Genomic DNA, 68,654 nt, shown 5'->3' on the forward strand with positions numbered 1-68,654 from the left:
TTCACACTCTCTTTTCTCTCTCTGTTAATTTATTTTTTCACTGTCAGTCTCCCTTTTGTCCTCTCTCTCTCTCTCTCTCTCTCTCTCTCTCTCTCTCTCTCTCTCTCTCTCTCTCTCTCTCTCTCTCTCTCTCTCTCTCTCTCTCTCTCCTCTTTCTTTTTCTCTCTGTGTCTCTCTCACTCTCTCCCTGTGTGTGGCATGCCACAGTGGTATCCATCGTGATAGCACCACAGGTCCCTTCTTCTATGATTATCTGGTGTCTAGAGGAGACAGTGGGCATACATCAATGCTATGATCCCCCCTCTACAGCCACAGGTTTTAGCTTAACTATGGAGTTGATAGAGCTTGTGAGATCCCCAGAAGTCTCAGGGGTGTGGCTTCATCTCCATCTACCCATACACAGTACCAGCCTGGCCCTGGCAGCATCTACAGATGGGTGGGTGTACAATGGCTGGTACCTCCTTTCATATGAGTCTCCTGAGAACAGGGAAGCCTGCATGTGCTGCATGTGAAGCTGCCTGATCTAACACTGCACTGAGGCATTCCTCCTGACAGCGTCTCACAAACACACCGAGAAACAAACACACTCACAATGTCAAGTCACGCTACTGAACATTGAGTACATTCCTTACATGCACACTACAAAAGCTTGCCCCACCCCTATCCCTTATACACAATCCTGACACCTTAAACCAAGATCTGACCCCTAGACCCGGTTATTTTTCTTTTTTTTTCTTATATATTTTTTTAAGCATTATTGCCTTTATAATTTTGGGGGTAGAGATCATGTGTGTAGAGAGGACAGGAAATGTGGAGAGAGGGGAAAACATGGTAACGGGCCTGGGCCGGATTCGAACCCAGGCTGCCGGAGCGAGGCCTCAGCCTAAATGGTGCGTGCGTGCAACTCCGGTAAGTTACTGGGGCGCCCCTAGACCCAGCCCTGACCCCTAGACCCAGCCCTGACCCCTAGACCCAGCCTTGACCCTTAGGCATTGTCCTGAACCTTAGACCCAGCCCTGACCGTTAAACCTAGCCTCGACGTAGACTCTTTCTGCTTCTCTCTCCAGGGCAGGTAGTACACCACCCAGAGGCCTTGTGTCTCTGATAGCAGTACGTCACCATGGAAAACCAGGAAGAGAACAGGAAGTTGAACGGTAGCTCCAGCCCCTCGCCCCCGGCCCCTCCTAAAGAGAGCATGCAGCTGAAGAAGGAGATCTCCCTCCTCAACGGTGTCAGCCTCATCGTGGGCAACATGATCGGCTCCGGCATCTTCGTCTCCCCCAAAGGGGTGCTGATCTACAGCGCCTCCTATGGGCTGTCGCTGGTCATCTGGGCCATCGGGGGCATGTTCTCCGTGATCGGGGCGCTGTGCTACGCAGAGCTAGGCACTACCATCACCAAGTCGGGCGCCAGCTATGCTTACATCCTGGAGGCCTTCGGTGGCTTCATCGCCTTCATCCGGCTGTGGACGTCGCTGCTGATCATTGAGCCCACCAGCCAGGCCGTTATTGCCATCACCTTCGCCAACTACCTGGTGCAGCCACTCTTCCCCACCTGCGAGCCCCCGTACGCTGGAGCCAGACTGCTGGCTGCCGCCTGCATCTGTGAGTGGTTCTGTGCTTCTGTGTGTGTGTGAGTCCTTACTGCTTGTTTTTAACATGCTCTCTGCACACTGAGACAAACATAGACACTCACAGGTAAATGCTTGTTCACAGAATTGTTCTTCCTTACATTTTTCTTCCTCTCTGTCTCGATCCGTCTCATCCTCTCTCACACAGTAAACAGTCTGTGGCCACGTGCTGCAAGGTACACGCTGTCTTATGTGTCCGATTGTTTTTGACTGGTTGAACTTGATGCTGTACTCAAAACCTGTCTGAACTTGTTCTGCAGGTCTGCTGCTGCTGCTGTGTATTCTCAAATGACATGCAGAAAACTGTTGGAATTTACATTTACATTTATTCATTTAGCAGACGCTTTTATCCAAAGCGACTTCCAAGAGAGAGCTTTACAAAGTGCATAGGTCACTGATCATAACAACAAGATAGCCACAAAACATTGCGAGTAGCCAAAACATGAAGCACACATTGTGACCAAACAAAATAAGTGCCAAAGGGAAGAACCATAAGAGCATGTAGTTAAACAAGTTACAATTAAACAACATGAACCGCTATAAGTGCAAGTGTACCTGTGGAAAAAGCAAGCAACAATAATAAAAACAATATATCACAGCGAGTACAAAAATTTAAGTCAGTTACCACTAACCACAAGAGCAACAAGTCTCTAAGCAAGAGTCATTGTGATCCTTGAGGAAACTAACATCGGGTCAAGCGAACCGTTCCTAAGTACCGTTGTACTCCCGGAACAAGTGCGTCTTGAGCCTTTTCTTGAAGGTGGAGAGACAGTCAGTGTCTCTGATGGAGGTGGGGAGTTAATTCCACCACTGGGGGGCCAGACAGGAGAAGAGCTTGTGTTGGGACCGGGCGGTCTTGAGCGGTGGGACCACCAGGCGGTTGTCTGAAGAAGACCGTAGGTGACGGGTGGGGGTGTAAGGCTGCAGGAGAGACTTGATGTAGACGGGTGCAGTCCCGTTCACTGCTCGGAAGGTCAATACCCGGGTCTTGAATCTGATACGGGCCATGATAGGTAGCCAGTGGAGAGAGATGAGGAGCGGGGTAACATGGGAGCGTCTGGGTAGATTGTAGACCAGGCGGGCCGCCGCGTTCTGAATCCTCTGAAGAGGGCGGGTTGAATTGTATCAGTTCAGCTCTTTATAATTGGTCAGCCATGTATCACTCTCTCCTGTGATTGGGTTAAGCCGGCTGATGATCATCCACTTGAGCAATGAAAAGTGAAATGCATGTTTCTAACTGATATGCCTCTCTTTTCTCTGATTGGTTCAGGCCTGCTGACATTCATCAACTCTGCGTATGTGAAGTGGGGCACCAGGGTACAGGATGTCTTCACCTACGCCAAGGTGGCAGCTCTCATCGTCATCATCATCACCGGCATAGTCAAGCTCTGCCTTGGTGGGTGACCACTCACTGACCACTCACTGACCACACACTGACCACTCACTGACCACTCACTGACCACACACTGACCACACACTGACCACACACTGACCACTCACTGACCACTCACTGACCACACACTGACCACACACTGACCACTCACTGACCACACACTGACCACTCACTGACCACTCACTGACCCCACACTTGCCACATGCTGCCCACATTCAGTAAATATTTATAACTGTGTAGTGGCGTCCATAATAGGGTTTCCATAATGACTCCTTCTGTCTCTGTCTCCTAGGTAACACAGTGAACTTTGAGGCTTCGTTCGAGGGCTCGTCAGTGAACCCTGGTGACATTGCCCTGGCCCTCTACTCTGCCCTCTTCTCTTACTCTGGCTGGGATACGCTCAATTTTGTTACGGAGGAGATCAAGAACCCTGAGAGGTCCTCCCACAGACCTTGATATTTAAACGCTTTTTACGATAAGAACACATTCATTTGTTACTGTTTCTTCTATTCTAGTCCAGATTTCATATGGCTGCCCAAATAACCTTCTTGTCTCGTTTCCATAGGAACCTGCCCCTGTCCATCGCCATCTCCATGCCAATCGTCACGGTGATTTACATTATGACTAACGTGGCGTACTACACCGTACTCGACATGAGCGCCATCCTGGCTAGCGACGCCGTCGCCGTGGTGAGTTGCCAAACCAACCATCACCAGGAGCTCTGCCACTGGCTGTGAGAAACTCAGACGAAGTGGAATGTGCGTGTGTGGAGGTGGCGTGTTTGTGTGACTGTGCTGTGTTCCTCCGCAGACATTTGCCGACCACACTCTGGGTGTCATGAGCTGGACCATCCCCATCGCTGTGGCTCTGTCCTGCTATGGAGGACTCAATGCCTCCATCATTGCTGCCTCCAGGTAACCTCCACAGACACACACACAACTCCACCCACACCCTTACACACAGACACCCGGCACCCTAAACTTTATGGGTGTTCTAATTGTAGTGTTACCAAGGCAGCAGCGTCATTTTATCGGGCTTCCCTTCGTGCCATCCTGTGTTGATGTGTACCGAGCCCTCAACTGAGAGCTTGTGTGTCTGTGTGTACCTGCAGGTTGTTCTTCGTGGGAGCTCGTGAAGGTCACCTTCCTGATGCTCTTTCCATGATCCATGCTGAGCGGTACACCCCTGTACCTGCTCTTCTCTTCAACGTAAGACCCCCCCACATGTACTCTCTCCACCCTCTACCCTAGACCTTCTATCCTGTCCTCTAAACCCCGCTGAAAACCTCTGCTGTACTGCCCTCTGGTGGTATTCATAAGAATCTGCTCTTGGTGTGTTCTGTCAGAGAACAAAGACGTTGTCAGACCAAAGGTTGTTTGTGTCTTCCTGTCTGCGTATGTGTTTGTGTGCGGCTCCCTGGCAGTGTGCCATGGCCCTGGTCTACCTGACAGTGGAGGACGTCTTCCAGCTCATCAACTACTACAGCTTCAGCTACTGGTTCTTCATGGGGCTGTCCATCGCTGGGCAGATCTACCTGCGCTTCAAGGAGCCAGACAGACCCAGGCCTCTCAAGGTTAGCCAGCCACAGACCAGACCTGTACATCAGAATCTGAATCAGAAGGGTTTTAATCGCCATGAAAGTCTGCACAGACAAGGAATTTACTTTGGCAGGAAGATGCATACATTCAACATATAGGGGTACATCTTAAATAAGTGGTGTAAGTTTAAACAAGTCTAACTATACTATACAAAAGGTTCAAAGTCTAATGAACTCTAATGTACACCCCACCTGCACACACCCCTCACCTGTACGTACAACCCACCTGCACAGTGAACAACCCTGTTCCCGGCCTCCTTATTAACAAACATCTGGATTAAGCACTTCATCAAAATGAGACCAAAATAGGAGGTTTCCGCCTGTGCTCCCGTCCCCAGCTGACGCTGCTGTACCCCGTGGTGTTCTGCATGTGCACCGTGTTCCTGGTGGCAGTGCCTCTCTACAGCGACACCATCAACTCCCTCATAGGCATCGGCATTGCCCTCTCCGGTGTGCCTGTCTACTTCCTGGGTGTCCACCTCCCCGAGGACCGGCGGCCACCCTACGTCACCAAAATTCTCCGTGAGTCACCTCACCGCACCCGTTCAACCCTCCCCTGAAACCCTTTACATTTAGCCTAGCAAAAAAATAAATAATCATGTTCATAGCCTGAAAACTCTAATCTCTTAAGTAAGTAGGTGATGTAGCTGAAATATGAAGAGGGCTAAACTCGATCTCTCTCTCTTATATGCGTACATCTTCTCTTCTTCTTCATCTTCTCTCTTTCTCTCTCTGTTGTTCTAGATGCCATCACCAGTTTTACCCAGTACACCTGCTTCTGTGTTCTGACTGAGTTGGACAAGAGTGAGTAGGACTGCCATGACACTGCCTTCATGACTACAACCTCAAGGACTCAACTACATATCCCAGGATCCTTTGCAACCAAGGACTGTTTTACAGCATGGCTGAACTGACAAGCTGAAACACTGCTGTTTACAATCGACACTATGTACATATGTTTACACTCAGTCACACACACATGGACATGGGGCAAATAGTAAATAAAGTGTGCACTGTACAAAGTGTGTGTACACACACACACGCACTCGCACACATTCACACACGTTCCCTTACACTCTCTTTCAAATACTCTAACACAAGTTACTGTGAAATGACACAGTGGACTCTCTGTGCCATATACAGCAAACTACGGGCCACTGAGGTGCAAGGGTGGTCAAGAACTCGGGTCACAGGTCATGTGTGACCCTAGGTGACCCAGGCAGGTAATTGAGGGCAACTGAATGGAAGCCTTGGCATTGAAGCCCTCTCCGTCTGCAGGTTCCTGTTCTCTACAGGTAACCCTCTGGTGAGGGTGTGTCTCACTGAGACCCAGTCAGGATGGGGGAACGTGTGGAGGTGTGTCAGGGTGGAGGGAAGGCGTCTCTTACAGATATATCTGGAGCTGTGCTCTAGTAAAGGGGCAGCTTACACTGACATTAGACAGGGAATCATAGAAATGCAGTACAAAACAGTATACACAATACAGTATATATATTTATTATAGACATACAGTATACATTCACAATAAATACTTATTTGTCACGGATATACAGTGTAGTATATATTCAATAAATACACATTATTGATATAAAATACATACAATAATTTATTGTAGGCATACAGTACACACAAAATCAATACATGTGTATTATAGATATAGGGTTAGTCAAAGAAGTACTTCTTTAACTGGATGAAACAGGTTTACGTCACCTGCTAGGTTAGTGGTTCAGGAACACGTGTGTTGTGTCAGCTGCTCGTGGTGGTTTCCTTCTACATCAGCTTCTGATGTAGAAATATCAGATATAGGTCATTCACCTTTGAATAAACTTCCCACATCCTGATGTCCTGAACAACCCAAAGATTTCCATTAAAAAAATTACTGATCTCTTTATTTTCCATTGCACTTTTATCCAATCATGAGTTGGAACAGAACATATGCTTGTTGTGTCTGTATGTGTGTTACCATGTGTGTACACAGACATGGTAGCATTGATCCAGTTAGACAGTACAGTCCCCTCTCCTCCCTCCTCTCGAAGGGCTATGCTGAAAACCCAAACCTTCAGATCTACAAATGATCATGCAAAGTAGACTTTGTAGCAATCAAGGCTCCAATATGGAGAACGTGTGGAGGTGTGTCAGGGGGATAGGCTATTTTGGCAACAGACAATCAGAGCATGTGTGTGGGGTTTCTGGATCATGTGACTTACTGATCATATTATTGGCTACAACAGTGTAACTAGTTTAGTTTCTTTATTAAAATAGGGCTCTACACCACAATGGTAGTCTTGAGTTCCAGACAACCTGGCTTTCTATCCAATAGGTCTAAGACCTGGTCCTTATAGTTTTATCTAATTTATTGTATAGTTTATCAATAAAACGTATTTTACAGAACCATTGTGCGTTATATATTCTGCCAATGTGTTTCATGTCATAGAAAATAACACATAGAAAATGTAATTTATTTTGAAAGCTTTATTGGTTTCTTTCTTTACACATCTACATATTTACAAAACATGTTCTCTTCATCCAGCAGCCACAACACAACAGTCTGACAACAGGAGAATGTGGAGCACACACTCACACATGATACACTTTCATATTATGCACTACCACACACTTACACAAGCCAACAAACTCTTAAAACACACACACGCAACCATGCACAAATGCAAACAGAAACACCCGATATTCAGCACACCGTCCTAACTAACACACAGTGGTAACAAGAAGCCTACAGAGCATACCACAAACATGTGCAACATAACTACCTCATTCACTTTGAACTAACACTCCCACATCACTTCAACACTTGCACAGTAACAAAACTAAAAAATAACCCTGGTCCCAAGCCCCTGCAGGCTGATGTGAGCAGGTCTGAGAGGAGTGGAGAGTAGGCTGGGCTTTCATCGGGGCCGTGACTGAATACTCTCTAGACTACACCCTTGAAAAGCATCCTTCCTTCCTTCCTTCCTTCCTTGAAGTGATCCAGGATCAAACATGGCTGGACAGGTGGACCTGTGGCAGTCTACAGTGCTACCGATGCAGCCATGTCAGGGGGCGGGGGTTGTTAGGAAGGAAAGAAGGTTGCAACTCTAGTGTACTCAGGTGTAGGGAGCTAGGAAGGTTTCTGGAGAAGGCCTCTGTGAACCAGCCACAGGTCTGCAGTGGGAATCAGTCAGAGTCTCGATCTTCATCCTCTTCCTCGTTGTTGTTGTGGTTCCCCAGCTCGTGAAGGATTTCCCTCTGGTACGCCTCCCAGCTCCGCCTGCTGTATGAGTGCTCCTCCTCCCAGTAGCCTGGAGCACAACCACAACCCAACTTTAGTACGAACTGCAACACAACCCCCTTAGTCTGGACAGCAAAACGACCACTTTAGCCTTGACCTCCACTCTACCACAGCTGACAGGTAAACAAGGCAGTACCTCCGTATCTGTCCTCCCGGTCTCCTTCTTCGTCGCTGTCTTCGTCAGGGTAGTCGTTCCTCCAGTTACCTTCCTCGTTCTCGTCATCCTCATCCTCGTACACCTCCTCCTCGTGGACCACCAGGTCCGGCACCTGCACATCCACAGACAAGAGGAGAAAACCTGTGTTTATCACTTCCTGTCAAGGGTTTGCCACTTCACTTGTTGCTATAGTCTGTTGTTGCTATATAGTCAAATATGTTCTTACAGACTCAACTTGGGAACGTCTACTGATGATGAATTACAAGACTATGGTTTCAATTCTGTCGTACCAGCTCGCCCTCATCTGTGTAGGCTCTGACAGACAGGATATCCTGAATCCAGCCGGGCGCAGCCGTTTCCTGGTAGTACAGGTCATAAACGTAATCGTCCTCCCGCTCACGATGCTCTGCCCCTGGTCCCTCCCCTGACACGCTCAGATGCTCTCGGATCATCTTCATGGAGTTACACATGATCTCTTCTGGGTCAGAGGTCACCGTCTAGGAGAGACAGAGAAGGAGATGGACGGAGGGGGAGACGATGAAGGAGGTAGAGAAACATAAGAGAGTGGTGGGGACAGACGGACAAGAGAAGTGAAAACCACCCAAGTACTCCAAACATGATTTATAATACACTGATGCTGTCAATGGCCAAGGAGCTGCATAGGTGCAGACCCTGCTGACTGAAGCTGTGTCACCTTCTCAGGGCTTCCAACCACCTCCCAAGTCCAGCTCACCTTGCTGGAGCCCTTGTCCAGCGGCTCTGCCTCCTCCTGGATAAGATCAAACACCTGGACCTGCCCGAAGTTCCAGTCAGCCTCCGAACCCCCCAGTCCGACCCGTTTTCCCCTACCTGGAACCTCAATCTGGGCCAAAGGTGGGGCAGGGGTTGGGGCCGGGGAGGAGGCTGGAGCTGGCCGCTCTGCCGGCAGACCTGCTCTGTGGCTCGACAGGATACGGTAACGCTCGTCTCGCCGAGTGCTCCACTTGGTGCTCCGTAGATCTCCCATGATCCTCTGTGAACTGGTGGCAGAGGGGCGGAGGGCGTGAGCTACGCGGGGGCGGGCCAGGGCTTCACGAACCTGGGTCTGGACTGGAGCATCCTGGAAACACACAAATCAATTAGTTGAATTACCTAATTGGAAATCAATTACTTGGACGTCTTATTTACATACTAATTAACCTGCACATAAATTCGGATTCGTGCCTGTCTCACAGTGTAATATGGTAAGACCACTTCGACTTGCGAAAGAACGCTTTTCACGTGTCGTTAGCTAACTAGCTGTATATTTTCAAAATGACGCAGTCCCATCGTTTATAATACATTGCCAATAGTTAGTATCAAGCATTCGCCATATTGTTAATCAACTAGCTAGGTAGCCATCTACCGTTCAGTTTGGACCCAAACATGTCAGACAGGCTAACTCCCTGGCTGAAAAAAAGTTCAGTGTTCGGTTCCAGCAAAATAAACAGACCCCTTCAACACAATGCACACAAGCTGACATGTATGCTAACTTGCTAACCGACTATGGGTTCCACATAGCAACGCCACACATCCAATATCACTAGCGGGATAACTCACATTAATAAACAACAAATACACAGAGCATTTTAGTCATCCGTCACAGCTGGCGCAACACAGCCTTCTACTATTAAGTGCCTTCCATCAAGCTCACGAGACACCGTGGCTTTGACAGAGGCCCTCCTACCTGAGATGCTACCGTCGCCACGAGTTTGAACACCGAGTTCTCAACCTCCGTGTCATCTGGCTCCGGTACAGTCTCCCCGGGGGACTGCTGATCATTCCCCTCCGGTCGGATGCGTTTACAGGCCAGCAGCAAGGCATCTGCGGGGTCGGTGCCACGCTTTCTCTTCACCCGGAGAATGGTGGTGTTTGGATCCATTGCTCAGTCTGTTTGAGATGTTTTTTCTTTGCTTGCCGTAAATACTGCGTATTGTCGTAAACGTAAAGAAAAGGGCGGTCCTTCAAGGCGTTTGCGAAGAGGAAAAAAGAAGTGTTTCTACTCTTTGGTCTTTGGGTCTCCCAGTTATACCAAAGAACTTATATGCTTCTATACTCTTTGGTTATACATAACATTTTGTGGCATAAAATAATGTATTTAAAGATTTTATTTCAGTCATAGACAAGAAGATATTAATTAATTAATATATTTGTATGTATTTCTTTCTATACATTTTTATTTTATTTTACTACTTTGTCTTTCCAAGAATGCTGCTTCGTTTGTTATTTGGAGATTATTAATAAAAATAAAAACAAAAAACAATACACTAAAGATTATGGAAGTGATGTAAGAAATATATATTTTATTGGATGCAAACACATGGTAATGCTTTTTTGTATTTTTAAAATCAATATTATGAAATCAACAATTAAATATATTTACTCTGTGGGTTTACCAGTCCAGCTGTATCTTACAATAAACACGTTCAAAACCAATTTGCATTTGTGCAGACCTATTTGCATTGTTTATGTAATGCCCCATCAAAAAAGCACTGTTTTGAGAGTCAGTTGAAAGTTGTGGTGTCCATTTTCTGAGTGGAGGGGTCTTTGAATGAAGAACCTTCCTGCGGGTGGGACTTCCTGGTCCGGGCCAGAAACCACAGAAACAAAAATATACCTGAGAAAAGGAGAGGGTGAGAAGAGAGGAGAGAATATGAGGGCAGAGGAGAAGAAAATGTAGATATGCAGACAGCTGTATCATTTACAGTAAACACAGACTGATCCTCACCCTGCATGCTGTTGAACACGGTGAAGAGGTAGTTGCCTGGGAGGGAGAGAGGCCCATAGGTGCAGAAGGCAAGAACCCAGGGGATGCCCAGTACACAGCTGAGCCCCAGCACTGTGGCCCAGTCCTTCCAGAGCTGGGCCCGGCCCTCCTGGTGCCTCACTCCACGCCCCCTCAGCCTGCACAGACGCACCAGCACCACCCCCAGCATCGCACAGTTGAAGAGCAAAACCAGACCCAGGTATACGATCACCATCACAGAGCTTACTCTCCGCCAGTCCGCCTCACTGCTCAGCCAGCAGCTGCAGGAACAAACACTTCCGTTAACACTGGTGCATCTGTGTCAGTGTGTGTGTGGGTGTGTGTGTGGTGTGAGTGAGAGTGGCAGGCCAGGTCTCACATATCTGTGTCTGAGGTGCTATTGCTGCTTGAGTAGAGGCTGTATCTGCCATAGGCTCCTAGGGATCCATATATCACTACCACTACTGTAGGAACACCTGAAGTGGAAGCAGAGGGAAGAGGAGAAGAAGAGGGAGGAGGAGGAGAAGAAGAGGGAGGAGGAGAAGAAGAGGGAGGAGAAGAAGAGGGAGGAGGAGAAGGACGGAAAAGAGGAATGTAGAAAGTGGGAAGAAAGACATAAGTTGTTAGATCTTTTTTGTTTGATCCCCAGGCCTGTGATCAGCTCATCATTCCAACAGGTATCAGGGGGCAACTCACCCCATCCCACCAGGCAAAGTTTGAGCAGGTATCTTCTGATATAGATGTTGAAGACTCGGACCAGGAGCAGGTAGAGGTGGAAGCCCTCAATGGCCATCCAGGAGAAGGTGGCCAACAGGGAATAGTGGAGGAGGAGCCCCAAAGCTTCACAGACACGCCCCTCATAGCCTAGCCACGCCCACAGCGACCCAACCAGGAAGAATAGATGCAGACACAGAAGTGCGAAGTTCAACTGCACATGCACGCCCACCGAATGTTCCAAATGTCCCTTCCTGAGGAGGACAGACAGACAGGCAGGCAGATATACATACACAAAGATGGTGCTTTATATATTCTAGGTTTGAAAACATTTATTCAAAAAATAGTTTATCTGTGTGTATTTGACATCCTGATGTGAAACCATACCGTTTATACGTGTAGAGAACTAGGGTCAGGGTTGTGAAGAGGACCGAGAGAGTTGAGCCTACATAGGTGATGTAGCTGAGCTGAAGCTCATGGACCGGGTCCACCATCCCAGGGTTCTGATGTGGGGGACATGACAACCACATCATAACATTCACAAGGTGCAGATTCCAGTCATTGTGATGACAATGAAAAATGATCTGTGACATATCTGGTTGAGTGGTTTTATTAGGTGTGAGAATTGTTGTGTGGCTATGTTGTCAGCTTACCACTAGCACAGCAAAGAAGCTCAGGTGGTCACAGCTGCACACAAACTCTCTGTCATTAAAGGTTGTGTTACAGCCGTGTGTGCTCCAGTACCCTACACACATATACACCCCCCCCCCCACCACCACACACACAGCACACACACACACACACACTGTAAACCTCAGTAATCCAAGACATTTTGGACAAGCAAGTATTCAGTAGAATTTATGTGTCCATGTTTATTTTCACCTGTTCCATTTTGATGGTCCTTCCAAAAGACACACACACCTCCGGTAATCTGCAGCACAAGTAACACACACACACACACACACACACACACACACACACACACACACACACACACACACACACACACACACACACACACACACACACACACACACACACAAACAAACAAACACACATACAACACTATCACTGAGTTCAGGGTTTTTCCTGCATAGAGAAAATGTTGGCGCGCGCCAAAGCCGTTTTCCCGAGCGCCAATGACAAATCCCGAGCGCCAAAGCCAAAACAAAGTCCGCGATGAAGAAAAAAAAAACCTGTGTTCATTACGCGTGCAATGCATGTCAGCGAATATATTCTCAATAGTATGTTTCAAGTAGGCTACAGCCGAACCCTCGTTCTGTTTTAATAAATAGCAATCGAGTTGATAAGCGTCTTTTTGTCTGATCAATACGCAACTATGAGGTGCGCGAGTGGCCACTAAACTGTCGTTCCGCTGCGAGGGCCAGCCCGACGTGAACAAATACACCTGAACAAATGCAAATGAAATTTCCACTCTAAATGCTGAAAAAAGTTTGATTTACGATTTCCAACGCAGGTTCCATTGGTATTCTTAACCTGGAATGATAATATATAGTGCAGTGTTTCCTCTATGGACACATTTCTGTCGCCACGACCGCGGTACACAATTTTAGGCCGCAGTGATCAGCAGTGATTGTTAGAGTGCATGTCGGAGAATTGCACGGACACGCGCTTCACACCGCAGTTGAGATTGCGTGTGTGAGTCCTTGAGAACTGTAAATCGTATAACTTCTGTTGTCAGTTCATTTAAGCCTGTTATTGTATAAGTCTATAGTTCTTGCAAATTTAAATCAAGTTAACTGGTGATTTTCGTTGTTTGTATTCTTCCCCTGCCAGCTAAATTGTCTGTTGATTCGATAGCGATTGCTGCCCTTGCTCAGGTTTGTATTTTAGGTGCATTATTATGCTGAAGTAGTTTTAATTAATAAAAAGTGGGTTTATTGTTATTATTTGCTACAGAATACTTAGCCTATCAAGATCAAATGAAGCAGGCAGTGTACATGCTTCAGAGTGGCCTACCTTAATCGACAGGCTAGGCTACTGACCATTTACAATAAGCTGTTACGTCAATTATTAATTGGCAGCATTTATGCCATTTAGAACATACTTCATGAGTGTAAGGTGTCTTTAAGTAGCCAAACTTTATTGCTTTAGGGGAAATAGGACGAAAATATGTGCAATATTATATTAGACTATTACATTAACCAGTTCCGATATATAGGTTTAGTTTGGGGGGGGGGGATGCAAAACACCTGGGAATAAATACATTGATTAGAAAAAAGAAGAAAAAAAAAGAATATATATATACATATATTTTTATTTTATTTGGAGCACCGAAGACCCATTTTGACCCAGGAAAAACCCTGGAGTTATACCAATCCCCCAACAATCAATCAACTTGTATTTGTCTTTCTCTTTTTCCAAGCAATGTTACAGAGGGATCAAATCTATCCGGTAAATAAACATTAAAAAAACGTGTCTGCCAGTCAGCCTGTCTGCTTACCCCATTGAAATGTTTGAAGGTCATATTGACAGGTTGATCTAGGTTGCTGAAAGCATAGTGCCCCACCTTCACAGCCAGGACTGTCTCTCCAAGAGCCCCTCTTCCCTGGGGAGACTGGCCCTCAGATCCACCTGCCACGATCCCAGCTGTGGGACCAAGCTGCAGATTGGTGAGAGAGAGAGAGAGAGAGATAAAGGGAACGAAAAAGATTTAGATATTGTATTGTAGATATTGAGTGTGGGGGGAGAGACAGAGTTAACTTTGTCAGAATCTACAGTGTGAAGGGGGTCATAGTTTACTGAGTCAGAGTATACTGTATGATGGGAGTCTACAGAGACTACTGAGGGGAGTCAGTCTCAGGTACTAACCCTGAAGAGAGAGGAGGGGAGGATGGTTACCACCAGCAGCACTTCTTCAGAGACCCTACTGAGGGACATGCTTTTCTGCAGCGCCAAGGCTGGGATGTGGACCTTGTGGTTCGATGTAGGCTCAACCTCCACCTGGACTCACACACACAGATCCCCCCGTCCACACACACACACACATCACAGACACACACCATGCACATGCATACAAATGAGAGGGAAATTAGTTCAGCAGAATTGGAGCTACGATTCTGTGGTCAGCAGTGTATGAAAGGTCATGCTGTTCAGTAGATGCCTGTGTGGTTTCCACTGTTTTCCTGTCTTTGCAAGAACGGTGAGTCACAATGCTGATGTCTGAATAAATAGAAGAAGAAGAAGAAGAAGTCCAGATAACTAACCTCCTTAGATGAGTTGACCATACTCCGTTTGAAGTGAGATTGTGAGGCATTAAACCGGGGAGTAAAATATCTACATGTCAGAATATTGTCTTCAAAGCACCTACCAAAACAGTTCAGATGTACACATAAACATGGTTAGCTTTGTCAAATAGAACACATACTAGTCACAAACATGGGATTATAATAATATACTTGATGGATAATTACAATTGATAAACAGAGTGTATTTTATTTACCCAGTCCAGTTTTCTCCTTCAAGACATTCATTCAGAACATTTTCACACCTAGACCTATCTAAATATGTATACAGGAGAAAGAGAGAGAATAAGAGAAAGAGAGAGATAGGAGTTTACAATGGCATTTACAATCCATCAGTATTTTCATCATTATGTCTGCCATTTTATCACCTCACCAGAGTTTCTCAGCACTGCAGATACGAATGTCAGAAAGGTGGTGGAGATGGTGATGATGCCAAAAATGTTTGTATTAAGGCTGCTTCTTCTCATTGTCCTGCTGTAGCTCGTCCAACACTAGATATACTGAGTCACATGCAGTTGAGTTGTTGCTATTTCCTGGTTTGGTTCCTCTTGTGATCATTTCCACTTGGGTGGTGTCATGAGAAACTTAATGAGAGATTGAGATCGATTACACAGCAGGTGAACTGGGCCGTTGCTTGGAATACCGGGCCCCTTGACAAAATATTTGCCACAAAATATTTGTATTATAACGTATATCATATGTGTCGCATACACAAAGTATTTCATAACTGAATGTTTTTAGTTGAATGGTACCTTAGTAAGTAATTACGGAGGTATCAGCCCATTGTCTGTTACTGGTTTTCATTGGGCAAAGTCAGATAACGTTTTGAGTTTCAGGAAGTGTGAGAAGTGCGAGCTAACGTGCGTGCCTGCCTGCTACATGATAGCTACTTGTGTAGCCTACTGTTGGCTCACCTCTCACATATTTTACTGTTGTTATGAAACTAGCATTGACTGTCTTTTCTCTATACTTTCTTTCTTTTTTGTGCCCCAGAATTGTTGCGACAACATTGTCCTGTCACCCTCAATCTAACTGTCACACTGCACAATACTTGAGAATTGGAAAGGAGATTGGAGCAGGTCATTTATTAGAGCGGGAAGGACGGGGACCCTAGATATTTCTAACTATTTAATTGAGAAAAAGTCCATTCAAAATTTTTCTGCAAGTGTATTATTTTGGTTTGAAATATTGATTTGATATATGAAAATCTAGTAATGGGCCCCCTTCAAGCCATGGGCCTGTGAATCATATCCACCTTTCCCTGCAACGCGACGGCCCTGAGGGTGAAAGACAGTGTGTGTTTACTAGTTTCTGGGGTATGCAATGAGAATCATTGTGTGCTAGATACAATGAGAATCAGGGTGATTTGTGTACAGCTTTGTTTATTTAGATAGTCAGCAATTTAGTCAAAACAGTGCAGTTCGTTGACATTTGACCATACGTGACACCACATGTGACTAATCATGTGAGCCTAAATCAAGAGCATTTTAGCAAGGGTAATAATAACCCCTTAACCGAACACCAACCAGATAAAATGTCAAGAGTTTCATAACACCAGCATGCTGGCATTCAAACCATTGAAACAAGGAAGTGTTGTATTGCCACATACATTTCATGGTGGGAAGTGAGAATATTAAAAAACACTTTTACACAACAGTAGACTGGATTAAAACACTACACAACTATTTTATTTGAGATTGTAGTGCCTTTACAGCAGGGGTGGGGAACCTTTTTTCTGCCAAGGGCCATTTGGATTTTTAAACTTAACAATGACATTAACAATGACTTAACAATGACATTTTTTATCAACTTAAAAATGTGCCTGCTATATTTGGTCAAACATTTAATTAACTCACCCCTAATGTGATGGCTGGAACTGCTTTGGTGAGGTTTGTGATGTTAGCTGGCACGGATGCAGCCTGCTTTGACTAGGGGTGTATCGAACATTTCTTGGGGGGTATCATGTTAACGGAAAGGGATCGTATTATTTTTTATATTGCTACCATTTTTGAGACTGCTTATCGATCTGAGTGTTAATCAAGTGCGGAACCATACGTTGTAAACATTCGGGGCTTAGCCCAAACCAACAACGTATTCTGGGTTTGATTTGCTAGAAAGGAATTCCACACTTACTGCGAGCGAAATTTTTTGCTACATTGGTACGCAACGCTGCGCGCCTCCACGGTCCTCTTCCACATATTAAAATAGTTCTGCTGCCAACGAACAATGCACCTAATAATATGGTTCCTGCAGTGCCATGGCGGGCCAGACCAAATGATTTCGCAGGCCGCATACGGCCCGCGAGCCGGACGTTCCCCACCCCTGCTTTACAGTATAAAACCTCATTTGCTTTTATTTACATCTATCAATATACACTTTAATCCAGTGACCAAAAATAGTGCAAGACAAGGTATTGCAAGCGCAAAGAAGAGCACAGTATTCAACAGATGTGGGGTTACTTGGTTAGTGGTGTGGGTTTTTGGTAGGTGTACTGCTGTCAGTAGTTGAGATCTTGTTCTCAGCTAATCTCTTACTCTCCTTCCTGGCTCTGGCCCACATCCATAGGAAGATGAAGAAACCTGATAAAAAACCACACATCTCTTGACTTTGGAAATAGTCATCTTATTTTAATACCACAGACTCTGTGTGTATGTGTGTGTGAGAGAGAGAGAGAGAGAGAGAGATTGTGTGAGTGCACACACGTTTGTGTGGTTGATGTGAGATTGTGTGGAAGTGTGCTTGTGTGTGTCCGTATGGATGTGTGTGTGCATATGTGACGAGGGGCTGACCCACCCTGCAGAGAGTTCAAGATGCTGAACAGGTAGAGAACAGTGTAGTTGAGGTTCTGTAGACTCAGGAAGGCCAGGCCCCAGGTGGTCCCCAGCAAACAGGACAGACCCAGCACGGTGCACAGATCTTTGCAGGTAGGAAGATGGTAAGCCCTAGGCTTGTCTCTGGTGCCAGACATATTGTTGTAGTGCTTCAGACTGCATATCCTGAAGGACACGGTGATCAGAACCCCGGAGGAGAAGAGGAACACCATGGAGAAGTAGGCCAGGTTGACACTTAGCAGGAAGGTCTTGTCCTCGATCCAACAGCTGTAAGGAAGCAGAGCTTGGCCCCTTACCACCTGAGTACAACACACTTAACAACAGGCTAATAGCCCACTAATAGAATACTACTGAGATATGTTCAAAACAAACTACGATAGTAAATAACTAACAAGCTACTTATGTGCTAGATAAAAGCTTGACTTGTACTTACATGTTGTTAGTCTGGTTAGTGTTTAACATGGCCATCTCAGAGAGCCCGTAGAGAAGCGTGTTTCTCGCCGTCACAGCCAAAGAGACCCCCACTATCACACAGGGGACACCTGGACACCCAATCACGTATATGGACACAGACATGATCCCAAGTGTGCCGGTTTGTGTGTATGTACAGTACATATGGTTGTAAGGATGGATATATATAAGTTACAAGTCATTTATTGTCATGTGCACAGCGATGACAGCAAAGCGGTCATGACAACCTTGGCTCCCATCCAAGAATGCTCAAAAACATAAATAAGGTATGCATGGCGTGTGTGTGAACTCCCTCACCCCAGCCGAGGATGCTGATCTTGACCATGTAGTGTTTGTAGTAAGTGTTGAACACCTTGACCAGCATCAGGTAGAGGTGCAGGGCTTCCAGAGCCATCCAGGAGAAGCTGCACAGCAGGCTGTAATGCATGACGGCCGCAATGAGAACGCACACCCAGGCCATGTCCAGGTTGGCGCCCCACTCACTCAGCAGGAAGGAGATGTTGAGCAGGAACAGTGCTCCCGACAAAGACACGTGGATGGAGGCGGAGGTATCTGACTTGCATTGACTGGGAGCGAAGACACACACACACACACACAAATGAGAAAGAGACCACAATGTTGGACATTTTGTCTATAAGCTTCACACACACTTGTCACATGCACACGTTACGTACACACTCATGTCACACAAACACACACACACACCCGTTGAAGGTGTAGAGGAGCACAGAGGACAGTGTGAAGAAGGCCGACAGCCCACAGCCTACGTAGCTGATGTAGGACAGAATCTGCCAGTGAACTGGATCTATAGGCCCCGATATCTGGGTGAGGAGTGAGCAATGAAAAACAAGAGAGAAAAAGAGGTAATGAGATGTGCGAAAAGAGAGAGAGATACACACAATATACACAGAGATACACACAATATACAACTCAAAAAGTTCGAAATCCAATCTGAGTATCTGTCTATGTATCTGTAGTAAGAGTTACCATCAACACAGCAAAGGGTGTGGCGTGGTCACATCTGCACTCCACCAGGGTCTGGTTCAGCACTCCGGTCAGGTTGGTCTCGCAGCCCTCTGTCTTCCAGCCCCACTCTTCACCTAACAGGGAATCATCATCATCGTCAACATCTTCATTACAGTACCACACGCACAGAGGATGCTATCTACTGTTGAACAAGACAATAATTCTAGACAATAATGTAAACAAGTCATCTTCACCTGTTTCTTGAAAGAAGTGACAGACAGGATACTGGAGCTCCTGTGTGAACACGTGACAACATGGAACCGAAGACATCATCCGTTGACACAAAGCTCTTGCTTTCAAAACTGAATGTAAAATCTCCCTCACTAGAAGAAGACACTACAGTATGCATTTGTGCTCACCACTGAAAGAGGCAGAGTACTTACATTTACTTGGCCAGTATAGGGGAACTGCATCATGATTGGCTGGGAAAGGTTTGCCAGCTTATTGCCTATAGAGAGCTCGATCCTGATGGCCAGGCTCTTGATGTTCTCAATGGAAATCTGACCAGGATGGAAGGATGCAATAATGGATGGATGGAAGGATTGAATAATGAATAGATGTATAGAATTATCTAGAGATATACAGTATATTTAGATGGCATGGACAAATGCATGGAAGTCAAGTGGGTAGGGTACCTGGAATTGCTGCGAGGAGGGGTAGGTGACCAAGCCCAGACTAATGTTCTCTGCTGGGAAATTCTTTATGACCTCAGCTGGAAACCAGGTCTCTGGGATAAAACTCGAATTCTCAGGAATGAGCTCCAGAAAGAAGATACATCATCATCATCATCATCATCATCATCATCATCATCATCATCATCATCATCATCATCATCATCATCATCATCATCATCACCACCACCACCACCATCATCATCATCATCATCATTACCATTATTATTATCACTGTTGTATTCCTCATTGGGTGTTATTGCCTATGGCAAGGATCCACCTATATTCTCTCTCATATATATATATTATTTATTATTTTACCACCCTTAAGAAATTGAATTATTGCAATACGTAGAACATTTTGGTTTTAAAATGTTCTTCTTGAACATTCCGTTTGACGGTTTAGGCATAATTTACGTTTTGTGGAGAAAAGTTAAGCTAACATTTCAAGCTTTTAGATATTTTTGGGGGCATATTTTCAGTTTGCAGGTGGTACTACAATTGCGATTCCAGCAAAGATATTTCCAGTGACAACGTTAATAGAATAAGTAGGTCTATGCATACTGTACTTATAAAAAATATACAGCAAATGTTTACTCCTCGACAGGTCTGCAAACGCCTTTGTAAACCGAGATTTGTTAAAACGTTTGTTAACCTCGACCGTTTGTTAACAAACAATTACAAAGAAATCGTTTTAACAAATCGAGGAGACAAAGCGTTTGCTGACCTGTCGAGGAGTGAGCTAAACATTTGGTTTCTTATAATACGTGGGAAGATCACAAATCAAACATGTCGAATCTGGAGCAAACGCCATGTTGTCAGAGCAATCAGCTGCACTTGCACTGGTGACGTCACTACACCTCCAAGGCATAATATCAACAACATCAATTCGTTTTCTGTCTGCTTCAGATACTTCTTTAAAACGGGAAGCGATTGCGGGGCGTTTGCGGAACTGTGCAGAAACCATATTTGGTTGTTTTAGTTTTTTGTGGGGCAACTTAGGCTACTTTGTTGCCGAGCAGATGCCACGTTGTTAAGGTCAATGGCTACATCTCCAAGGCAACCGCTTGTTGCTAGGTCCGTAAAAACGTTTATTTACCTCTGCGAACTTTCAGGAGGTATATAAACGGTATTATTAACTTTGAGACTTTGAGAACGTCTTCTGGACCAATAGGAACAGCGTATTGGTCCAATTATTACACTAGTATATAAGAAACAGAAATATTAGTTGTAGAATGTAAGTAATAAAACGGATTCATCTGCAACGGACGCAAGCACACCTCACAATTTCCCCAGAAATTGTACCTTCTCTAGTTCTCATTAGAATCTGTCCTCGGTGATCCTACCTGGGGAGCAGGTATGTTTATCATGCCCTCAGAGTTGGAGGTGAGGTTGGAGATGGGGACCACATACACAGAAAGGTATCTGTTGTTGTAGATGATCGGCCATCCAGAGAAAGGCTCATCCAATAGGGTTTGTATTAACACCCTCTCTATACTGGAGTCATGGAGGAGAAGAGAAGAGGAAAAGAGAGATGGGATGGGAGAATAAATGGAAAGGTGGCAGTGGAACGGGGAGGAGAGGAATGGAGCTAAGTTGCCGCTAAAATAAAATGTAAGTCAACTTACTCTAAAAAACTTCTTTTGAGGGTGATGTTTCTTTTGAACAAGTCTGGACACATGCTCCTGATGGTGAAGATCCTCCAAAGGTTTTTCCAGCTGGAGGCCCAGGGCCTCTTATGCAACAGTGAGTTGATCGCAGGCACTTTGCATGGAGTCACATGACACAGGGAGGAACCTGCAGATACAGCAACAAAACGAACTTACAATGTTTGTCAGATGATAAACAAACCACAAATGCAAATATAAAAAGTTGAATCATTTTTAAATATTTAAAACCTTAAAGGTTTAAATAAAATAGCATGCTTACATATGTTGAATGAAGCTGTCCCATCAGTCATGTTAACATTTGTTTCTACAGAGACATCCTCATAATCATCATCACCATTGACAACATGCTACACCAACATCATCATCACCATCGACAACATGCTACACCAACATCATCATCATCATCATCACCATCGACATTATTATCATGCTTACTTAATAAGCAGTCCAATGCCATTTCGTTGCAGGTGTTGTTTATAAAGTTGCATTCACAGTAGCAGCTGTCATTCCCCCAGATACAAATCTGATCCCGATTTGTACCAGAATCGTTGATGTAGATGCCAGGGTTGGTCAGAGTCACAGAGGGGGTTCCTTGATTTGCTTTTATACTCAAGTCTCCTAATGACCAAACTAAATTAGTCCATTAACTGTGCTTTGTTTTAATGCTTTAAATCTGTATGTTTAAATCTGAGGGTTTGTGCATGCATGTGTGTGCATTTGCAGTGCATTGTGTGCTTGCATGTGTGTGTGCATTTGTATGTGTGTGTGTAGTGTGGTATGTCTGAGTGAGTGTGTGCAATGTTACCTATAATGTAGGCCTGAACCACAGCCCCAACCAGCAGCAGTAGTAAGTGCAGGGAAGGAACCATAGTCGTGTACGGTGTTATTCTGAAAAAAACAACAACATCAATATCAAAGCTCTAGGCCGAGAACAAGAACCTGCAAAGGCTCTGGAGTACCAGCTAAGGCACTGGTATAATGGTCTAACACTCGTGTCTAACACTTACAAATCTAAACATTTTTGGTATCTTGATTAACCCTCATCCGATTAGTCAGTGGAAGGAGCTCCACCATGTCGGTAGACTATATGAGTGAAATGGCTGGTTTCTACAACCAATACGATGCCCTACAAAAAGGGGAAGTGAGTATCTGTGCAGAAATATATAGCTGAGTAGCTACTCTGAGTCAACTACAATATGTATCTATAATATGAATTAGCAAGACACAATCTCAGTCGTCATGGCAAGCTTGCTAGGGAACTGGCTAAACATACAGTATATACAGTATACCGTATTTCTTCGAATAAACGCCGCCCTCGAATAAACGCTGCACCAAAAATGAACGTTGTGTAATAAACGCCGCCCTCGACTAAACGCCGCACCAAAAAAATCTGAAAACGGTTATTTAATTGGTTAAATTCAACCCCAGTATTTATTACACATGTACATAACTTTCTGTTTGAAAGCTAACGTGTATGAACATTTAGGCATGCTGCTTCAGATTTCTACACGATGTAGAACACCTGTATTTGAGACAGTTGTACTACCAACGCACACCTAATTGATAGCCAATGAGAAAGGGAGTTGCCGCACTCATAGACAAACAAAGAATAGACAAGGAGGTCAGCGGTAGTAAATGAAACCTGCGTTTTTAGCAGGATGATTCATTTGACACAATGCCAGCAACGAAGTTGTCTACTATGGAAGCAAATCGTTACCAAAATTCATTTTAAGAATGTGGCTGCATTATTTGACTCATAAATCAAATTAGTAATCAATCATATGATTGACACCCGAAGTGCGTTCCTTATATCCAGTTTAGGCCTATTCCATAATTTTGTTTGATTGCTGTCACGGCAGAAAATCCCGCTTGATGTTGGAAATGGAAGCAGGGTTTTCAGTGCTTTAGTGGCGATCTCAGGATAGCCTTCATCCAAAACACCGATAGAGTTGTTGTCTCAAACAGGCTCCATTGAGTGGTAACTATCACTTGTCATGTGTCAAGAGGAAGAGACGCGCATGAAACCGCTCAATAAAGCCCACAAACTTGCAAAAAAAAAAGAGTAAACCAGAATCAGAATCAGAATGGGATTTATTCGCCATGAAAGTTTGCACAGACAAGGAATTTGCTTTGGCAGGAAGGTGCATACAATAAACATATACCTAAAATTTAAATATGTGGACTAACTATACTAAGGGTACATAAACTAGCAGTACTAAGTGGGATTAGAATATAATTAAATATTCAATAAAATAAAATATAAGTTGCCGTAAATTACAATATAAAAATACAAAAATACAAATATTACAAAAAATACAAATGTACAAGATACCATGTTGTAATGCAGTGCAAAAAGCAGTGTGTTTTGAGCAAGAAGTCATTAGAGTCAGTGTGGACCCTTGGCCTTATTGAAGAGGCCAACAGCGGAAGGGAAGAAACTGTTTTTGTGGCGTGAGGTATTGGTCCTGATGGACCGCAGCCTTCTGCCGGAGGGGAGTGACTGAAACAGGGAGTGGCCAGGGTGGGAGGGGTCGGCCACAATCTTCCTCGCTCGCCTCAGGGTCCTCGAGGTGTGCAGGTCCTCGAGGGTAGGCAGATTGCAGCCAATCACCTTCTCAGCAGTACGGATGATACGCTGCAGTCTGCTCTTGTCCTTGGCAGTGGCAGCAGCGTACCAGACGGTGATGGAGGAGGTGAGGATGGACTCAATGATGGCTGAGTAGAAGTGCACCATCATTGTCTTTGGCAGGTTGAACTTCTTCAGCTGCCTAAGGAAGTACATCCTCTGTTGTGCTTTCTTGATGAGGGAGCTGATGTTCAGTTCCCACTTGAGGTCCTGGGAGAGGATAGTGCCCAGGAAGCGGAAGGACTCCACAGTGTTGACTGGGGAGTCACACAGGGTGATGGGGTTGAGTGGGGCTGTGTTCCTCCTGAAGTCCACAACCATCTCCACTGTCTTAAGAGCATTGAGCTCTAAGTTGTTCTGGCTGCACCAGGTCACCAGGTTGGCCGCTTCCCACCTATAATCAGACTCGTCTCCACCAGAGATGAGCCCAGTAAGGGTGGTGTCGTCCGCAAACTTCAGGAGTTTGACGGACGGATGACTGGAGGTGCAACTGTTGGTGTACAGGGAGAAGAGCAGAGGAGAAAGGACGCAGCCCTGAGGTGATCCGGTGCTGATGGACCGGGAGTCAGAGACTTGTGTTCCCAGCTTAACACACTGCTTCCTGTCAGACAGGAAGTCTGTGATCCACCTGCAGGTGGAATCAGGCACGTTCAGCTGGGAGAGCTTGTCCTGAAGCAGGGCGGGGATGATGGTATTGAAGGCAGAGCTGAAGTCCACAAACAGGATCCTGGCATAGGATGCTGGGGAGTCCAGGTGCTGTAGGGTGAAGTGGAGGGCCATGTTAACTGCATCGTCCACAGACCTGTTTGCTCTGTAGGCAAACTGCAGGGGGTCCAGTAGAGGGTCAGTGATGGATTTAAGGTATGCCAGCACCAGGCGCTCGAAAGACTTCATTACCACAGAGGTCAGGGCGACGGGTCTGTAGTCATTATGTCCTGTTGGCCTTGGCTTTTTGGGCACAGGGATGATGGTGGAGGACTTGAAACAGGCTGGCACATGGCATGTCTCAAGGGAGGTGTTAAAGATGTAGGTAAACACCGGAGACAGCTGGTCAGCGCAGTGCTTGAGGGTGGCTGGAGAGACAGAGACACACACGTCTTTGCAGAGCTTTTTTGCTCAGGGGAAAAGACCCGCGGAGAAGGAGAGAATCAGGATTTTTCAGAATAAAACGTCTTTCAGACTCTGATAATCAATTAAAAGGAAATAATGTTATTAATTCTTTTTTGTGCGGCCCGGTACGAAATGACCCGCGGACCGGTACCGGTCCGGTTGGGGAACGCTGCTCTAAAGACCCGGCAATTTAATCAATTTCCCGTCACATTTGTAATGTAATGCAATGCAGATGTGCACACCGCCCCCAACCGAACAAGATGGGTAGCTCGGTCAGCAGGGAGCTGAAGAAGAGCGGCTACTGACGTCACTCTGCTGCGCCGCTCAGAATGCTTTTTCGTTCATTTTGCATTTCTGCAAATGCATTTGAATTTGAATTGTGGTCACGATTTTGCAGCCACGTTCTTAAAATGAAAATGCATTTCTGGAAACGCATTTGAATTTGAATTGTGGTCACGATTTTGCAGCCACGTTCTTAAAATGAAAATGCATTTCTGGAAATGCATTTGAATTTGAATTGTGGTCACGATTTTGCAGCCACTTTCTTGAAAATGAAAATGCATTTCTGGAAATGCATTTGAATTTGAATTGTGTTGACGATTTTGCAGCCACGTTCTTAAAATGAAAATGCATTTCTGCAAATGCATTTGAATTTTCAAATTTTACATTTCAAATTGAATTTTGGTATCTATTTGCTGGGGCATATTTTGGAAATTAAATCTCAAATGTCTATTTCTTTTTCATTTTAATTAAGTGAAAGATTGAGCACTCTTGAAGAAGAAAATTAAAATGCAAATAGGATGATTGATTACTAATTTCATTTATGAGTCAAATAATGCAGCCACATTCTTAAAATGCAAATGCATTTCTGGAATTGCATTAGAATTTTTGCTTCCATAGTCTATGGCTGCACTGCAGCTACAATTCACGAGATCACCCTTAATAATTAAACGCCGCCCTCGAATAAACGCCGCCCTCGAATAAACGCTGCACCAAAAATGAACGTTATTTAATAAACGCTGCAGCGTTTATTTGAAGAAATACGGTATATATATACGGTTTATATATACATATTTATGTCATTTTAATTTATCTTTAGTCTGATTACGTTGGTAGCCAGTTTATATATATTCTCATTACTTAATAAATTTTCAAATATTTCTAATAGCTTTTTTCTCTTTGCATTATGGTATATTTTGTGTAGATTGATGAGAAAACGAATTTCTTCCAATTAATAATAAAATTGTAACTAATTGGTTGTAATAATAATAAAACAAAATGTGCCAAAGTCTTTTATGTTATTCAACTTGTGACATAAAGCAAAATATTAAAGAATTTGTGTCATGAAATGTGCAGAACTTTTCACTTTACATTTACATTACTGAATGCAGACAATGACCACTATGTTGTAGTGACGTCTGTATGCAGTAGACATTTCAATTTCAATTTTTACTTAAATCAGTCAAAGATTACTTTATATTGGCTTATGAGTAAGCAATAACACACCACAAAAAAAGATGATCATGCGCTACCAGTGATTTGGCGCTCATTGACCACATCTTTTAAATTAATCACAGGGTTGATCATTATAATGCTGTATGATCTGTATAATGCTGTATGATACATTATGTTTCTGTACATTATAGGTCATTAGAATTATAAATGTAATGCAATCATGAGTGTATTGGTGTGTATTGGTGTACAACATCACAAGTCTTCATGAGTCTTTAGAACAGGAGTGTTTAAAACTTATACTGTATTATTACTGTATTGAAATTGATCACAAGTACATGTACATTTGGAACAGGCTATTAAGGAATCATACAATCTTCATACAAATACTTACAGATCTTATGAGGCAGTCTTTTCTATCCAAGTCCTTCTGAGAAGCCAGAGCAGTGTGAGCTCCACTCCTGATGCTCTTCCTGCCGACCACCTGCTGACCAACACTCACTGAATGTTGAGTGTGTTTTCCAGTAGTCAAATCGACACGCTCTCAGCTTCTATTATCAGTTCACATGGTAGAGTCAAACAATATGTGCTTTATGTCTGATGGAAGGTCAGTGTGTCATTCAATTTGTTTAATGCAAAACTTCTCAATGAGTGCGGACATCACCAGGGTGAGATATTCCAAGAGTTAGTGGACACTTACTTGATCTCACAGTTCAGAAATACAGTATAGTTAATGCACGTATTTATGAATGTAAAACTGTATAACCGAATCTTTGACACATTTTCGATATATATCCCACAATTATTTCAGTTTTCTAAGATGGGGTCAATTAGCACCAAGTGACTATTAGTACATCATAATCTTGTTTCATGGTGTGTTATAGCATACTCATAAGCCACTTTGAATTCATATTTTATTGCTTTCGGAAAGTGATGAAATCTAATGCATTCATAAGGCTTCGCTACAACATTATAAAGTTATCACTGTTTGCATTTAGAAAAGTGAAACGTTCTGCACATTTCATGACACAAATCCTTTCATACTCAGCTTTATTCCACAAGTTGAATAACATAAAATGCATTTTGTAATTTTTTTTACAACAACCAGTTAGTTACAACTTTATTATTCAATAAATGAAATTGGTTTTCTCATCAATCTACACACAATATACCATAATGCAAAGAGAAAAAGATGATTTGCTATATTTGCACATTTATGGTGACTGAAATCACAAACCCAAACGCTTACAGTGCCACAGAGTTCAGCCCTTGATCTTCCTGACATTGAAGATTAGTGTGGAGGGGTGTGTGTGTGCTGATGTGTGTTTGTGCTCTCTTGTGTCTGTGTATATTTATGTGTCTGTGTGTTCAGGTTTTGGTACTGTGAGTAACACTGTGAGTGACACTTTCTGTGCAGCGATTGCTGCTCTTCCTCATGGATACCAAGATCCACACGCAGATGAAGAACCCTGTATAAAGAGAAAGAGAGTTTATTCTAAAACCAACATTCCTTTGTTTATTGTAAATGTTTACTGTATTATTTCAATATATTTGTGAGTTTATGTGTGAATAAATGTATGTGTACAGTATTTGCATGTGTATATTTGTGTGTGTGTGTGTGTGTGTGTGTGTGGGGGGGGGTGAGTATGACCTCCACAAATATATTTTTGTTTTAGTCCTGCTGTAGCGGGTGAAGGGAACATGGTCAACCAAGTGTTCTTTGTCTATTCTCTCTCTGGCATTTGCAGGTGTAGGGTGTAGTAAACAGGGTGTAGGGAGAAGGGTGCAGAGTGTAGTGTACAGAGTGTAGTGTACAGAGTGTAGGGGTTGGACCTTGTAGGGAGTTCAGGACACAGAACAGGTAGAGGCCTGGTGTTGCCAGTTGAACGAAGGAGAAGAACACCAGACCCCAGGTCACACCCAGCAGACAACTGATGCCCAAAAGGGTGTAGAGATCCCTTTTGACTCTGCCCCTGGCCACATCAACAGTCCCTCCCTGTGCCACACTCATAGAGAGGACACGCCTCGCTGCCATCCCCAGGATAGCCAGGTTGAAGAGTAGGACCAGGCTGACAAAGCCCACCGTGGTCACCACCTTCGCCACCTCATCAGACAGGTAACATCTGGGGGAGAGGGGGCGAGAGTAGTTAGAGAGAAAGACAAACGAGGGGGAAAAAATTGAAAGAGAGAGAAAGAGAGACAGGGAGAGAGAAAGAGAGAGAGAAAGAGAGAGTGGGAGAGAGAGCACCGTAACAGTACTGCCCAGGGGTGTAAAGGGCAGTGATGCCAGTCTACTCTAATCTGACCACTTTTTTCAGTAACGAGTAATCTAATGCGTTACTATTTCCAAACCAGTAATCAGATTAAAGTTACTTGTTCAAGTCACTGTGCGTTACTATTTTGTCATTAATAGTAAAATATGTATTAGATTTTTTCTTGCGTCTCTGGGAGTTAAGCCTATGCGACAATTAAGTCACGTTTTCAGCACAAGGGTCACGTCACGTGTATATACATAGACCTACCACTCAGCTACACAAACAACAATGTAGCTAGCAGGAGAGAGAGAGATGCGCATTTTCGAGTAGGAAATACAATCACTATTTTGAGTATTTGTCAGCTAAAGATGGAAATATCAAGGTTCGCAGCACGGCACAGTCAAATTTATAGAGCCGGTTGTCAATAGGTGTGTTCGACTTCATGCAGCACCGGCGGTGCTTGAAGTTGAGAATGTCATTGGTTGCTTTAAGTCAGACGGGCTGCAGGCGGCTGCAGGCGACGCCGGAGCTGCATGAAGTCGAAAGCACCTATTTTTATGTTGAGGCGGCGGGGGTGTTGTCGGTAGCTGCTGAATGTAACTAATAAAGTAACTTATAAAGTAACTAAGTTTCTTTTAAAATCAAGTAATCTGTAACTAAGTTACTTTTTGAAAGTAACTGTGGCAACACTGGGGTGTAGTCCAGTCTTACATTTTGGTCGTGGTGGTGTTGACCCCAGATGATGGCAAAGTCACAGGGCCATACGCTTCTCTGTTTATGATGACTACAATGATGACAATGACAGCAGGAAAGCCTGATACACACACACACACACACATATACACATATTTCATAATCTGATAGAAACATTGTTGTTGTCTGTAAGACACCCCATCCCTCTTGTTATCAGGGGGCAACTCACCCCAACCCACGAGGCAAAGTTTAAGCAGATATCTGCTGATGTAAATGTTAAAGACTCGGACCAGGAGCAGGTAGAGGTGGAAGCCCTCAATGGCCATCCAGGAGAAGGTGGCCAACAGGGAGTAGTGGAGGAGGAGCCCCACATAGATGCAGGCCCCCGACGAGACCATTGATGACACCTGTTTCATGAGCAGGAAGTGCAAGTTGAGCAGGATCAGTGCCACGGCCAGGTTGATGTGCAGCTTCAGAGACACGTCTGCAAGACCAGTGACTCTGGAGAGAAAAAAAAGAGAGTACAAAAAAGAGAGAAAAAGAGTAAGAAATGAACAGAAAGAATAGTGAGAAGCCACGCCCTGTCCGGAACCTGACCTCTACCAGACACCAAACCTACCTTCTAAGCCTCTGTTGGATGTAGAGCCCAACAGTGAACATCAGGAAGAGTAGGGACACACTGCAACCAATCAGAGAGATGTAGCTCAAGGCCACCTCATCATTCATTGCTAATGGAGGGGAGATCTGAGGAGACAATAAAAACACACAGACAAACACGCAAATTTACACTGGAACAGACACACGCTGGTTCACAGGCTGTCAATATCGTTTCATCAAAAAATAAATTGTTTGTTTGTTGTGAAATGATTATGCTTGTATAATCTAAATTCTTCAGTACCTTTTGACTAAGTTCATTTTATCATGTAATATTTTTATGGGTGAAGTGAGTGGGCGTTTTTTAGTTTGTGTGTATTGCATGTTTGTTTGTGAGTAGATGTACATTTTTGAATGTGAGTTCATTCATGAGTGTGTGAGTACTGTATGTGTGTGTTTCTGTGTATGTGTGTGTTTCTGTGTATGTGTGTGTGTGTGTTTCTGTGTGTGAGTACAAGATGTGAGCATGTGTATGTGTGTGTGTGTGTGTACCATGAGCACAGCAAAGTAGGTGAGATGGTTACAGGAGCAGAGCACTCGATCCTGGCCCTGTTCATAGTGGGTGGAACAACCTTTGCTGTGGTAATCTGTCAGGACCAGCCACAAAGAAGCCCCATGTAAGACCTCACTAGTTCATCTCACTCAGGAGCACGCTCACTGACCGCCTCATCTGTAATAATGCTAATAATACTAGTACTAATGCCAAACATTTGATGCTGTGTTTACTTACTGTTGTCAGAAAAATTAAAAAATTGACAGGAAAAGGAAACATTTGTTCCCATCTAAAACACAAACACAGATCAGTAGAATACAGTCAGGAACAAAAGGCAAATGTGTTGAAAACTGTATGTTAGTTTCGGGCCTGTGACTGATAATGTGTCCTATCCCAAATGTGAAATTGTGAGGAGGAGTTGTAGTTACACTTTGGTCCACAGGGCAGGGCTGTAGAGGAAATGTTATGTTGACAGGCTCCTGAAGACCTGAGATTGTCTTGTTGCTCACCGTAACACCCACAACCCTACCATACAGGACCGATAGGGGCTGCAAGGAAACCAAGACAGTGAATACACACACACAAAACACACTCACATATTCTAACACATGTGATACACACACAAAGACATACAGACCAACCACACACAGATATACATGCACATTCACACACACTTCAAGTACAGTACACACACACACACACACACACACAAAATGAGGTTCATAACCTTGAACACATTGGATGTGATCATGCAGAACACTATGTTGTTGTTCTCCCCATAGACCAGCACCTCTCCTGGTAGCTTCACTTCCAGATTCATGCTGGTCTCGTTAAGACAGTCCGAGGTCACCTGCCACATCACACAACTCAAAAGAGTCTGTATAGTCTATACGGTAAGTAAGTTATAGAAAGTAAGGAAATAAAGTAAAGGTACTGACCTCCTCAGAGATGTTAAGTCCTGTGAAGTTCTCATCAGTTTGAAACATTTGAGCCTTCAGATGGCCTACACTGATGTGTGTAATAGACTGGTTCAGACATGTGTTCCCCAGAATCTTCTCTAGGCTTTCGACTGATCTGGAGAACACAAACACACAAATGCACACACACACAAATACACACAAACACACACACACACACACACACAGGTGAGCTACACAAGTACTGTGTCACATACCAGTTATAGACAAGTTATATTGTAGAGAAAGTCATGTTTGTTTAGTAGGATATTAAATACTCAATGATGGCGTTAATGTTTGCAACGTCTAACAACTTGTCAACTTTCTTCATATGTTCTGTAGTATTCTCCACAGTATTCTTCAAATGACAGTTTTGAGGACCTGGAGGAACAGAATAGTACATTTTAATATTGTATATCATCAATCAGTGGGAAAGAGAGACAGACAGACAGACAGACCGACAGACAGACAGACAGACAAAACAGCAGTCAGACAGACAATATTTCAGACAATATTGCAGAACATATTCATGTTTTTAACTTCTGGTGTATGTGTATATTTCTCTTTATTCTGATCATCTCCATGTTTGTTATAGTCAGGGTCAGTTGTCGGTAGATAATTACTCAATCCTTCCAAAAGGCAAAGGATGAGAAGCAGGGTGATGAGCCTGGGGTCCATCCTGTCTGGAATGAGGTGGGAGTCAGGTGGCTGAGCGGTTAGGGAATCGGGCTAGTAATCCGAAGGTTGCCAGTTCGATTCCCGGTCATGCCAACTGACGCTGTGTCCTTGGGCAAGACACTTCACCCTACTTGCCTGGGGGAATGTCCCTGTACTTACTGTAAGTCGCTCTGGATAAGAGCGTCTGCTAAATGACTAAATGTAAATGAAATGTAAAATATGCAAATATATACACCTCTCTGCTCACCTCACACACTCATACACCTTCATGCTGTCCCCATAGAGATATTTTCATTACAGTCACAAACAGACACTTCCAAACTAGTCCCGTATTAAAGTAAACATCTCCTTACCACACTTTTACAAATAAAGTAAAATGTATATTAAGTAGAAAAAGGCTCAAATAAAGTGTAGAGTATTACAAGTAGAAACAAAAATAGAATTCAAAGTTAAAATAAAAGAAGTGGAATGTGACTAACAAAGTATAATAAGTAAAAGAGACTAATAAAAGTGTCAAGAATAAGACGTAGAAAGTGACTCATATAAATCAAAGTATGAGAAGTATAAAGAGACATGCACACCATGGCATCAAATGGCAACTATAAAGTGTAATGTATTCAAAACATTTAAGGAATAAAATGTACACATTTAAGGAATACAATGTAAGAAGTAGAAAGTGACTTAAATAAATGTAAAGTTTTAGAAGTATAAAGAGACTAATATTAAGTACTTATATAGTTAAATACACACCTTCTGGAGAGGACAGAGAACAAAGAGGAGCAGTGAAGCCTTCTGTGGAGCACTGTCCTAGACAATTCCTATCTTACACGAACGTAGCATGCAGTGTGAGATGCTAGGTATTAATTCTTAGGAAATCAGAAGAAAACACCCCGTAAAGTAAAAGTAATCCCAGTCAATTTCTAACAACGGCCCTTTCTGCTTCAGCTCCAAATGATCCTAATAATTATGCTTTTAAACTGGTAATGCTGCTTTGCATTATTCTCAAATGTGGTAAATGTCTGATGTGTGATGGTACAGTTCAGGTCATCTGAAATATGATACTTCTCTAAAACAGAGCAAATTTAGAATACCTTTTTCAAAGGTTTCCTTTCCAATTTCCATATTAGCATAGAAACAAGAAGTAGTCTGAGGTTCTGCAAACTGGGTCCAACCCAGTGGTGTGGAACTGCGTTAAAGGGGCGTCACCAACTAAAACTAACAGTATTCCACTGGGGCCTTTAAAGTATTGATCAGTAGTGTTCATATGAGCCATATGGACCCCCCCCCCCCACACACACACACACACACAGTCTGGTCTGTCCAGGTCAGCCTGCAATCATGGCCACAGCAGAGCTCTTCTGAGAGGTCGCCTCTAGAGGGCGCCAGCAGGCAGGCTAACATATTTCAGTAGCGATGCCTGTCCTGCCTGCTTCACGACAAGGGCTTGTACCTTAGAAGAAAACGACATCAGTGCCTCCAGTCTTCCTCTTTGGAGGCTCAACCACTGACCAATCATAGGGCGTCAGTAATCCACAGAGGTCCACAATGATATTTGGGTCATAGTTTTCACCTGTGTTAGGCAGGACTACTCCGTTACTCTGTCACCACTGACCACCTGGCCATACGATACAAGGGTTGTTTACATCTTCTCACCTGATGCCTGCCCGTACACATTCAATTATACCCCTCCCCCCCCACCCCACTGCAGCCAGGTCATTATGGGGTCCAGCTGTGTCCTCTAAACACATTCCAGCATGTCTGTCTGCTAGTAACTGAGTCTCTCACCTCTCTGGCCTGCCTGCACATGTTGGGCTTGGTCCATCAGCTATATGTTAATAGGCTTGATGCAGATGGCCTCAGGACACACGTACACAGGTGTGCCAGGCCACACAACAAGGAATCAGGGTTAAATCATATTCAAGATGCCAATGTGGAGTGTACACCACTAAGCACATGGTGAAGACCAGTATGTGTTCATCTATTAGTTAAGTGATTATAGAGGACCATTAACTGATTATTTTATTTACACTTATTTAAACTACATTCTCTGTACACAATTCCCAAAACAACAAGTAGCAAGTACCACATTTATTATAATCTAGCAAATAATAGTATGGTCCACAAACAAGAAAATCAAACGAGAAAATATATTTTTAAGGATGACTTTGACAAAGGTGATGAAGGGCAGATGAGGTGAGAAGGGATGGATGGATGGATTGAGGGAGTGAGGGAGGATGTTGAATTTCCTCTGGTCACACCTGGCTGCTCACCTGGCCAGAAGAACTTCCTCCTAGGGAAACACCGTGACTAACACAATGATCAGACTTGTGTAAGATGAGTGGGTGTGAGGGGGAGTGTGTGTGTCTGTCTGTGTAAGGTTGTTTGTGTGTGTGTGTGATTTGTGAACTATGGGTCCTCTTCATGTGCAGGACCTGAGGCATTTAGAGTGCAGTCAGACACACAAGACCACTACTCACTCATCCATTCATCACTCATGCATTCACTCCGGCACGCAGAGGAGCTGGCTGCAGGACTTAATGAAAGGGTAACAGTTTCTGTAATCTGTTCACACACACACAAATGTTTGTTTTACAATCCTTGTGAGGACTTACATTTCAGTCCCATTCAACATCGTGTTTTTCCTTATCCCTAAGCCTAATCTTAACCCTTAATGTAATTCTAACCCTAAACAACCTAAAACCCCATAGAAAGAGCACTCAAAGTTATGAGGACAAGGAAAACTTCTTCACAAATGTTCCTTAGTTTGCTATTCTAGTCCCCACAAGAATAATTAAACACACACATCCACCTAGAGGAGATGATTCACTTTGATGTACTGCACACTCCAGATGTGATGTTGACATCCTGGTGTGGTCCAACCTAGACCCCTTCAGCCAGCCTCACAGCTGAGTCACACTGCATTACTGATATAACTGTGTTGTATTGACCTACCAGTTATTGTACCTGGGATTAGAGCTTGACAAGGTTATCCTGAATCAAAGGCTAACGTGACTGATATATATTTTCACTTTTATAACAATATTGTTTGTAATTTAGAGACGTATCAGCCCAGAGGGATACAGACATGAATACACACACTCTGGATCACCTGTGAGAGTGCAGCCTGTGTGACCAGGCCGAGGGGGGAGGTCTGACTTCCTGACATCCGCTCCCTCGTCCCCTCCCTTCGTGATTTGATAGACGAGCTGACGACCGCTACACACACTGAGTGGGACCGACGCGAGGCACCAGGAAAAGGGCCTGCCCGATCGCTGTCCCGCAATAGAAAAAAGGGAACTTCAACAGGCTCAAAAGACAACCGGCCGGGTAGTTGACCGGGTCCACAAAAACTGCGGGGGGAAAACAAAATTTAACGGGCAGAGAACCATCATATAAAATCGTTACAAGAGGGACCGCTATTCGAAACAGACGTCGTAAAGAGGACTGCAGCTGGTCGAGAAGGGAAAGTGGTCAGCAGCAGTGAACTTAATTCGTTCTCTGATCTGTAAATAATTGACTCTAGTCGTTGTTTTGCCTCCCGCGGTCCCATTCTCCCGCTGCACTTGGACACCGTCTTCGGTTCACTTTTGCAAGAGGAAACGGCGGTTATATTTTAACACCTGCTTGGTACTATTGCTGCAGATTGACACACATATTGTTCGCAGCGAGCGGACTTGAGCGGACTCAGCTAAAACTGAGTTATGCATGCTTGGTAAGTGCACCTCGAAGGTTAATACTTTGAACGTAAATAGGTCGTCTCCACTGTTCACTGAACACTAGGCTACTGGAGGCGAGGTAGGACACGCCCGCCAGTAACAGGCTACCTAGAACTTGGAACCTCTGGCACCAGCTCAGGTCTGATGGTGTAGCCTGCAGTTGTCCTCGGAGACTTGAGTGGTAGAGAGTACAGAGTAGACCACAACCACGGAGGGCGGGACAGATCTAGTCTCCCCTCTAACGAAGGAGAATCCATTGTTCGTGGATATTAACTTATTTAAGGGAAGGTCGTTATCTTTTTAGATGACCGCGCCAGAGTCAACAAAGCCGTTTCCCCCTTCACCTTTTCTGCGTGAGACCTAGGGTCAACAGAACTTAATCACCGACCCAAACTTCCGCGCCTAGGGTTTCCGCGTGGAGTCTGTAAGCCAGGAGTTAATTTCGGTGACCTCGTCAGTGACCGGACTGGGATCTGGACTATGATGGCATCCTCGTGGGACATCTCGGCGTGGTTGCTGTGGAGACGGGTATTACTTTCTTCACTCCTGGTGCTGTGGGTCAGCGGTCCCCGGTCGGAAGCGGGACAGGATGACGCGTTCCACGCAGAGGTAAAATCGACAAGCCTCCATCCCAATAACTAACAACTACATAAAACAACTTCATGTTTACTTTTGCTACTTTTGCGTCTTAAGGATGAATCTAGCATAAGAAAAACTCATGTAACCCAAATGCATGGGTTACGTGAGTTTTTCTTGAATGAATTGCAGTGTCAAGCAAAAATAGCCGTTTATTTATATTTTTGCTGACACTGCAATTTAGCTACAATGCATTCTTTGAGATGTTGCTCATCAATGTTTAAACAGCCTTTCTGGTGCATGTTGGGTTTCTGTCCCACTGCCATCAGTTATAAGCGCTGTTGAGCATTTAAAGCTGGTCACTTATGCTTAGGCACATCTGAAATGAGACTATCCACCTCGCATTCTCCCTTTTCATGACCAGATACGGTACCTCACGTTCGTACGGCAGCTCAAAACACACAAACTCTACTCATTCCCCTCGTGGCTTCCGCTCTGACACGCTGACACACTTACTCAGAGCTGTACAAGCAGTTAGTTAATTGATCTGGGGATGTCTATGCTATAGGCTATACAGTTCTGCTATTGAAATAAACGTGGTTGGCATCCACTTGGCTCACCATCTCTCTATTTCCCATGCTTTGTGACAATGTATAAACGTCTTGTAGTCCGCTTTTGTAGTCCACTTTTGTCCAATCACCTTGAGTTGGTCCTAAGTGTGTGCTGTGTGTGTAGTGTGTCTGCTGATGTGGGCTGTGTGAGCAACCCGGGGTCCTCTGACTAGTGAAGCCTTTGTGTTATTGTGGTCTGGCTGCATGTTTGTGTTATTGTATAGGTCTGCCTGTGTGTGTGTGTGTGTGTGGACTTTGCCCCAGCTGCTGCCACTTAGCCCAGTTGTGTTGACATTAGAGGCCAGCCAGCCTTTCTCAGCCTCTCTCTGTGGGTTTGACTTTATATAGAGGCCAGTCAGCCTCTCTGCTTGGTCCCCCACTTAAGGCATCAACAGTGATACAATCTCATTGGACATCAGTCGTGTAGTTAGAGTACTCAGACAGAGTTACTCATTATCAGTGCAGGAGACAACAAAGACATAACCAGTAATAAGTATTACAATACTTAATTATAAACCAGCACTGTACCATACATGTTTTGATGTTCTCTCCTCCCTCTTGAGAGCCAGCCAAGAAGAACAATAATGAACAGACACAATAACCTGTAATAGTTTACACACTCAGGCAGGCGGACTGCCCAATGCCTCCGGCTTACATTCCTACACTGGAGTCTGGGGATAACCACTGAGGAGTGTGTGTGTGTGTGTGTTTGTAAGCAGACTAAGGCATTCCAGTGCCAGGTATGAGGTTGGGAGGTGGGAGGTGCACAAGTTATGTAGTGGTGACCTGGCAGTGTTTACCTTAGCAGAGACAGTCATTGGGGGGTCTGTGTACCAGCCCCTGGCCCTGCCTTAGCCAGCTCCAAACCCCATTCTGCAGTGTCAGGTCCTAACATGCTACATCCTTCTGGGGTAGAAGGATCCTGTATATGGAGGAGCGGTGGTGGAGTGGTGTGTGTTTTTGTTTGTGTGTGTGTTGGCTGGGAGGGGGGGAGGGGGTGGGTAGGCAGAAGGGAGGGCTTCTGTAGAAGGATTAGTAAACAGATCTACTAAAGGAGGAGCAAAAGTAATAGTAATATAAGGAGACAAGTAAATAAAAGTAGGAGAGAAAGAAAAGGTTGGGTACAGAAGGAGTTGCAAAGGGAGGAGGAAAGTTTCTTAATCTGCCACCAGCTTTTGATGAGGTGTGTGCGTGTGTGACTAAAGTGTGTGTACGAGCATGTGCTTATTACAAGAGGTTTGTTTGAGTGTGTGAGAGAGAGAAAGTGGGAGAGAAGGAGAGAGCGAGAAAGAGGGAGGGATAGAGAGTGACCTGGTCTCTTTTCAGTCGTGTCATGTGACATGTGAGTGTGACAGCTGTGTTCCAAACGGGCCACAAGCAGAACCGAGGGGAGGCATTCTGGCCCGCGCTGCTCCCTGGATGACATGGCACAATGGAGCCTCTTGTCCGGAGAGAAGGAGTGAGGGGAGAGGGAGTGAAGGGGGGGGGGGAGGGTGTAAAGGATGAGAAGAAAGAAAAGGAGAGGAAGAAGGAAGGGAAGGAGAGGGATAAGAAGGCATGGAGAGGACGGGGAAAGAAGAGAATGGGACAAGGTTTATCAGGTCCACAGGACACGGGAGCTGCTGTACAATCATTCTTGCTGAAACAACCTCGTCTTTTCCCTTTTCCGTCTTAACCTCGGCATAACCTCTCTCTTTCCCTGTTTCTGTGCCCTTTTTTCTCTCTCCCCCAGTCTCTCCCCCAGTCTCTTACTCCATCTACCCTCCCATTCTTTCCTTCTCTCTCTTACTCTTTCTCTCTCTGCCTCTCCCCCCACCCCCTTTCCAGTCTGTCAGTCTATCAGTAGAATCTCCAGAGTGCCCAATCTTAACATTCCAACCAGCTCCTCCTTTCTCCCCAGTGGTTGGCTATTGCCATTGGCACAGGGGGATCTTATTGCTGTGTTGATGCATAATGGGATGTGATACGAAGGGGAAACGCTGCTAGATGCTGTCCCCTGGTTGGCTGGTCAGTGGTTGGCTGGTCTGTGGTTGGCTGGTTCCTGCTTGACTGACTGCTGGTTGGCTTGTATTTATTTGTATGTGTGTATGTAACCAAGACAGCTCACAAAGACCTCTACTTAACTATGGTCCCACAGTGACTGAACTGTCACAGCGTTGTGTGTGTGTGTTTTATATCCTTCCTCCCCCTCTCTCCCTCCTCTCTCCCCCTCTCTCCTGCCCCCCTCCCCCTCTCTTCATCATTGCCTCTCTCTTAGCAGGGGGGACATGGCAGTAGACCAGCAAATAAAAGCTCTCTGCATTTGTTAGTGTCTTGGCTGACATTGTGGTGGACGCTGGCAAGCTGAACACACACACACACATACAAACACACACGTACACACGTGCACACACGCACATTAGTTCGTTTTACAACTCCTTGTAAATTTCTGTGTGCAGGGGGCAGTGGTTTTGGCAGGTAGGCTCAAGGTCTTCTTGAAGGACCTGCTGATAGACCTACACACACTTCCCTCCTCCACATCCCTCTTATCCCCTCTCCCCTCATATCCCCTCTCTCCTCATATCCCATCTCTCCTCATATCCCATCTCTCCTCATACCATCCCATACTCTCCTCTCCACTCCTCTCTGGGATCAGAGAACAGAAGAAGCACTTTTTAAATCCATCCATCTGCAGTCTGCAATGGGCTGTGTGGATGTTGCTTACACAGTAGTGTACTACATAGAGAGAGAGGAGGAAAGAGGGGGAGGGGGCGATCATATTGTTATGGATGTCTTTTCCCTGAACACACCCTTTCACCTGCTAAACCATCACAAACTCCTGGGTTGGCGTGTACTCTTTTGGTCAAGAGTATGAGTGTGCGATGTGTGTATAAATATGAGTGGGATGTGGATAAGCATGAGTGTGTGTGCATGAGTGTGTGGGTGTTTTTGCATGAGAGAGGGAGAAGGATGGCCAGGGTCAAGCACTGCCCCATTCCCCACATCCTCCTCCCACACATGCAAGGCCAATACAGGGATGATTTTGGACTCTTGAGTCTGTGTGAGTCTGTGTGAGTCTGTATATGGGTGGGGGTGGGGGGTGGGGGGACAGAGCATCAATAGACACACTGCCCCTAATTTGTGTTTCAGATGTGAGCACAGTATCTGCCTGAACAGATGGTAGGAGATGAGATATACTGGGATATCTAGTAGAATATACTGGTTAACTACCATACACATTTGTATCCAATTATCCAATGTCTCTGCTGAACTACAGGCCATACATGTTCCCTGTGTGTCTCAGGGAGAATCTTGTTCTTGTTCGTGTAGTTTTGTGTGAGTGCATTTAAGTGTGTGTGTCACAGTTGTTGCATCCACTGTAACAGGCAAGTGATTCAGTGACCACAGGCCAGGGTTGTGTGTGTGTGTATCTGATCCACTTAAACTGTAGTTAGTGCTAATGACATAATTAGAGATCAGTAATTTGGAGGCTAACCTCCTGGAGCGGCCTTCAGAGGAAATCCCCCCCCTACTCTCTGGCTCCTCCCCCCCCCTGCCCCCCTCCCACCAGCGCCCACCAACTGGGATTTGTGGTCTGGTCATACTTGTGCCACTGGTGAAGTCCAACACACACACATACATACACACTTTCCCCCCCTTGCCCCCCCCCCCCCCCCCCCTCTGCAGGCATGGTTGAGGATGTACAGCTTCCTCCCCCAGAAGTCTCCCTGTTCTGTACCCCCCTCCCCTCCCCCTTCATCCAAAGGCATGGTTGAGGATGTATGGCTATCTCTATCAGAAGTCTCACTGTTCTGTACCCCCTCCCCCCTCCTCTACAGGCATGGTTGAGGATGTACAGCTTCCTCCCCCAGAAGTCTCACTGTTCTGTACCCCCTCCCCTCCCCCTTCATCCAAAGGCATGGTTGAGGATGTATGGCTATCTCTATCAGAAGTCTCACTGTTCTGTACCCCCTCCCCCCTCCTCTACAGGCATGGTTGAGGATGTATGGCTACCTCCCCCAGGCCAGCAGACAGATGTCCACCATGAGGACAGCCCAGATCCTGGCCAATGCTGTGGGGGACATGCAGCGCTTCTATGGCCTGGAGGTTACTGGCACCATGGACCCTGTTACCATCACGTATGTCAAACACATACACACATACACACACACACACACACACACACACACACACACACACACACACACACACACACACACACACACACACACACACACAAACACACACACAGCAACATAACGTCCTGTGTGTTGTTCCAGGGCCATGCGGAGACCCAGGTGTGGTGTGCCTGACAAGTTCGGAGGTCAGATAAAGACCAATGTGAGGAGGAAACGCTACGCTCTGACTGGACACAAGTGGAACAAGAGTCACCTGACATTCAGGTACAACCCTCCCTCCCTCCCTCCCTCCCTCCCTCCCTCCCTCCCTCCCTCCCTCCCTCCCTCCCTCCCTCCCTCCCTCCCTCCCTCCCTCCCTCCCTCCCTCCCTCCCTCCCTCCCTCCCTCCCTCTCTCCCTCTCTCTCTCTCTCTCTCTCTCTCTCTCTCTCTCTCTCTCTCTCTCTCTCTCTCTCTCTGTCTGCAGTTCTCTCTAGAAATGTTCTTAAGATATTTCTAAAGGCTTCACTCCAAGATCAACTCAAGTTTATTGTTTGGGAAATTGCAGAAATATTAGTTTATTTCGATATCCCCTTCTCTCCCTTCCCTTCCCCTCTCACTTCCCCTCCGCACAGCATCCAAAACTACACCCCCAAGGTGGGGGAGTACAATTCATTTGAGGCGATTCGTCGAGCTTTCAAGGTGTGGGAGAAGGTCACGCCCCTCTCTTTCGACGAGATCCCTTACCAGGAGATAAAATATGGCCGTCGCAAGGAGCCCGACATCATGATTTTCTTCGCCTCCGGTTTCCACGGTGACAGCTCACCCTTCGATGGCGAGGGCGGGTTCCTGGCTCACGCCTACTTCCCCGGGCCTGGCATGGGGGGAGACACACACTTTGACTCTGACGAACCCTGGACCCTTGGGAACCAGAACCTGCAAGGTGAGGGGGAGAAAGGGAGGTAGAGAGGGGGGGAGGGGGAGGAGGGGGAGGAGGGGGGAGATAGAGAGGTGGGGGGAGATCAATCTCCATGTGATACAGTACTGTGTCAAGCCCAGTTGTTAGTACTGCACTGCCTCTGCAACACATTGAGAATATCTGATCCCCTGACATAACCCTCCCACACCCCCCCCATGCCAGAGTTTGTCTGACCCAACCTCATCATCAACATAATCATCTGCAGAGTTCTACTGTACAAGCTACCTTCATAAAACTTCAAAGCCTGTGGAGCTATGACATCATAGTATGGTTCATATACACCAGCTGTATCTGCTCCAGCTGTAACTACCTCTGCTCAGAACCAGGGGATTCTGTTACCCCCCTGGAGGTCCCAGCCCTGTTTTACCCCAGCTGTGGTTTTATTATTACCCCCCCCCTCCTACGGAGGAGAGGAGGGCTACATATGAGACAGACTGAGGAGTCAACAGGATAGGCAGACAGAGGGACAGACTGACTGAGCTCAGCTCCTAACATCCCGGGACCCTTTGAAGTTCCTCAGCCTCATGGTTGTCACGGTTACCTCACAAAGCCCTCTTTATTTTTCCTTGAGATTCTCAATCTCTCCACCCCCTCTCTCTTTCTCTCTAATGCTCTCTCTCACTCCACGGTTTCTCTCTCTCTCGTTACTTTTTACACTTTAGAGTCACATGAGTGTACTGAGGACTAAACCTCAACTAGCTGTCAAAGGAGTGTGTGTGTGTCGGGTGTGTGTGTGTTCCTGTGCCGGCTGTCCTTGTGTGTGTGTGTGTCAGGCTGGGGACAGAGAATGGTTTCAGCTGATGACAGGAAAGGAATTTTGAACATCCTTGGATTCACAGCAGTGACATCATCGCGTTCCAAACCCTCAGGATAGGCTGGTCACGGGCGACATCTGACCAACCACAACCAGCCTGCCCTCACATCACACAAAATGGCGGAAGGGTCATGTTGAAGTTCACTCTAAGCTGTGTCCGGGACAAAGCAGCATTCATAGGGGAAGTTCCAACCAGGCCTGGCCTTGCTTCAAAGCACGACCCAGAGATTGTCTCAACTCAACACAATTTCCATCAGCATTTATTTTCTCCGGGTTTCTACAGGATGTAACTTGTGAAAGAGGAAGTTGACACTGCGGTCACTGTGTCATCAATGCTTTGATTAGTTTGAGGGTGTGCATGTGTACTGATGTCTATCTGCACCCATTAGTGTCTGTTATAGAGGTGTCATCCATAATCTACATATCTGTCTGAACCAGCTGCTCAAAGTAGCCGATAAGTCAGGAACAGTCTCCTCATAGACTATCCTCATAGTTGCCTCTTGCACTGTTCTGGACAACACTTAAGTGCTGTCTATTTCTCTCTCCTTCCCATTCCTACTCCTCCTCCCCCCTCCCCCTCCACCAGGTAACGACCTCTTCCTGGTGGCTGTCCACGAGCTAGGCCACGCCTTGGGCCTGGAACATTCCAACAACCCCATGGCCATCATGGCTCCCTTTTATCAGTGGATGGAGACAGATGACTTTCAGCTGCCCGAGGATGACTTGAGGGGTATACAGCAGATCTATGGTGAGGGTCTTAAGTATCTGGCTATATATAAATAGATTGATGGAATTAGAAATTGATCATTCAGTATGGTGCATGCAAAGATTCTAGAGTTCCATGGATATGAAGTCTTTGCCCTCACCCCCCAGGTCAGCCAGGCGGCACCCCCACCCAGGCCCTCCCAACAGTGACCCCCCGCCGTCCGGCCAAGCCGGAGCCACGCCCCCCCCAAACCCCCCCTCGACGTCCGGACCGACCCCGCACCACCGAGCGTCCAGACCACTACGGCCCCAACATCTGTGAGGGCAACTTCGACACGGTCACTATGCTGAGGGGGGAGATGTTTGTCTTCAAGGTGAGTTACTGTGGGAGGGGGAACATAAGGGAGGTAGAGGGAGGAGGGAAGGAGAGAGGGGAGAGGAGGGAGTTGTTTGTTCTCAAGGTGGTCAAGGGAGGGAGGAGGGGCTGTTTGTGGCTAGGAGGAGCACCTGTAGCATCTGAGAGAAGCAGGTGTTGTCTGGTGGGAAGCAGGGGTCATAAGGAGCAGGGCTTGGCCTCCACCAGACCCTGTAAACCTCCAGGACGGAACTCTTTACTGTCTTTACTTTATGTTAACAAGAGGAGAGCCCCTGGGCCCGCTCGGCTTGCGGAACTGCACTGTGCTATTCAACCTCCACCACCCTGTACATCACCACACAACCCCATGCCACCCCATACAATGCAATACAACTCCTACCAGCCCTACCGTCTGCATGCTCAGCCAGTCAGATCGGTGGGCCACACCTGGCGGTAACCTAGTAACCTGGAACCATCTCTCCTGTTCTTCCTGGCTGCAGCTGGAGGGTCGTTAGAGCTTTATGCTGGCTGTATTATGGTCTGTCTGTCATGACAGGGACACTTTAATTTTACTGTTTCCTGCTGGTTGTATGGTCTCCAACCAAGGATAGGACATGAAGGAGGAGAGGGGAAGGCAAGGCTTGGAACATTTTGACATCTGAATTATAGATGCAATTACTGTCTTATCCTCTCTGCTTCCTGTCTGTCTTGGTTTGGTCATATTAGACTCTACTCCACATTCTACACTCTATTCTGCTGGGCTCAGTTCTACTTTACTCTGCTCTATCCATCTCAATTGTGTGAGACAGACTGGCTGACTGACTGGCTGGAGGACAGAAGTAGTTTGCCAGGAAGCCACAGCTTCACCATTAGCAGTGATAGACAGGTCTATTGACTATAGCTAATGGATACCCTAGCTTGCTAGCCAACACACGTCTTAGTAAATCTGTCCTCTGTGTCTCTTTGTCTCTGACTGGGGCTTGTGCTTGGAGTGTGGTGTAGAGGAGTGTGTGAGAATCAGTTGGTGTGTTTGTGTGAGTATCATTTATTTATTTATTTTTATTTAACCTTTATTTAACCAGGAAGGTCCCATTGAGATTAAAATTCTATTTTTCAAGGGAGACCTGGCCAAGGACAGGCAGCAACATAAGAACACATAGTTACAGACAGAAGAACACAGAATGAGACAAGTAAAAAAAAAAGTTTGATTCAGTTACATAACCTGGTTAATTTAAAAACATTGACATTTTCGGGAACCTGCCTCCATTTCCTTCATTTTAGATTTAAAAGCAGTAAGTGGTATTAGTTATGTGTGTGTGTGTGTGTGTGCATGTGTGTGTTGTTGCTTACTAAGGTAATTGTGGATTACTCAGGGTTTTTTTACTCCTTTTGTTGTTAACTACCTCACACATGTTTTGTGCTGATTTGAACAAACTCACCAGTTTACAGTTCTTTATACCAGTCCAGTCCAGAATGACATCATTATCCTCCTCCTCATATCACCTCCTCCTCCTTACACCCCCTTCTCCGGCCCCTCCCCTCCTCCTGGCTGTATGCATAGGAGGGTTAAGGGGCTTGGGGGAATGTAGGGTCTATGCAGGGATGCAGATGGAGGGTCTAGAGAACTGGACTCTGAAAGTTTGGGGGTCTGGAGGGCTGAAGGTCTGGGAGTCTGGCATGGGTCGGGGGGGTGGGGGGGGTTTAGAGGTCTGGATTAGGGGGAGACCACCCAGCAGTAGACGGCTTGTGAACCCCAGACAAGGCTGCCAACATGGACCTGTGCATGTCTGTTGACGTTCAGCACTGTTAACACACCTTGTTAGCAGGGAACATTACATTCACACACCCTCAAACACATACAAAATGGGTCCGTCTTATTGGCCTGTTTGTGAATGGAGGACTATGGATAGAGTATGAATTGTGGGGAAGGGACAGGCACTTTAAATATAGAGGCGTTATAGTGGCTGATTGGCAGTGTTCCTGGTGTCCCTGCTCTCATGGGTGTAGGGTGTGTGTGTGTGGTTGGGGAGTAGTCTCTGGGCTCTGGACTCCTGCCAGAAAGAGATGGAGAGAAAGAGAGATAGAGAGTTGGGAGGCAAGGGCATTCTCAAACACCTACCATGTGACTACAGAGAGTTACTAAGGACATTCAGACAGACCAATATGCAGAGGAAATATCAGACAGACATACAGGCAGGCAGACAGACAGACAAGTAAGCAAACAGACAGGTAGGCAGCCAAGCAGACTATGGGACTGAAAATCTAAACGCCCTCCAATACCTGTACTAGATCCTATGGACTGAGGGTGAGCGAGCTGAACGAGAGCTGTCACCTGATTCGCTAATCCTGTCCTTTCTGTCCAACCAGGGGAGATGGTTCTGGAGAGTTCGGAGAAACCGGGTCCTGGACAACTACCCCATGCCCATCGGACACTTCTGGAGAGGCCTGCCTGGGGACATAGATGCTGCCTACGAGAGACACGATGGGAAATTTGTCTTCTTTAAAGGTACTGCTCATGCATGCACACACACATACTATACACACTCACAGACTCACACACCCGCACAGACTCACACATATGTTGTGTTTCACATCCTAGAGTTTAGAAGGATAGAGAGTCACTTGACAGTGACAATCGTTGGTATGTTGTGGTAACAATCACAGAGCGAGAGAGACAGAGAGAGAGAGGGAGTGAGAGAGAGGTTGGAGGCTAGGGGAGAGGCTGGGAGAAGTTCACTGTTTGCAGGAATCAGACAGCTGGCTCTTTAAGACAGCTGGCTCGGCAGGAGTAAGCCTTCAAGGAATATAATGATGTCACTGGCAAGGCCTTCTGACATCTGGCAGCCATCCATCGGAAAGAAAGGAAGAATTAAAGGCAGAAACAGAGAGAGACGGAGAGCTGGTTCCACAGCATCTGGCAATTGTGAGTGAGGGCGAGGGAGAGAAGGATGGAGAGAGCGAGTTACATCGGCCCTGCCCTTCTCTCTTTCTCTCTCTGTCTGTAGACAGATGCTGAGTGGAAAGGTTTCGTTTTAAACCAGAGTGAAAACAGGGATGGAGGACAGAGCGTCCATGTCTTAAATACTGTAAACACAGCCCCTTGCTTCCAACCCCCTTCCACCTTCCCTAAAGAAAACATATTCATAACAAGCTTTCCCTAATGCCCGGTTAAGCTCAAACCATGGCTAGTCAGAGATTAGTTTACACCGTTATATGCTGCTTGCATGCATGCACACGTATGAGTGTACGTGTTTATGTATGTTTTGTGTGTGGATGCTTGTGTGTGTGTGTGTGTGTGTGTGTGTGTGTGTGTGTGTGTGTGTGTGTGTGTGTGTGTGGAAGCCAGCAGATCAGCAGGTCTTGTGTGGGGTGGTGCTGGGTTAACAGTTTCCACAGCCCAGGTTTATGAGTGGGAGGGGAGGAGAAGGAAAGCCCCTCTGCACGCTCCATAAAGGAACATTAACCATAAAACCATTCACCCCTCCTCCCTTCTCCCCTTACTCTCTTCATCCCTCTATCCCTCTCTCCCCGTTGTGATTTATTCTCTCAGTTTCCCACTCAATAACCATCCTTCTTTCTCTATTTGCTTTTTAACAGTACTTGCTGTATTTATCCCTTGATCCTCCTTTCTACCTTTCCTCTCTACCTTTCCTCTCTTCATCTCTCTCCATTTAGCGTGTAGCAGGTAATAACTGTTCAGGGAAAGCTAACAGCTAACTTGTTTGCCAGTGTGGTGCAAAATGCTAATCAGTGTGCTATTGTGTTCCTATGGTCATCCATGTAGCAAAATGCTAACCTGTATTCCCCTGTGTTCCTGTGGTCATCCAGGTAATAAATGGTGGCTGTTCCGGGAGGCTAACCTGGAGCCTGGCTACCCCCAGGAGCTGGTGGACTACGGCAGGGACATCCCTTACGACAACATCGACACAGCCATCTGGTGGGAGCCGTCTGGTTTCACCTACTTCTTCCAGGGAGACTGGTAAGCAACTACCTTCATACATCTGACTAGGTTTAGTTTCCACAGGAAAATAGAAGCATTAGGGTAGACCTCGAAAAGACTAGATCATTAGGTGTAATATCCCTTTAACAGGATTAGTTTGCCTACTTGGCTGTGAGACAGCATGACCAGTGACCCTGCAACCTAGCACTTGTGTATCTTTAACAAGCAGTGAACATTCTGTACCTGCAGGTACTGGCGCTTCAACGAGCAGTCACGTGCGGCAGACAAAGACTACCCTAAGCCTATCAGTGTGTGGGGATCAGCAGTGCCCTCGTCTCCCAAGGGGGCCTTCCTCAGCGATGACGGAGGTAAGGTGGTGGGAGGATGAAGAGCGAGGTTGCGGCGTGTGTGTGTTTTAGAGGTTGTTAATTCGTCAAGGATTTTATCAAGGATAAAAAGCGTCATCATTTTATGAAATGTGAAGGAGACCCTTACCTCTCATCTCCCATCTCCCCTCCAGCCTACACCTACTTTTACAAGGGGTCTAAGTACTGGAAGTTTGATAACCATCGTATGAAGAGTGAGCCGGGCTACCCCAAGTCCATCCTCAGAGACTTCATGGGATGCAGTGTGGACGTGGACGTGGACCCCGACACGTCAGACCCGGGACGCAAACACCCTGACCTGGACCGGCCGCCCGTTAACCCCGACGCCGGCACAGACAAAGACCGGGACAGGACCGGAACCGGGGGTACCGGTGGTACGGGGTCAGACACCAATGACGTGGACTATCGAGAGGAAGTTGAGGAGGAGACCAACGAGGTGGATGTGGTGCTGAAGGTGAACGACAGCGAGGAGCGAACCATGAATATCATCATGGTCACCGTGCCACTGGTCCTGGTGCTGTGCATTCTGGGATTGATCTACGCCATTATCAACACTCTGCAGAGGAAGGGCGCGCCACGCCTTTTTGTCCACTGCAAACGCTCCTTGCAGGACTGGGTTTGACAACCTCTGACCCTTGACCTGTACTTGACCCTAACATATTCTTTCGACCACTCCCCCTTCAACCACTCCACCTCACCACCTTCTTACCTTCATCAATGTGGTAGTAGATTTATACTGACAAATACTGTACATACACACACACACACACACAGACACGCACACACACAGACACACATTTAATACCACACTCACCCACTCACTATACCCCCATGGTGCTCTGCAATGCGTTGACTGTATTCTATTTATACCAGAGAAGTTTGCACATTGTTTTTCATGTTTTATGTTGAGGTTCATATTGTGTGAGATAGTTTATGTGTATTTGGAGGGTGTGTGACCTCCCTCCTCAGTCCCTTCTCTGTCCTCCCTCTATCCCCTCTCCTCTCTTCTGTCCTTTATCACTTTCTCCTCTCTCCTTCCTGCTCCCTCCCTCCCTCCCTCCCTCCATGCTCCCGCCCTCCCTCCCTAAGGACTCAGCCCTCTACAGAAGATCAGAGGACATACATAAGCAGGAGAGACACAAAAAATGGTTGTGCTTTTATTATTTTATCTCGTGTGTTTGAGTGAACGGTTACACCCTGTTAGATAATGGCCCCTGGTTCTCAGGACTGTAACGTGAGAAGCCCCTGGCCCCTCCAGCTCCCCAGGGCCCCAGGCTCTTCTGCTAATCTTCTGCTCTCAAACACAGCAGGTGTGTGTGAACACTGCTAACCCGAGCCTTCACCTCCTAGCATGAGCTTCAGGTCAGCCACTACTGGGATCCTCTCATCTCAGAGAGAGAGAGCCCAGGAGTTAGGGGGAGATAGCTGGAAAGGGAGGGGGGAAGTGAGACTGGGGGAAGGGAATGGGCCATCTGTTGGAGTTCAAAGAGGAGGTTGTGAAGTCCAGAAACTTTATCTGAGGAGTATTACTGCTGGGTGATAGCCAGTAAGACTGAGTTGGTGCTGGTCTGGGTCTGCTTATACAGACAGGGAAGTGGAGGGCTGGGGTGCGTGGGGCTTGAGGGTGAGGAGAGGGAAACAGATGAGAGGGGGGAGGTGTTGAGGAGAGACTGGAGTGGGGGCGGGGGTGGCGGGTGAGATTGGCCTTCGGTGCTTTCCCTGTTAGGACTCTTTCTGGCCTTGTGTCATGTGACCCACATTCTGCAGATAGCTCTACTGTATCCACCCGCTCTCAGGGCCTGTACAGTCCTGATATGACACCACACACACTCCTGATTTAACACTACATACACACACACACACTCCTGAGACGACAGTACACAGGCACTCCTGATTAAACCCTACATACACACACACACACTCCTGATATGACACTATAGACACACACATACACACGACACTATGCACATACACACCCTCCTTATACAACACTACACTCACACACTCCTGATACAACATTGAACACACAAGCACACCCATACTCCTGATACAACACTAAACACACAAGCACACCCACACTCCTGATACAACACTAAACACACACACACAGACTCCTGATACAACACTAAACACACACACACAGACTCCTGATACAACACTACACTCACACTTGATATGAAACTACAAAAGTGACTCTTGAGACACTTCAGATCTTTTCTGCTGTGATTAAGCTGCCCTGTGGGAAGACTAGCAGAGAGAGAGAGAGAGAGAGAGAGAGAGAGAGAGAGAGAGAGAGAGAGAGAGAGAAAGAGAGAGAGAGAGATATATGCTGGTAGGAAGAGCTGTATTGTCAGGCCTATCTACTTCTGAGAGAGGCTGCATTGATCTGGGGGAAAGAACGAGGGGAGGAGGGGGGAGAGAGCTTTTAGTTCTGATTAGCCCTTCCTAACCCCTCCTCTTGACAATGAGAGGGCGAGGGGGACGGTGGCTGTCTCTTAGCAACACTATCGAACCAGATCCATCACTCTTGGTGGACGGACGTCTGACGTCCACCCTTCCTCCCCTCCTCTCTTCTCCTCTCTACGTTCCCTCTCTCCTCTCATCCCCTCTCTCTTCTACCTTCACTCTCTTTCCTTTCATTGCCTTCGTTCAATACCAGCTATAATCTCTGAAATGGCCCTTTAAATGCCCCCCCCCCCCCCAGTTTAGCTAGACAGGACCAGCAAGTCAAGGAGATTATTTTACCATACCACAGGAACCTGATACTTGTGTGTGTGTAGGTGTGCAATCTACAGCCCCTTGAAAACTACTTCATGACACTATTGCTCTCTACAGTAGTATACCATACAATTCTATAAAATGGGCCTCCTCTTTCTGCAGGACCAACCCCCCTCTTCTGTGTCTTCTGCCTGCTAGTAGCCATGAGATGAGGGTCAGTCTCTCTGGAGAGGATGGAGGTCAGTCTCTCTGGAGAGGATGGAGGTCAGTCTCTCTGGAGAGGATGGAGGTCAGTCTCTCTTGGGAGAATGGGGGTCAGTCTCTCTGGGGAGGATGAACCTAGCCTTGGCTAACTCTTCAACTAGTTTGGCAAACAGCTGGTCGAAATGAACCGAATGGTTCGAAATTGGGGTGTTAGAGAGCTACTGGGACACGGGCCAGCACCACTTTGTTCTCCGGTTCCGTCCTTTCATTGGGCATTGTTCTAGAACGTTATAGAGATGCAGGGAGCAAGAGGATATGGAATGCTCTGACTGAAACAGCAGGGCTTGGTGTAGTTGGTGTGTGTTTGTGTGTTTTAGTGTGTGTGTTTGTGTATGAGTGTTTACACAAATGAGCAGCTTTTTAAGTCTCTCAAGTGCTCTAGCCTTATTATAGACCTCTCTCTCCACCCTCCTCCCCTCATTACCTCCTCCCCTCCATCTTGGTTCTAGCTCAGCCCTAAGGGACTCTCAGTAACAATGGAGCTCTCTCTCTCACACACACACTGCATCGTTGTCTCCCCCATCCCCCTCTCCTACTAGCAGGAAGAGGCCAGGGTCAAACCCACAATCCTTTTCACCTCAGTCCTGATCTGGAGCAATCTCATTGGTTGAGAGAGACAGACTGGGCAGTTAGGGGGTGTGGCCTGGAAGCTGAGACGTGACTTATCTCTGAGAGATGTGCGTGTGTATGTTTGGTAATCGTGCGTGTGTGTAAGCATGCATGTGTGTCTGCGTTTGTGTGTGTGTGTAGAGGAGGTCTGTTTCACCCTCATCAGACATGATCTCAAGTCTGGGACTGATCTCACCCGGCCCTGAGGGTTGTGGGGGGGAAAACGATCGATGAGTTCTGATTGGCCACCAGACACTCTCAGTGGACGATGATCCTTTACCCACGATGCATCTCACCTTACTCGAAGCGTTGAGCTTGCCAGACCGAAACCACTTTTCGCCTTAAGAGACAGAGAGCTGACCTCATCTCCCATGTCGAGGGGTAACACTGACTATGAGGTGAAGATGTAGCATCTCCCTAGCCTTTGTTGTTGTCGTCTTACACAGCCATGTGCATCCGTGTCACTACCCTGGTAACGCTAATTAGTCATGCTGTTTCTCTGTTTTCTGTTTTTATTAAACCTCACTAGACATCAGGATGGCAAATTTGTGATCTTTTTATTTTGTTTGTGTGATTTATCAGGATTCTCTGTCATTGTAATTCTTTTTTTTTTTTACTTTCTGGGCTGATCTAGGTATTACATTTGTGTTTTATTTCATCTTAGTAATGTGTTTTACTTTGTTAATAACATTCCGTTTTTCTTTTGGTGGTTGTTGTTGTGTTTTTTTTTTGCTGTAGAGAAACTCCGATTTGATACGTTAGCGTTTGTGTGTTCACCTGATGAGTGTGTTAACAAGCCATGCTGGACATGTACACATCCAAATAAAACTAAGAAACAACAGCAGTTGTTAAGTTTCCTGACTGTCTACACACACACACACATTCAGATACACAACTCTGTTGCTGTAAAACTGTAGAATGGTGACGTAACCTCCATGAAAGACATCTGTAAACAAATATCAACAGCAAAACAACATCTCTCCCGCTGTCACACCAAGCACTTCCTGTAGTGTGGTCACAGTCCATGTCCACGACCTCACTTCCTCTTTTTCATAGGAACAGAGGAAAAGAAAGGAAGAAGAGATGAGAGGAGAAGAGGAGAGGAGAGGAGAAAGCTGCAGATTGGTAATGAACTTGTGGTCTCTATGGAAGCCGCAGCACCTGGCTTCACTGCAACAACAGAACAGTTACCACCCTCGGCCCCCTGGGTTGCAGGCTAACCGCTAGCAGCTGCAGCTAACCAGGGACAGACACATACACCTGTTACATACAGCGAGATACACATCTGTTCATGTAAACATCACACCACTGTGTTAGTTTCAGGTTCAGATATACACATCCAAAACTACTATACCACACCTTCATCTACTGATTACCCCCACCACACACACACACACACACACCACCCTTCTTGCCTCCCTTGCCAGGGTGAGCTGATAGTTCAAACATCTGGTATGGTGTCATGTGTTCGAAAGGCATAGGAGGGGGGCACTTCATCTCATGTTCAGCTGTGCTATAGGGGCACACTGGGACTTTGTTGTGTGTGTGTGCGTGTGTGTGTCTAGGGTCATAGGAAGTGGCTCCGTTGGGGTCACATGATCAGTGTCGGTCATTCTTTTTCCCAAGAGAAGATTCTGTCCTTGTTGCCTCGACAACGGGTTCCTATGGACCCAGAAACTCCCTGGGACTCTAGTTCCCATAACCCCCATCCCCTTGTACACACACACACTGAAAAAAAATAATGAAAAAAATACGCCAACTCTTGTCTATGTCTTGTCTATGGTAAAACAAAAAAATGTATAGAGAAAGAAAGTTGTACACAAAGGTTTACCATTTAATCATTTCATCATTCACAGTCAGAAAAAGCCAAGTCCGGACCCGGGTACAGTGAGTTTCCTGTCTGCATTAAGAGCCAGCCTCGTTTGGGGTTGTGAGATGATCAGAACCAGGCCCTTGGTCTTACTGATGCTAAACACATTAACATAACAAGGAGGAAAGTCTATAAAGGCGTGACTAACAAGCCTGCGTTAACGAGCTTAACGAGCAGGGCGTGAGGAGCGACATGCTGACATCATCTGGCTATGATCACGCGTTTTTCATAAAGAGAGTTACTATTACTCCCATAGATGGTATCAATATCCCCAAATTGAGCACCTCCTCCAACACCAGAGTAATCAATGGTGGCCACCATAGTCACGACCAACCTTTAAAGTTGTCTCTCATTGAGAGGAGAGAGAGAGTGAGAGAGGAGAGAGGAGAGAGAGTGAGGCTAAACAATGCTTAGTTGAAATGTGTGTGTGTGACTTATTAGTTGGGTGGTCTAAATGGACAACTGGTGTGAGTGACCATAGCAACAGATTCTTGGCTAGCTCACATGTCAAGGTCCATGGTAGATAAAATCATTGTTCTCTCTGTCTCTGTCTCTTTCGCTGTCTCTCTCTCTCTCTCTCTCTCTCTCTCTCTCTCTCTCTCTCTCTCTCTCTCTCTCTCTCTCTCTCGCTCTATCTATCTATCTCTTACTGTCTATCAATCTCATGTGTTTAAGTGGGTGTGTGTGTGCATTCTCACCTGCATGTGTGTTAATGTGCCCTGTGTGTTAAGCAGCAGACTCAGCATGTGTAAAGGGTCTGGAGACAGCATTAGTCAGACATTCTCTGTTCATGATGTTTTATACTGCCACAGCTGTTCTGAAGAGGGGAAACTCCAAAACACACACACGCACGCACATGCATGCATGCACACACCTACCTCCACCCCCTCCACCAGTGTAAGGGTGTGCCAGCCCTCCAAGCCCAGGGAGAAGCTGTGGTCCTGGGCCAGGGAGAGAGCAGAGAGCCCCTGGGTCTGAGGAAAGTGGACGAAGAACTTGTGTTTTCCAGACAGCTGAAACAAGGTGCAAAATGCTGTGTATGCGTGTAAGCATGCATGGGTTTGTGTGTGAGATGTACCAACCAGGCTGAGCTCCACATCCAGCTCAGTCTGACTGCATTAGCAACAGACGCGAAGAGACAACCACCATCTCTTGGGTCGCCGACATCTCTTCACACCTCCTTTCATCTCTTTCACCCCTCTACTCTATCTCTTCATTCTGGCTGTCTCTCCCTTCTCCTGTCTCCACCTCATTGATCATCCTGCCTTCCTGTCATCCTCTTCTGCTCTCCTCTCCTCTGTTTGACATTCTACGTTCCAGTTGGGTCTCTGAGTCAGGTGATAATACGCTGAGAACAAGGAAACCCCATCCAAGTACACACACACACACACACACACACAGAGTAGCTGTCCAGAAAGTTGTAGCAGTATTCAGGCTCCATGTGGTGAGCTTCATGATGTCAGACACACATGTACGTCGGTCTGTCCTTCTGGCTGAGTGGATACGAGGAAATGATAAGGTGAGCACAGTGTCTGTCTGTCTGTTTGACTGGCTGGCTGAGAGGCTAGCTGAAGAGAGAGAGAGAGGCAAGGAGAGGCAAGGAGAAGAGGAAAAAACACGATATACTGTATCATTCACATGTAAATAGTAGGAGAATGAGAGAAATAGAGAGCTAAAGAGAGAGAGAGCAGAGAGAGAGAGCAGATACAGGATGCGTGTCTGAGGACAGTTTAATAACATTCCATTGGCAGTGCGTGGTGCTATCCTTGCACCCCTCTGGGCGCGGAGGGCCCTGTCTGAGTCCCGTGGCGTGGCGTGGCATGGCGTGTGGAAAGCATGCCATTGTGCTGTTATCCACTCTCTGTTATTGGTGTTATTTTTATTGTGTTGTTTGACATTCAGGAATGCAGACAGATACTGCCTACACACACCCCTACCTTGCCACACACCAACCCCAAGGGAGGTCACACACACACACACACACACACATACTATTGTGTTGAACTCTAGGCCTGTGTAGTGCTGTAGAAGGAGCAGAACAGAACCCTGGTGAGGGTCACATGTGACCTTCAGTATGGCTGCTCCATCAGGGCCTAACCTGAGGAAGACCTTTGACCCTACAGGTCTTGGGAGATCTAGGCTGGACTACACACACATGCATATGAGTGAGTGCAACTTGTTAGTGCCGAACTCTACAATTATGTCATTCTCCAAGCTGTCACACAGTGGTCACATGGTAGTGTTCTAGAACCTGATGGACATTCTAGACTCTCAGATTGTTACTCTGACCTCATGGTATCCATGGTGACAGGTCACCTCTGGCCATTTTGTAGGAACCCATAGCTGTTCACACACATCTCTGTGCGTATTTGATCAGTTCTGGCTCTGTGTGTTTCTGATCAGTTTTATGTAAGTCTGATGTCCACGTGTTCACTTCAAAGACCCTTAATAGCCTCTATTCATCACAGCTGGGCCCAGATTTTGCTGCTCCTGGGGAGATCTCTGTCTGTCTGCTGACTGTACAAGACATCGGCCTGTCTGCTGACTGTACAAGACATCTATCTATCTGACTATCTGCTTCCGTTGCCATTGCAGCTTGGTCTGACTGCTTGTCTTTTTGCCAGTCTGTCTGTCTGTCTGTCTGCCTGTCTTCTTGTCTTCCTGCCTGCCTGCTTGCCTGTCTGTTTGTTTCCCTGCTTTTCTGCCTGCTGACCTGACGTCCTGTTGGTTTGTGTGCCAGGATTCCCAACAGCATGCAGTACACAAACACAAACACACACGCACACACACGCACACGCACACACACAGCCTGTCTCCAGTGTCCCTGTCCTGTCTAGTCAGTGTAAAACTGTTGCACAGTCAGACAGTAGGGAGAGCTCATTGCCAGACAACAAGACCTTGAGCAGACTAGGAGAACAGGCATGCACGCACACACACACACACACACACACACACACACACACACACACACACACACACACACAGAAGGACAGGGGAGCAGCAGTGGAATATTACAGTAACCTTTCTGTATTAGACAGCTTTCTAATTTTATGGCTGATGATTTAGCATTCCTGGCTCCTCTGTACACAGTGTGTGTGTGTGTGTGTGTTTTGTACTGTACGTGTGTGTGTGCATGTTTGTGTGTACGTGTGTGCATGCGTGTGTATGTATGCACCAGCTCTCCCAAGGTCAGCCTCCGGCTCTAGGTTCAGATCTCTGCACACCGCTACCAGAATACACTGTCTGCGTTGGGACAGAAGGTTTCTAAATGATCCTTGCTACCCTGCTCCTGGTTCCTGCAGTCATTCAATCGTTGGGTCCTGGTGCTGGTCCAAAGTGGTTACAGGGTGGTGGGTTTGGCTGATGCTGATAGTGGTGATGTCATGAAGACTTGGGTGGGGTCTCCCAGGAGGCATGCAGTCACTCCTGGATATGGAGGGGTCGTTATGGTAACAACCAAAGACAAGGTTGTTATAGTAACCCCAGAGGAGCCAAACTAGTTTTAATCCTTGCCAGTGAGGGATGTGAGTCACCGTTACCGGGACGACGCCAGTGACACCATGGAGACGAGGCTCAGAGGACCAGGGCTGTGGGAGGATCTGGAAGCATTGAAAGCAGACGTGTAAAAGACGGCACTAGATGAAGACAGAGCTGACTTTATACATGTGTGTGAGTGTGGTTTCTCTGATGCTGTGTTGTGTTCTGCAGAAGTCAACCATCCTCAGTCATTATGTTGCCAGGGGGCCTGTGCAGGGGCTTGCTGACACGTAGGTGGCCACCACAGTGCCGGCACAAAAACACTACTGTTTACATGAAGTTCAAACAAAGGTTAGATTGGACCAACACAGACTGGTTGAGTGTGTGTTTGTGTTTGTTTAAGTCTAATGAATGGCCATTGAAGACAGTTTAAGTTTGACATCATGATGGGTGGTCCATGAAGATCCCTTATTGTTAAGCTTCCTCTCGTCACATCTTGATGAACCTCCTGGCAGCCGACCAATGCCTGGTGATCCATACCTGGTCATCAATACAGCAAAACCTGCCACAAGATGGCCTTACTGTGGCATCACATTCTATGTGTGTCTCTGACGTAGTCTGTGGTTTAACTTGTGTTGTGCTCTCATTCCCAGTTCATCACCGTGGTAACTGTAATGCAACACTGACAGCAGACCACAGAGCACAACAGCGACAGACTGGCGCAACAGATACGTGTGTGTGTGTGTGTGAGTGTGTGTGTGTGCTGATGACAGTGGTGACATGACCAGTGGACAGAGGTCTGCACACAGCATGTTCTGCTGGTCCTGAGTGGGTCCAGTCACTCAGACGCTAATTGATTGAGTGGGAGGACTGAAATTAGTGGAATCATTTACCTCTGTGTGTGTGTGTGTGTGTGTTTGTGTGTGTGGGTTGGGGTTTCAGTACCCTAACCACAATGCCCATTCTGTGCCTCCTAGACAGAGCCAGGAGCAGAGAACAGACTTCATTACTGGAAGTTTGTGTGTGTGTGTGTGTGTGTGTTTGTGTGCACGCAGCAGGGTCAAACACATGAGCCGACTGTTGAACGTCTCATTAATGTCAGAAAGTATCACACTCCTGTTCTGAAAATGCTGACTCAAATCAAACCTCCTCCACCTGTAACCTGACTGGAGTTACAACCTCACTGTTCCTGCTTCCCTGCTAAAACCATACTGGTGTGTTTCCAGTTATGTACGAAGCAATAAAATGTGGCGAGAAAGGGGATTCTCCACGACAGTCTGGAGACCTAGAATGGGTCAGAATGGGAGAAATGATCTAATCTCAGTGAAGCAGAAGGTTGTTGGTTTGAAAACAGGCTTTGCTTTTCCTCGACGCTACAAAGCAAGTCTCCACTGCTATTAAATATTTTGTAGAACTCATCGCACCATTGTCATGACTACCGTTGTTGCAAGCAGAGGTGTTTCCAGCCTAAAGGGTAAGTCCGGAGTGTGTGTGTGTGTGTGTGTATGTGTGTGTTAGGAGAGGGGGGGGGGGCTGTTCAAAAAGGCTGTTGGAAACAATGGAAACAATGGACTTCCTGTCTGTGAGAGAGTAGGTTTTCTAGTCCTGAAGAGAAGCTAGCATTGCAGTGGGCGGGGGAGGGATTTGATGGACGTACATTTCCTGCAGGAAGAGATTCAGGTGATATCATTTCCTCTCCCTGTTCACTGGGATGACGTGCTACAGGATCGGCTGCACTGGAGGAAGGGGCGGTGGCCAGATCGAGTGGCGTGTCTGTCTTTGTGTTGCATAGTAACCCTGTTCACTTCCTGCACTGTTGTGTAATAACGATGGTCACTCCTGCATGTTTATACATCTTCGGGATGGATGATGGTGGGTTTTTGTGTGTGTGATTGTATCTGAGTTTGTCTTTCCCGACATGGTAAAATCCAAGCCAAAGCCATCAAACCTCCAGGATTTCCACTTCTCTGAGTCACCTGTCATAAATCTGAAAAGACCCTCAAAGGGACGTAGTTTAAACAGTGTAGCAGGTCCGCCATGTTTATGACTGGATACATATTTGTGGCCTAGGCTCTTTGACCTCACCAAACCTGGGTAGTGCGTGCAAGCATGTCTGGTCGAGTCTGACTACAGTCTGGTCCAGTAAAACTCTGCCGTCACATAAGATCTCCACTTCAGTCTGAATAAGCCCTGTAAACATGTCAGGATGTCCTCCTACACAGTCAGCAGACCCTCCAGCTGTCCAACTGACACCATCTAACACAACCTCCAACACAGCCTTAAAAAAGCCTGTAGCACAGCCTCCAACGCAGCCTCCAACAGAGCCTCCACTCCAGCCTAGCATAGCCTTTAATACAGCCTCCACTCCAGCCTAGCATAGCCTTTAATACAGCCTCCACTCCAGCCTCTACCCAGCCTCTACCCAGCCTCTAACCCTCACCGTCTGCAGAACTTCACACTACCCAGCTCCATCCCTCATCCCTCATCACAGACCTTTAGGAGATAACCTCCCCTGATGTCAGAGAGAATGACCTCCGACCCCTGGACTGTTGGCACGCAAGGCCCTGCCAGGCCTAGGCCCAGAGCAGAACAACCTAGCTGCATAAGAAACAAACAGTTTAGTTTAGTGGACTGGAGGAGTGAGGCGGTGTCTGGCTGGCCTTCAAAGAGAACAAAAAGATCTCTGTGCTGCTGCATGGACATACCAGCTCTACCTGAGGGGGGTGGGTGGGTGGGTGGGTGGGGGGGGAAAGCACAAAAGACATAGTCATCATAAATTAGATAAAGGTACACATTAACCAATAGGACGTGTTTACCTTCTGAGGTAACTGGTGATGTCAGCGACCGTAACCACTTCAGAAAAATATCTAATCTCAATGGCGATGTGATTTAGGGCTGTACTTCAGGTTCGGAATATGGTGAAGCCAGATGTGACCAAGGGGCCATAAAAATGCTTTGTCTGTCTAATGAAACATGCATGAAAACGTTATACACTGAATCAGGTCTGGTCCGTCCTGTAGAGGATACACACACACATACACACACACACACCCACCACTCTAGGCTGACGCCAGAGGAGAATTAGTTAGTCTGTGAGCAGGGTACTCATTTTTAGCCTAGCATGCTGACGTTAAGACAATACGCTAATTGGTCAGAGTCGCCAACCATTGTAGACATACACTAGACACTACCTAACCAACACTGACACACACACGACATACTAGCTAACCAACAAAGATACACACATTACTATAAATACAAAATGACCAACATAGACACACTGTGTTACACTACACCACCATGACACAGAGCTACAGAACGACGTTTACACGTACAAACCCCCACACACACACATTTACAAGGCCCAGGAGAAATACAAGACAAGACGAGATGACCATACATACTCACACAAGTGCACAAAGACACACACACACACACGCTCACGCAGAGATACACAAACTCACATACACACAGAGAGATACACACTCTCACACACACGCAGAGATGTACACTTAAAACACTTAGACACAATTTGCTGGCCCCCACTGATAATGACACATTCCAGAGACACATTGTTTTGCGTCTGTCTCTTTTCTCTCTCTACCTCTTCCTCTCTCCCACTCCCTATAGCTCTTGTTCATGTCATAAGTGGTTATTATTTCAATTATCCTGGTTGGACATCCCATTTAGGGTGTTTCACATACACACACACACACACACACACACACATACACCCAACACACACACAAGCTCACACAAGTTCACTCATATATATACACACACACACACACACACAAAATGACACCTGCATATGAACTGATGGTGAACTCCCAGGGGGAGTTGCATGCCTGACAACGCCCGCCCCCCTCCTTCGCTGCCGGCCCCCCACCCCATCCACTGTCTGGCAGAGTGCTGCTCCTAACTGTCCACACAGACACACACACACACACACACACACAGCATAAACATACAGGACAGAGACTAAGGGGACAGGGACCATTTAGACATTCCTAGGACACAGACTGACTCCTCTTCCTTCTCCTCCATCCCACCCCCACTCCTGTCTCCCCATTCTCCCCCACCCCCTATTCTTCTCTCTCTTGTCTCCTATTGGTTTACAGAAACATCCCCCCTGCACTCCTCCCCCAACTCTGCCCAAATGAGATAAGAGCTCTAATGTGATTGAGAGAGAGAGAGAGAGAGAGAGAGAGAGAGAGAGAGAGAGAGAGAGAGAGAGAAGGACAGAGTGAAAGGAGGGGGGGCTGTAGAAGGAGAGAGGACTGAACATCCACAGAGGGAAGGTCTAATTTAATAAAAGCCCCATCAGCCTAATGGAACGACACACACACACACAAACTCACACACCCTTCTACTCCACTTCAGTGTGGGAACACATTGCCATTCATCACAATGTGAACCATCAAACACATACTACAGAGGACGTGAAGGAAGCGAGGAACACAAGGTGAGAGGAAAACTGGACCAGCATCAAAAGTTGGAAAAGGACAAAGCCATTCACAATAAAATCCCCTCCTCCCGCTGTACCGGATTATCAGGCCTCCTTTCCCTCCTCCAACTTCCCCCTTTCTCTTTCACACAGATGTCACCTATATCCCATACTCTTCAGCAGAACAGGAAGTTGCTACGTGGAACTCCAAGCAACTTCACAGGAAGAGCTCACACAGGAAGCAGGAAGCAAGCAGGATGTCAGAAGGGGCTAATTTGTCCCTCTTTCTCTCTATCTCCCTCTCTCTCTGGTTCTTTCTGTCTTTCTCCTTTCCTCATCTCCTCTCCTTTTCTCACTCTGTGTTTGTCTTGGCTCCCAAGCATATAGGAGATAGGGACCAGGAAGCAAACATGACCAGAGCTGGGATGCAGAAACATAGAAACACACAGAAACACACATACACGCACATACTGGTACAGCTGTCTTTTTTTAGAGGAGACAGAAAGGAAGAGAGAGAGAGAAAGAATTATTAGAGAGATGGCGAGACAAGCAACAAATAGTAACACAGTAACAACACATGGATGTTGGTTATGGGATCAAAATGGTTGGAGCACCAGTACAGCAACATGGATGTTGGGTTTGGGAAAGGGGTGTGATGAGAGAAGCTGCTTAATGGATGCCAGGGGACTGAAACAGGAAGAAGGGAATGGGTTTGGAGTTACCAGTCTGCCTGGGAACAGAGGACACACACACACACACAGACAGACAGACACACACACACACAGAGACAGACACAGACACACAGACACACACACACACACACACACATATGAACTAGGCATACTGGCACTTGGAAAACCATGTGTGTGCTTGTGTGTGTCTGTTTGCACAATATTCTTCATTGTTTGTTTTTCCCTGTTGTTTGCCAGTGGTCTGGGGAGATGAATAGGGGGCGGAACTATTGTGTGGGTGCTCCGTGACTAGGGGACATTTATCTTGGGAGCACCATCCCATTCCATTAGTGCTGGCAGCAGCTGTCCTGGTCTACTGAGCCAATGATACTCTGCAGAGCTAAAAACAGTCTGGGCATGAAACAGTTAGGGTATACATCACTGGGTCTGAGACTGGGGAGTGGGCTTGCATATTCAAGCCAACTGACTCACACCGAATCTAAATCAAACATACACACTCACACACACACACACACACACATAGACACACATACACATAGAAACACCATGATGGACTGATAGACAGCAGACGTGTGTATTTATATCATAGAATCCTTGTGTTTGTGTGTGAGTGTGTGAGTGGTTGTGTCCTTCCAAATGGAATAAATGGATCACACAGCAGACGGTTCATGTCTGTCACACAGCTATGCCAATGTCAGGTCACTGTTATTGACCTGATCTAACCTTCAATAAACAGGACATCTGAGAACTACTCCCTTCTTCGCCCTCTTCATCCTCCCTCACCTCCCTCACCCTGTCACCCTCCCTCACGCTCTTTACCCTCACACCCAAAAGGGGGTCACCATGTCCCCTTGTCTCCAGGGAAACCAAACGTGCAAACTGCCTCACCACAATTATTCCACAGCTGTCCCTGTGTGTGTGTGTATGTGTGTGTATGTGTGTGTGTTGTGCGTCTACCCACCCCCAGCCTCGCCCCTAAATCCCGCTTACCACAGGAACTCAGGGAGACTTCCATGGCCGTCGGCCATCTTCCCCACCCTCCGTCAAAATCAAACAGACTATTTCAGACTCCAGACCCACCCACACAGGGATTAGGAGAAGGTCAGTGTGTATGTGGGTCTGTGTGTGTCAAAGGGGTTTAGTCTCTGCAGACTATTCATCACCCCCCACCCTAAAAGGTTAAGGGTTAGGAGTTCTGCAGTTCTCAGCTCTGACAAACAAAAGGATGTTCCTTAACTGGAGGAGAGACAGAGACATCAATGATACAGTATCCTCCACCTGTCACACAGTCAGTCAGTCCATCACCCCCACCTCCCTAGTTATCTCTCTCTACCTCCCCCACCTCCCTCTCTACTTCTCATTCATTCCCCCACCTCCCTCTCCCTCCTTCCCCACCTCTTGCTCCCTCCTCCTTCTCACCTCATGTCCCTCTCACCTCCCTATCCTCCACCTACCTCTCCACCTCTCTGTAATTCCCCTCCCTACATCCCCCACCTCCCTCTCTACATCTCTCTTCCTCCCCCACGTTCCTTTCTACCTCAACCCACCGCCCCCACCTCTTTTCTACCTTATTCCTGCCTGCCTCTCGCCCTCGCTACAAATTCCCTCCTCATAAAAACTAATTTGGCCTCTTGGGAAATCAGAGTTACAGGGGGCTGGCACCTAGTCACACTGTTTCACTGTGCTCTCTGTATATCCCATGTACTCCTCTATCTCTCCTTCTCCCTCTCTCCCTCCCTTTCTCTCCTTCTCCCTTCCTTCTCCAGTGCCAGTACTAGACTCCTGCTGGGGAAAGAACAAGCTGAGACAAACGAGGAAAGAAACTCAGCTCTGTGTGTATGTTTGTCTGCGTATGACCGATGACGAGGTTGTCTTCTCTGGATATGATGAAGAATACTGTATTATGCGTCGTCTTTGATTTCAGTGAGATTATGCAATTCTCGACCACCTTCAGACACAGTCCAGTCATGTTCTGCTCTGGTTGGCTTCCCCTCTCTCACTGAGGTGATTAAGATGTATTACAGTTATAATCAAAAGAGAAAAGGAATGATGGGCAATTTAATTCCATGTAATGAATTTGCTGTACATTGCATTAACTCGGAATGACGACGTGGTAAATCGATGCTTGGTCCGTTACCAAGCTGACTATCATCTACCATACTACACCCACCAACCAGCCACCTATCACTGGGGGGAGGCAGTGCTTACAAGGCATAATCATGGATCCCTTGCTCCAATGACTGCCCCCCTCCCTCCCTCCCACTCCTCCCTCCCTCCCTCCCACTTCTGTCTTCACCCTCACTTACTCATACGCCTGCCCCCCCCCCCCCCCCCCCCCCCCCCCCCCTGCGCATTTGCCCCCCCCCCCCCCCCCATACCCTCCTGGTCAGTGGTGCGTGGAGTGTCCGACATGACCGCCACTTACAGCTTAAGTGTGTACTTTTGGTGTGTGTATGCGACTGTGTGTGCAATCTGTGTTTATCAAGAAGGAAGGATACAGAGGCGAGTATTTGTTTATGTATGTCTGTTTGAAGAGGGATGGGTGAGCTTGTTTTGAGGGTGTGTGTGTGTGTGTGCATGCGTGTAGGTATGTGCATGTGTGTGTTAAGGCTATGCATTGAGATTATGTTTATCTGTGTGAGTCTCTGTGAATGATTTAGTGAATGGGTGGGGGTTTAGATCATACCTAAACTACAATAGCTACAAGTCTTGCAACAAAGAATAATGTTTCTGGCCGTGAATGACTGTAGAGTGCCTGTAGACCTGATACTGTAGACCTGATACTGTACGTGACTGTAGACCTGATACTGTATGTGACTGTAGACCTGATACTGTAGACCCGATACTGTACGTGACTGTAGACCTGATACTGTATGTGACTGTAGACCTGATACTATATGTGACTGTAGACCTGATACTGTACATGACTGTAGACCTGATACTATATGTGACTGTAGACCTGATACTGTATGCGACTGTAGACCCGATACTGTATGTGACTGTAGACCTGATACTGTATGCGACTGTAGACCTGATACTGTATGTGACTGTAGACACGATCTGTACGTGACTGTAGACCCGATACCGTACGTGACTGTAGACCTGATACTGTATGTGACTGTAGACCCGATACTGTACGTGACTGTAGACCCAATACTATATGTGACTGTAGACCTGATACTGTATGCGACTGTAGACCCGATACTGTATGTGACTGTAGACCTGATACTGTATGCGTTTGTAGACCTGATACTGTATGCGACTGTAGACACGATACCGTACGTGACTGTAGACCTGATACTGTATGTGACTGTAGACACGATACTGTACGTGACTGTAGACCCGATACTGTACGTGACTGTAGACCTGATACTATATGTGACTGTAGACCCGATACTGTATGTGACTGTAGACCCGATACTGTACATGACTGTAGACCTGATACTGTACGTGACTGTCCTCTGCTGGACATCACATGCAACACCTTCAAAAACAGCACAAACCAACATAACAGAATTTTAGTGGTTTGTTAGTTTTTTACTTAAGTGTTTTCATTCACTTTGAGAAGTCCCCAGGTATGACATGGGGGTTCAAAATGAACGAGGAGAAAACAAAGCAGATTAATGAAGAGCTCATGTTTGCCTGCCTCCACACCACTAGAGGGCAGCAGCAGACAATAAGAGGCAGGGCTGGCTCAGCTGAACTTTGAGATGACAGTAAAAACATGTAAAAATAGAAATACGTATGCACCTAAACTGGAATACAGAACAAAAGCAGATATCTACCACAACTAGTCAGAAACCAGCATTGTGTTCTGGTGGCCCCTTGATTCCTGTACTTGCCACTGTGTAAGTGTGCAGCACCTTATGAAGGAGTGCACAGCTGTGGACCTCAGTGGAGCTCTCCTTCACAGAGGAACAGCAGTGGTTCACAGTTTGTGGTCGTAACATCTAAGAAGGATGCTGTAGGCACAGTCACAGTTGGGAGGGCTTTCCCGCTAAAGACACTTCGTTACAGCACACATATAGAAACACACAGGAATGCATGCGTCTCATGCAACCCAAACACACACCGACACTCAGATACAAACCCCAACACACACACACCGACACTCAGATACAAACCCCAACACACACACACCGACACTCAGATACAAACCCCAACAGACACACACACACAAACATGCCTTCCAACCCACACTCAAACAGCCCCAACACCCTCTCTCGGTCCCTCTAGAAGATTCCGGGGATGAGGCGGGAAGGCACGGCGTCCGTGTACCTCCTCCAGTCTCGGCCGTACTTGCTGCTGCAGCGGTGCTCGTCCCTCACACAGCGGTGCACCAGCAGGATGGTCATGTACACGATGTAGAAGTACGGGAGGAGGTGTCCCCCGCCGCACGCCAGGCAGTACGCCAGGGACCCCATCAGGTCCCCTGTGTAGTTGATGTGGCGGGCCACACCCCAGAACCCGGAAGTCATCAGCTTGCTGTGGTGGAGGCCACCGTCCGACGAATGGTAGGCGCACTCGATGAAGTTGGGGCGTTTCCCCCAGATCGTACACGCCCCGTCGGTGCGGCGGAAAAGGTCCTTCTGGTGATTGGTGGAGCGGAAGACGTAGTAGCCAATCAGGCCGAGGAGGAGGACGGTGGCAGCGTGGAGGGTGGAGAGCTGGACGGGGTGGTAGACTAGGTACAGACCCTGGAGGAGGACAAAGGGAGATAGACAGGGAGAGAGAGAGAGAGAGAGAGAGAGAGAGAGAGAGAGAGAGAGAGAGAGAGAGAGAGAGAGAGAGAGCATAAAAGCTATCAAATTAACTGTGTTAACCTGAAATCCATGCTACACAGACGGTTTACAGTATACATGCCTGATCCAACCTCTGTGTTAGCCTATTAAGATCGATTCCAGGGGCACCCCTGTGTTAGCCTGCTAAGCTAAAGCCAGGTACTACCTGCAGTGTGTAGAGAAAGGGCAGCCAGACACAGTCTCCCCATCCCAGATACCAGCCGAAGTGATCATGGCAGATATCAATGGTCTTCAGGTACCAAGCTTCGTTCCAAAAGAAGTCAAGCACATAGATTGCCTGCAGGCACACACACACACTCAGTCGTCAAGGAAGTCAAACTGTACCGTTCTCCACTGTACTCCAGCTCTACCTGCTGGACACTATTCCCAAAATGGAAACATGTTTACAGTGTTCAGTGTGCATGGCAAAAGGTTCTCTTATTTCTGTGAAGGGTATTGCCTCAGTGGCAGTGACCATGGTGGGTATTGCATGACTGACCTGCAGGACATTGACCAGGATCATGGAGTTGGTGACGTGACCATAAAGCTCCTGCTGCTTGGCCATGTAGGAGAGGTTGATGAGCGTCCACGCCACGATGCCAGGGCGACCATTGAAGAACAGCTTGAAGTCAAACCACTTCCCAATGCGTGGGTTGAACTCAATGCCCATCATGTAGTTGTAGAACATGTTTCCAGTGAATTTGCTGCAGAGGGATGTGTAAAGGAGTTGGCCTGGGCTGGGGGTTATTGTTCTAGTGTGTCCCTGTCTCTGTGCTTGCATGTGTGTATGTGTTTCTGCCAGCACTGCATGCGAGTGTGTATGTGTGTGAGTGAATCCTCCCCCTTACCAGTCCTCAGCATTGGTGGGGAACAGGTAGGCCTTGACGAAGGTGAAGGTGGCCACGGTGTAGCCCAGGATGTTGGTGCACCACAACAGAGGGATCCAGTGGTCGAAGATGATGGTGGGGGAGAACCAGTGGAAGTATTGGGCATTGAGGAACCACAGAGCATGGGTGATGATCCAGGACTGCAGGCCATTGATCTCATACAGGTTAATTAGCCCTGGGGAACAGTGGATGCCATTACAAGGTTAATATGACCTGGTTTCCTGGTCTTAATGAGATACTGTATCTACCTGGGTGTTGGTTACCTGGTATCAGGTGACATATCTACCTGGGTGTTGGTTACCTGGTATCAGGTGACATATCTACCTGGGTGTTGGTTAC

At 46.4% G+C, this 68,654-nt stretch overlaps 7 protein-coding genes and 2 long non-coding RNA genes across 11 annotated transcripts in view; 3 read left to right on the forward strand and 6 right to left on the reverse strand.

Annotated features, from left to right (window-relative positions):
• Positions 1–1,098: 1,098 nt before the first annotated feature.
• Positions 1,099–6,166, forward strand: slc7a6 (solute carrier family 7 member 6). The gene is made up of 9 exons (XM_067248802.1): positions 1,099–1,604; positions 2,901–3,026; positions 3,316–3,460; positions 3,589–3,712; positions 3,834–3,937; positions 4,135–4,231; positions 4,447–4,596; positions 4,959–5,142; positions 5,365–6,166. Exons 1-9 carry the CDS (start codon positions 1,121–1,123, stop codon positions 5,430–5,432), a joined length of 1,482 nt encoding a protein of 493 aa, XP_067104903.1. The 5' UTR covers positions 1,099–1,120; the 3' UTR covers positions 5,433–6,166.
• A 911-nt stretch (positions 6,167–7,077) lies between these two features.
• On the reverse strand, positions 7,078–9,971 carry slc7a6os (solute carrier family 7 member 6 opposite strand). The gene is made up of 5 exons (XM_067248803.1): positions 9,769–9,971; positions 8,797–9,162; positions 8,354–8,560; positions 8,043–8,175; positions 7,078–7,916 (listed from the first exon to the last, which is right to left on the reverse strand). Exons 1-5 carry the CDS (start codon positions 9,961–9,963, stop codon positions 7,792–7,794), a joined length of 1,026 nt encoding a protein of 341 aa, XP_067104904.1. The 5' UTR covers positions 9,964–9,971; the 3' UTR covers positions 7,078–7,791.
• Positions 9,972–10,360: 389 nt separating this feature from the next.
• LOC136955726 (adhesion G-protein coupled receptor G5-like) lies at positions 10,361–15,280 on the reverse strand. Of its 3 annotated transcripts, none has more exons than XM_067249455.1 (12): positions 15,181–15,280; positions 15,005–15,058; positions 14,769–14,868; positions 14,374–14,505; positions 14,006–14,164; positions 12,424–12,472; positions 12,195–12,286; positions 11,929–12,044; positions 11,524–11,795; positions 11,207–11,303; positions 10,810–11,108; positions 10,361–10,698 (listed from the first exon to the last, which is right to left on the reverse strand). In XM_067249455.1, exons 3-12 carry the CDS (start codon positions 14,787–14,789, stop codon positions 10,586–10,588), a joined length of 1,350 nt encoding a protein of 449 aa, XP_067105556.1. In that variant the 5' UTR covers positions 14,790–14,868; positions 15,005–15,058; positions 15,181–15,280; the 3' UTR covers positions 10,361–10,585. The 3 variants fall into 3 exon arrangements, with proteins under 3 accessions (XP_067105556.1, XP_067105555.1, XP_067105554.1); XM_067249454.1 differs by having other exon boundaries at positions 14,072–14,164; positions 15,005–15,062; XM_067249453.1 differs by having other exon boundaries at positions 15,005–15,062.
• A 903-nt stretch (positions 15,281–16,183) lies between these two features.
• On the reverse strand, positions 16,184–19,982 carry LOC136955572 (adhesion G-protein coupled receptor G2). Its single transcript, XM_067249287.1, has 9 exons — positions 19,771–19,982; positions 19,519–19,635; positions 19,330–19,369; positions 19,097–19,209; positions 18,815–18,930; positions 18,407–18,675; positions 18,072–18,180; positions 17,601–17,905; positions 16,184–17,386 (listed from the first exon to the last, which is right to left on the reverse strand). The coding sequence occupies exons 2-9, from the start codon at positions 19,549–19,551 to the stop codon at positions 17,271–17,273; spliced, it is 1,101 nt and encodes a 366-aa protein (XP_067105388.1). The 5' UTR covers positions 19,552–19,635; positions 19,771–19,982; the 3' UTR covers positions 16,184–17,270.
• A 1,182-nt stretch (positions 19,983–21,164) lies between these two features.
• Positions 21,165–27,157, reverse strand: LOC136955861 (uncharacterized). Its single transcript, XR_010878182.1, has 6 exons — positions 27,059–27,157; positions 22,282–22,364; positions 21,912–22,094; positions 21,736–21,780; positions 21,435–21,603; positions 21,165–21,303 (listed from the first exon to the last, which is right to left on the reverse strand). It is a non-coding gene; the product is annotated as an uncharacterized lncRNA (long non-coding RNA).
• A 554-nt stretch (positions 27,158–27,711) lies between these two features.
• Positions 27,712–32,058, reverse strand: LOC136955728 (adhesion G-protein coupled receptor G5-like). The gene is made up of 10 exons (XM_067249456.1): positions 31,698–32,058; positions 31,487–31,609; positions 31,188–31,307; positions 30,997–31,048; positions 30,759–30,853; positions 30,232–30,356; positions 29,842–30,113; positions 29,631–29,733; positions 28,498–28,787; positions 27,712–28,133 (listed from the first exon to the last, which is right to left on the reverse strand). Exons 1-10 carry the CDS (start codon positions 31,743–31,745, stop codon positions 28,033–28,035), a joined length of 1,329 nt encoding a protein of 442 aa, XP_067105557.1. The 5' UTR covers positions 31,746–32,058; the 3' UTR covers positions 27,712–28,032.
• A 4,516-nt stretch (positions 32,059–36,574) lies between these two features.
• Positions 36,575–49,623, forward strand: mmp15b (matrix metallopeptidase 15b). The gene is made up of 10 exons (XM_067248915.1): positions 36,575–36,718; positions 41,266–41,414; positions 41,556–41,678; positions 42,027–42,334; positions 43,771–43,932; positions 44,058–44,263; positions 46,612–46,750; positions 48,073–48,223; positions 48,434–48,552; positions 48,705–49,623. The coding sequence occupies exons 1-10, from the start codon at positions 36,590–36,592 to the stop codon at positions 49,190–49,192; spliced, it is 1,974 nt and encodes a 657-aa protein (XP_067105016.1). The 5' UTR covers positions 36,575–36,589; the 3' UTR covers positions 49,193–49,623.
• A 665-nt stretch (positions 49,624–50,288) lies between these two features.
• LOC136955254 (uncharacterized) lies at positions 50,289–53,000 on the forward strand. Its single transcript, XR_010878151.1, has 2 exons — positions 50,289–51,502; positions 51,553–53,000. It is a non-coding gene; the product is annotated as an uncharacterized lncRNA (long non-coding RNA).
• Positions 53,001–66,782: 13,782 nt separating this feature from the next.
• The window catches only part of dhcr7 (7-dehydrocholesterol reductase), a 4,140-nt gene continuing 2,268 nt past the window's right edge, over positions 66,783–68,654 (reverse strand). Inside the window, exons 5-8 of the mRNA XM_067248983.1 lie at positions 68,277–68,490; positions 67,928–68,132; positions 67,595–67,726; positions 66,783–67,344 (exon numbers count right to left, since the gene is read on the reverse strand). Coding sequence (XP_067105084.1) covers positions 66,880–67,344; positions 67,595–67,726; positions 67,928–68,132; positions 68,277–68,490 — 1,016 coding nt within the window. The 3' untranslated portion in view covers positions 66,783–66,879. The remainder of the gene's footprint in view (positions 67,345–67,594; positions 67,727–67,927; positions 68,133–68,276; positions 68,491–68,654) is intronic.

The sequence above is a fragment of the Osmerus mordax genome, chromosome 13, assembly GCF_038355195.1.
Source record: "Osmerus mordax isolate fOsmMor3 chromosome 13, fOsmMor3.pri, whole genome shotgun sequence".
Lineage (NCBI taxonomy): Eukaryota > Metazoa > Chordata > Actinopteri > Osmeriformes > Osmeridae > Osmerus > Osmerus mordax.

Excerpts from the sequence above, each read along its gene's own strand:
- LOC136955572 (XM_067249287.1), bottom strand. The coding sequence starts at position 19,551 with ATGATGCAGTTCCCCTATACTGGCCAAGTAAAT. Across the intron at positions 18,931-19,096 it reads CACCCTTTGCTGTGTTGATG|ATATCGGGGCCTATAGATCC; the intron begins GTAACTCTTACT and ends CTCCTCACCCAG. Across the intron at positions 17,387-17,600 it reads CATCTTGAACTCTCTGCAGG|GTTTCTTCATCTTCCTATGG; the intron begins GTGGGTCAGCCC and ends GTTTTTTATCAG.
- LOC136955728 (XM_067249456.1), bottom strand. The coding sequence starts at position 31,745 with ATGTTTCAAACTGATGAGAACTTCACAGGACTTAACATCTCTGAGGAG. Across the intron at positions 31,308-31,486 it reads TCACATCCAATGTGTTCAAG|CCCCTATCGGTCCTGTATGG; the intron begins GTTATGAACCTC and ends GTTTCCTTGCAG. Across the intron at positions 30,357-30,758 it reads CCTACTTTGCTGTGCTCATG|ATCTCCCCTCCATTAGCAAT; the intron begins GTACACACACAC and ends TTGTCTCCTCAG.
- LOC136955726 (XM_067249453.1), bottom strand. The coding sequence starts at position 15,274 with ATGAGAAGAAGCAGCCTTAATACAAACATTTTTGGCATCATCACCATC. Across the intron at positions 14,506-14,768 it reads TGGTCAACTCATCTAAGGAG|GTGGAGGTTGAGCCTACATC; the intron begins GTTAGTTATCTG and ends GTGTGAGTCCAG. Across the intron at positions 11,796-11,928 it reads GTTCTCTACACGTATAAACG|GAAGGGACATTTGGAACATT; the intron begins GTATGGTTTCAC and ends TGTCCTCCTCAG.
- slc7a6os (XM_067248803.1), bottom strand. The coding sequence starts at position 9,963 with ATGGATCCAAACACCACCATTCTCCGGGTGAAGAGAAAGCGTGGCACC. Across the intron at positions 9,163-9,768 it reads TGGCGACGGTAGCATCTCAG|GATGCTCCAGTCCAGACCCA; the intron begins GTAGGAGGGCCT and ends GTGTGTTTCCAG. Across the intron at positions 8,176-8,353 it reads ACACAGATGAGGGCGAGCTG|GTGCCGGACCTGGTGGTCCA; the intron begins GTACGACAGAAT and ends GTGGATGTGCAG.
- slc7a6 (XM_067248802.1), top strand. The coding sequence starts at position 1,121 with ATGGAAAACCAGGAAGAGAACAGGAAGTTGAACGGTAGCTCCAGCCCC. Across the intron at positions 3,938-4,134 it reads TCCATCATTGCTGCCTCCAG|GTTGTTCTTCGTGGGAGCTC; the intron begins GTAACCTCCACA and ends GTGTACCTGCAG. Across the intron at positions 5,143-5,364 it reads CTACGTCACCAAAATTCTCC|ATGCCATCACCAGTTTTACC; the intron begins GTGAGTCACCTC and ends CTGTTGTTCTAG.
- mmp15b (XM_067248915.1), top strand. The coding sequence starts at position 36,590 with ATGATGGCATCCTCGTGGGACATCTCGGCGTGGTTGCTGTGGAGACGG. Across the intron at positions 41,679-42,026 it reads AAGAGTCACCTGACATTCAG|CATCCAAAACTACACCCCCA; the intron begins GTACAACCCTCC and ends CCCTCCGCACAG. Across the intron at positions 44,264-46,611 it reads GGGAGATGTTTGTCTTCAAG|GGGAGATGGTTCTGGAGAGT; the intron begins GTGAGTTACTGT and ends CTGTCCAACCAG.